The sequence below is a fragment of the Helianthus annuus genome, chromosome 8 (genome assembly GCF_002127325.2).
Source record: "Helianthus annuus cultivar XRQ/B chromosome 8, HanXRQr2.0-SUNRISE, whole genome shotgun sequence".
Lineage (NCBI taxonomy): Eukaryota > Viridiplantae > Streptophyta > Magnoliopsida > Asterales > Asteraceae > Helianthus > Helianthus annuus.
Genome location: NC_035440.2, coordinates 67,419,923 through 67,492,011, shown reverse-complemented (window position 1 = coordinate 67,492,011; position 72,089 = coordinate 67,419,923). Strand labels below are relative to the sequence as shown.

At 36.0% G+C, this 72,089-nt stretch overlaps 2 protein-coding genes and 1 long non-coding RNA gene across 15 annotated transcripts; all 3 read left to right on the top strand.

Annotated features, from left to right (window-relative positions):
- The first annotated feature begins 5,009 nt into the window (after positions 1-5,009).
- LOC110870114 lies at positions 5,010-8,912 on the top strand. Its single transcript, XM_035976020.1, has 4 exons — positions 5,010-5,205; positions 6,260-6,441; positions 7,147-8,741; positions 8,822-8,912. The coding sequence occupies exons 1-4, from the start codon at positions 5,010-5,012 to the stop codon at positions 8,910-8,912; spliced, it is 2,064 nt and encodes a 687-aa protein (XP_035831913.1).
- Positions 8,913-35,159: 26,247 nt separating this feature from the next.
- Positions 35,160-45,848, top strand: LOC110873015 (histone-lysine N-methyltransferase ATXR7). Of its 11 annotated transcripts, XM_022121921.2 has the most exons (19): positions 35,178-35,344; positions 35,881-36,338; positions 36,439-36,555; positions 36,745-37,065; positions 37,132-37,455; positions 37,543-37,779; positions 37,864-38,289; positions 38,518-38,923; positions 39,042-39,134; positions 39,463-39,845; positions 40,515-40,637; positions 40,824-40,904; positions 41,033-41,086; positions 41,159-41,310; positions 42,248-42,284; positions 42,355-42,440; positions 42,503-43,121; positions 44,442-44,549; positions 44,689-45,052. In XM_022121921.2, exons 2-15 carry the CDS (start codon positions 35,886-35,888, stop codon positions 42,267-42,269), a joined length of 3,192 nt encoding a protein of 1,063 aa, XP_021977613.1. In that variant the 5' UTR covers positions 35,178-35,344; positions 35,881-35,885; the 3' UTR covers positions 42,270-42,284; positions 42,355-42,440; positions 42,503-43,121; positions 44,442-44,549; positions 44,689-45,052. The 11 variants fall into 11 exon arrangements, with proteins under 11 accessions (XP_035832477.1, XP_021977613.1, XP_035832476.1 ...); XM_035976583.1 differs by lacking the exon at positions 44,442-44,549 and having other exon boundaries at positions 44,834-45,052; XM_035976582.1 differs by having other exon boundaries at positions 44,442-45,052.
- A 6,906-nt stretch (positions 45,849-52,754) lies between these two features.
- LOC110873014 lies at positions 52,755-55,669 on the top strand. 3 transcript variants are annotated; one of them, XR_002554859.2, is made up of 5 exons: positions 52,775-53,159; positions 54,224-54,308; positions 54,834-54,933; positions 55,272-55,339; positions 55,411-55,642. It is a non-coding gene; the product is annotated as an uncharacterized LOC110873014 (long non-coding RNA). The 3 variants fall into 3 exon arrangements; XR_004864951.1 differs by having other exon boundaries at positions 52,755-54,308; positions 54,834-55,203; positions 55,411-55,669; XR_004864950.1 differs by having other exon boundaries at positions 52,773-54,308.
- Positions 55,670-72,089: the final 16,420 nt, after the last annotated feature.

The window sequence follows — 72,089 nt, the reverse complement described above, 5'->3', positions numbered from 1 at the left end:
AGGGCCCAAATAACTAAAGGGCCCAAAATTTTTATGTTTTCTTTATATATGTAGCCCAAATTTTTTATAGGCCCCAAAGTTTGCTAACAAACTCAATCCCTTAACTTATTATAGGCCCAAAAACGTTTGTGAAAATACAATCGGTCGGTCGATCATGGCAGGAAATCAAAAGTCGCGTGGTTTTTGCTTTGCACCAGGGTTTTTTTCTGATCAAAATTCAAAGTCATCGACATCAAACGTTGCAACCTACAGGAGTGCGATTCAGGAATCATCAACATCAGACATCCGCAGAATCGCGATTCAAGAGGTATTTGTTTGTTGTCTTTTGATTTTTGTTTGTTGATTGTCGATTGATGTTCAAGAGGTATTTTTTATGTTTCATCGTGAAAAAGTAATAAAGTAGTTTAGTCATATTTGTTCTTTGACATATTATATTATTTTTAATTTTAATTAGTTTAAAGCAAATTACATAGAAAGAATTATGTTTTATGATCAAATTTGCAGTAAACATGAAGTAACTAATTGGACATTTATTCCTTTTGTTTTGTAATACATAGCAAGTTTTATTGTTTATGGTCTTTTAACAATATTTAAAACCAAGAGCTTAATGTGTTTATCATCTTTACTGAAAAACGATGATGTTTAATTGATATTTTTGCTTCTTTTACTTTCTTGTATTCACACCATTCTGAATGATTGAATGATCTTACTGTTGTTTCGAGTCTGATTTCGAGTTATTTCGAGTTTACGAGTCGCTAAGTGTTTTCATATCCTGATTTCGATAATTAGAATGATTGAATGATTTCTAGTTTATTTAGATAATTGTTTTATCTATTTCATAACAGTTATCGTAGTATTATGAATTTTTAGTTATATAATTGAATGATTGATGAGATTATGTTATATAAAGATTTGCGAATAGGGCCCAAATTTTTTATCTCGAACAGGGCCAAAAAATTTTTTGGGATTTTCGGAGACGGCCCTGGTGTCGATTTATGATACTTTTTAACTATTTATAAAGTTATAAAATTGTGTCGTTGTGATGTTAGACATGCGTGATCATACAATAAACCCATTTAACACAATTACCGAAACATAAGCTGTCCAGATACGTTTTTAACTATGTCAATCAAGTGTCAACCTGTTATGACCCAAACATGTTGACCCTAAACTCAATTCTTATTTTGTTAAATCATGTTATACAGGTGATGTTATAAATTGTAAAAATAGGAGGAAAAAGGACATTAAAGCTTCATCCTCAACTCGGATATTGCTTACAAGGAGTTGGTTGCAAAGGAGGCGAATAAAGGTTTCATATTTCAAAATCAACAATCAAAACATCGAATCTAACAATGTTCAATTCATGCATTTGCAGGTTCTTGCATCATCCCACCAGATTCAGTTCTCTTGTTCAATGTCGAGTTCCTTGGAAAAGCATGAAGACCCTATACTGAATCTGTCAAAATAACATGTATCAACCCAAAAATTCTTTATTATTAACGATCCAGCCAACAAAAGAACAATCGACAACTCTAATAATTCTCAACTCTCAACAAAGACCATCAACTCAATGATCTGTAACTCTCACAACTATAGATCATTAACATAATGATCTACTACTCTCGCAACAGATCTAACAGAAGCAAGAAGATCTTAATACAAGATCGACAATTAACTGAAACAAAGAACGAAGTGAAACCCTAGGAGAGATGGCTGAGAGAACTGAGGAAAAATATCTCGAACAAGTGAATGAAGTCTGTTCACAAATGAATGAATGAGTTAACTCATTTATATAACCAGCCCAAAGTGTGCCTGTCCATGTCTTGTTAGCCCAATAACTCAGCCCAGCACCAAGTGCAGTCCAAACTCCAATAGCATAGCTCAGCAACAAGTGCGGTCCAAACTCACAACATCCAGTTATATGAAATAAAAAGAACCACTTGTATAAGAGCATGTATAAGAGCAAAATAAAAATAAAAGTGTATGATATGAAAATAAAAATAAGAGTGTATGATATGATATGATGTATATATTTCAACACCCCCTCACTTTTATTTTTAAAAACATCCAACAAGTTTAGTTTGTTACAAATGATACTATGCTAACCCACTTGCAAACCTTTAGAAAAAATGTCAGCAATTTGATGCTCAGTTTTAATACCCATTGCAACTATACAACCTGCTTGTATTTTTTCCATAAGGAAAAATAAATCTAACTCGAAATGTTTCATTCTGTCGTGAAACACCGGATTTGCGGCTATTGTTAAAGCTGCACTATTGTCACATTATAAAGACAAAGGTAATTCAGGTTTAACTTTTAATTCACCAAGCAAATTCACAATCCAAATTACATGTTACAGTACATATCGCTCGATACTCAGCTTCAGCTGTAGAACGAGACATAGTAAACTGCTTTTTACTTTTCCAGGTAACTAAAGAGGAACCTAAAAACACACAATAACCTGTAACTGACTTTACAGACACTACGCATTTACCCCAGTCAGAATCTGCATAAGCAGTTAGTTTTAAGTCTACATTTTTACCAAAAAACACACCTTTACCAGGAGAACCTTTGAGATATCTCAAAACTCTCATGGCTAACAATAAATGTGCCCTAGTAGGCTTTTGCATATACTGACTGAGCACATGTACAGAATAAGCAATATCAGGTCGTGTATGAGACAAGCAAATTAACTGACCAACTAATCTTTGATAACTAGTTATATTAATCAAATGTTCAGATTCTTTATCACACATAGTAGTAACCACATAATTAGGTTCAATAGGACTATTAATTGGCTTACAACCAGACATGCCATATTCAGCAAGAAATTCCAAGCAATATTTTCGTTGAGAAAGGCACAAACCATCATTTACTTTTAACACTTCAATCCCAGAGAAAACATTTTAAAGTTCCTAAGTCTTTAATTAGAAACTTGGATTGAACCAGTTTTTTAACATTGATAATTTCTTGTTCATTATTCCCATTAATAACTATGTCATCTACATATACCAATAGAACAAGAAACACAGAACCAGTAGACTTCAAAAACATAGAATGATCACATCTACTTTGTACAAAATTCCGAAATCCGAACCCGAATCCGAAAATTCGGATTATCCAAATTCGGATTCGAATATTCGGATAATACGGATTTGGTTTTGAATTCAGATGATTTTGAACACCCCTATTTGGCAGGCAGTTTACCCAACATAGCCCTACATGACAAAAAATTACTTTTCGTAATCGCCCAGGAGCTCCATTGGAACGTATAGGAGGGTGCAAAATACGTCCCTGCTGACATAATCTAAAGTCCGATGTGTTTAATCAAGAAGTCAGACCCCGTATTATTTTTCCATAACCAAGTATCCTCGCAAGATTTAAGATGACGATGCTGTAATAAGTTCATCAAGATCGAGAATCTGGCTCCATTAAAGTCAAAATCTTGATTTCATAACTAACTAATTCATAACTTATTAGGTAAAAGACACATTAATGCATTAATAATTTTCATTTCATTGCTATCTGGGATTAATAAAAAGTAAATAATGTACTAAATTGTAGTGACTTAAACTAATTGAAATACAGTAGAAACTCTATAAAATAATACACTTGGGACCATCAAAATTTATTAATTAAAAGAGTTATTAATTAATCGATAAATTAATAATTATTAATTTATATATTAATTAATATTTTATTAATTTATAGTAGAATACTTAGTTTACAAACACCTTTCAAGCTTCTACTTAACTATTGTATACAATGCATGTATATCAAATGAACGACCCAATTTGAAAGAAACCTTCAATCTCTCACCTTATTAATAAAGATGATATCGATGAAGAAGATGATGAAGTTCTACAATGGAGCCCCCTTCGCGAAACGAAGTTATTAAAGCGGCAATCACATTGAACAATTTCTTGTTGAGCTATGAGAAGACAACACCAGAAGTTCTTACCATGCTAAGGAAAATTAGAGACGAGATTTAAGGGGAAATTGATTTCAACAAAAAACAAAAGACAATTGAGTCATTTTTCAAGAAACCTTCATAAATCATTCATGTAATATGCTATATATAAGGAATTATTAATTTATATTTTATATGGGGTCTAAAGAAATTATCAAAAATGTATTATCTTATAATTTTAGCGAATTATTAATTTAGCACCCTATCCCCGAGTCGGGACCGACAAAAAATATTATCTTAGAGAGTTTATTAAATAATCGAGTATTAATTTATCGAGTTTCTACTGTATGATTCGTAAATATCTTTAGTTTACTTTTACCTATTGATCTAATCAGGCTACACGGTATGGTGATATTCCTCCCTTGGAGGATGGTTCGTCACGTAAGCGACACGTAGGATGGGGCTAAGTGGATGGACCTAAAATGTGTATGTATATATTGTATGTATAGGGGTGTGTGAGAGGGAGGGGGAATAGTTTTTGTCTTCTTGTGAAATGGGAGGATCGTCCCCAACGTCGAGCAGAGGACGCCGAGGACGAGGACGGGGGGGGGATGGTGTGCTGGCGGGGCCGGTCCTCGACGGCATGGGGGACGTACCCCGTACCCCATACCGCATAGCCTCATATTCATTAGTTATTCGTATTAAATAAAGATTCAAATGAATTAAATGATAACCATTTAGAGTGATGACTTGATGCTTTGATGCAGTTATGTTGGAACAAGGTAAGTGAATGATATTAGTAACAAGGATATCTTGTCTCAAGGGTGGAGATAAAATAGGAAGTTTATTTCGCTAGGAAGGATAGGAAAGCAATCATAACCGTCCAATTGCACAATCTACGGTCTAGATCAAAATCAAATTAAAAACTGTCATTTAAACACGCTCTCCGGGGTTTCAGGGGTATTATCGTCAAATTCCAAAATAACCGCCGTTGAATATACACAGAAACTTTTCGAAAAAAAGTGCACTACGTTTTACACTTCCATTGAATGATCAAACACATACAGAAATTTGAGAAAATCATACTCCATTGAAGTTCATGGCATCGTCGAGAGATAATTTGAAGGTTTACATTCGAGTTACTCAAAAGAAATCCGTCTCTGAAAACCCTAAATCATCAAAGAAGCCAAAAACATCATCAGCTGAAGAGAAGATAGATGAACAAGAAAATATTACCCAAAAATCAACAATGAAACAACAAAGAACTAGAAAACGGAAAGATATTTCAGACAATGGTAATTTTATCTATTTTTGCTCTTTAACTGAATTCAAGTTACGTTTTATGAAGTACAGTAGACCTAATATATCATATCCGTTCCGAAAAATAGTTAATGAGTTATATCTTCCCCTATCTTAACATTTTTGTTAGTAGAGACTACATTGCTTTTTATGTTAAAACTATGATCTAAGATGCTAATGCTTCTTATGGGATTTATATATTGTGAATTAATGCGCTTTACCTTAATAAAGTTGCAGAAACAAAGAGATTATTATTATGATAATTGTAATCGAATTTTAGAACATTGCGTTTTATCTTTGAATTTGCTGAGATACATGTGTTGTTAACTATTGCCTGTTAAATAATATGATGTAAATTATTGTGTTTTATCTTAAACTTGTGAATTACTGCTTTTTTATCTTTATAGTGTTAGCTAATTCGATTTATCATAAATTTGTTAATTGACATTGTTCACTAATGCGTTTTATATTAATTTATCATAAAAAAAACAAAATGAGATTATGTAATGTTAATTTGCTGTGTTAAATAATATGATTTAAAGTATTGCGTTTTTGGGAATCACTGCTTTTTATCTTTATAGTGTTAGCTAATGCGTTTTATCATAAATTTGTTAATTGACATTGTTTCATTATTCTATTTAAAGTTAAAAAACAAGAGGAAAAACAAAAAGGAGAAGAAAGAAAGTGGTGATAGAATCATCAGAAGAGACAGTTTCTGATTCCAATGATAAAAAAATCTAGATGAGCTATCGTTCTGCATAATTCCGAACAAGAAGTAAATTCAGGTAACATAAAACGCATTTAACAAATTTCATGAAAAAATATATGTTTTTAACACAATTCAATGTATCAGATGATGATTTTGTTGATCCACAACCAAGAGTTAACCCGACAAAAAATCAAAAGAAGGAAAAGGCAGAATCAAAACCAAAGAGATCACAGAGGAAAGATAAAACAAAAGAACAACCAGAACAACAACCATATTATGATTACGACGGAAAAAAATCAACATAAGATGTGCAGTCAATAATCTAAAAGATTATATTGAAGGTTTGTCAAAAGAGCAAAGGAATGTTGTTAGAGAAATAGGGTTTGAGAGCATACTAAAATTCAATCTGCATTCAGTTCCACGCAAATTCGGATATTGGCTGGTAAAAAACTTTGATGCTGAAAATGATGAGATAAATACTGGAGATGAAAAGATTAAGATCACAGCTGAATTTATCCAAAAGGTATTTCAAATACCAAATGGAAAAACAGTGATTGAGGAAAAATTGAGACCAAAAGAGACTGATCTTATAATTAAATTCTGGCGCGGTCAATTCAGCAAAGATATTTTGAAGAGAATGTATGCGCACAACTTGATTAATTATTTAAAATCAAGAAATGAGCTTGGAAGATTGTTCAAACTAAATTTTTTGGTTATATTTTTTACGATCAAGGCGGAGGCAATGCAAAGTAGTAATGTTAATCAAAGATTCTTGCCATCAATGAAAAGTGACAAAAAAATCCAGGATTTTAATTGGTGTGAATATATTCTGACCGTTTTAAGGCGTACAAGAATACAATGGCCTGGAAATGAGAAGCTCTTCAATGGACCTATTGCATTGTTAGCGGTATGAAATCTGATCTTTCACTATTGCTACATATTTGCTGAATGCTTGTTTAGGCTGCTTGTTTATATTCTTTGTTTGTTTAAAACTATACTTTATAAAACGCAATGTATATTATAAAACTCAATGATCTTTCATTTTTGTTTTTTTATATTCTTCGTTTGTTAAAACTTCTTTTCTAGTGTAAAACGCAATGTTTTTGTAAAACGCAATATATTTAAAGTTACAAAACATTAGTTTTGTAAGTTGTTTACAATGATTTATATTTTAAAACGCAACAAAATTTGAATTGATTACATTTCTAAAACCCAATGATTCATACAGATACTATATGCTTACAAAAAACAAGGATTTGACGATGCTGAAAACACTGAAGAGTTCTCTCTTGATAAAATTGACTCTACAACATTACAAGAATTTGAAGATGAATTGGAAATTGCTGCGCAAAATGAGGGGAGATGTCTTGTAATGGATAAAAAGAAAAAAGTCAGAAAGAATAAACAAAAAAAGAAAGATGAAAAGGATGAATTTTATGTTTATCCAACTGAATCCGAGAATGAAAACGAAGAAATTTTTGAAAATGAATCTGAAGAAAATGATGAAGACGATGCTGAAGAACAACCAATCACATTACTTAAAGCAGCAACAGACTGGATTCATCAAGAGAATCAAGAAAATGTTCAAAACAGCCCAATTAAAACCAATGAAACTGAGAAAACACAAACAGAAAGTGGAGGATCATGGGGGCAATTCTTCATTAAACCATCAATAGGAAATAAAGATAAAATGTGGGTAGACAGTCAAAGCCGACTGCGTAATTTCATGCCATCACAAAATCAAAGTGAAGGTCTTTCTGACATTCATTCAACAAAAAGTGGCGATGAAAATATGAAGAACATTGAAGATAAAAAATCACATGAAGAATATCTTGTGACTGTTTTGGATGATCATTTAAAAGGATTTGAAGAAATTTTCGAAAACATCCAATCACGCATAGATGAGACTGTCGAAGAATATCCAAACAGTGAAGCTCTTCATAACAAAGTAAACGAATGGGTGTCATTGATGGAAAAATTAAACCATCAAGCAAAAAAGCACAAGAAAGTTAATATTGATTCAACTATGATGGAAACACCATCAAGATTTCTAAATTTGAGCCAAAATGAAGACACTGAAAATCAAATCATTTCAACACCATTGATTATAAAACGCAATGATGATGATGATGCAAAACGCAATGAGGATAACACAGCTGTAGTCCAGTCCTCCAATCCAGAAAAAATCAGTAACAATGACCCTGCATCTATTCTGCAAACACACATTGAAAAACCTTCAATGGAACAATCATCATTTAGCGAAGAAACTCCATCATTAATGTTGGAGATGATCAAAAAGACTGATGAAGAAGAAAAAAAATCAAATCAAAAGAAAATTCAGGATAATGAGGTACCATCCTTTGATTTGAAAATTTCTCAGTTGTCTTCAAATGTTGATGAAAATGAAGTTGAAGTTGATGCTACTCCTCACGCTGCACAAACCGAAATTCAAGCGGAATCTGAAAATAGATCAATCGAAAAAGATGTTCAAATTACTGGAATACAAACAATGTTTGATAGAATTGAAGAACATGATAATACTGAAAAGCAAATCAGTGATCTAATTCAAAACACATCATTCCTCAACCCACAAGAAGATCCGTATAAAACACCTGCAAAATCAGTTCATCAAGAACAACCAACAACTGATATAAGCAAAACAGAAGAAATAATCACAAGGATGGTACAACCTGATCGAGAGAAAAATGTACCAGAAGTATTTTGTTCATCGTACTATCTAAGACAAGTAGCAATGAAGGAAGCAAGAACGGCACAGGAAAACAACATATCGGGATATGCTTTCCATGCAGAAGGAGAAATGATGTAAAAATTCATTTATATACACTAAAACAAAAAAACAAAAATAAAAAAAATTATAATTTAATTATTAATTTTTTTTGCAGGGATACTCTCTTTGAAATTAAAGATCATGTATTTCTATATAGATATGCTGTTGAAACAATGAGGCCAGGATTGGAAATCCCGGAGAAGTAATCAGTTGTTGGTCATATATTTTGAATGAAGAAGAAAAAAGAAGATCAAAAGACAACAAAACTCCAAGATTTTTCTGTACTATTCGAATGCTGGTATGATATATAAAACTCAATTTTTCTGTATTCGTATAATGAAGTATTTTGAAGTTTGATTGAATGAAGTTTTATAAAACGCATTGCAGTTTTATTTCTTTAATAAAACGCAATGCTTACTTTGTTTGAATGAAGTTTTATAAAACCCAGCTGTATGTTTTATTACCTTCATAAAACGCAGCTGTATGTTTTATTAACTTCATAAAACGCAATAATATGTTAAGTTGTTTAATTTTACGCGGGCTTTTCCTTTGAATGATAAGGAAGAAACAAATAAAGAAAAGATGATAGAAGCATTCACAATGAACATAGAAAAAATTCTTCAAGGTGCAAAGCTAAAAAGCATAAAGGATTTTAAAATTATCCTTGTCCCGATTCTCTATATACAGCATTTCTTTGTGATCTCCTTCAATCTTGAAGAGAAACAAATATTCATCATTGACAATAGTGCCAAAAAAGAAACAAATAAAGCTAAATATGGGGATGTGCCTGAAAATACAGTAAGTATTCTTACTTATGCTTTTAAAACACAAATATAAACCACCTAATCTTTTTGTTTTGTTTTTTTTTCTGTAGAGGAATGCTTTGGCAACTTACCTTAAATCTGTTGGACATGAAAAAGCAGATGATATAAAGGGAATAACCCCTGTTAGAATGCAGATGAAATGGAGGACACAATATAATGGCATTGACTGTGGTATATTCACTATGCGTCATATGGAATGTTATCATGGAGAACCGGTCGAAAAATGGGATTGTGGGTTTAACGTGGAGTATGAAGAAACTGCAAGGGGTAAAAACAAAAAACCAGTCAACAAGCAGACCGCACAACTTGAAGATTTAAGAAGAAAGTTCATCGCGAAGATATTATTGCACGAAATCAACGAACAAAGAGATTATGTTATTAAGGACTCAAAGAAGTTTCGAGACCTCAGTGCGAAACTTAAAAAACAATCCTATGACACTAGTTTAGATAGGATTAAAGACAGGCTTTCTCTTGCTGGTTTACTTTAATTTTGAAATGCTACTTATTATAAAACGCAATGTTTTATCATTTAGCATGTTTTTAATATTACTCATTATTTTCTTGATCTTGCTAGTTACTTTGATTTAGAAATGCTACTTATTATAAAATGCAATGTTTTTTCATATAACGCAATATTTTGATGATATTTTTAAAATGCACTTATTTGTTTGTTATTTTAAAACGCAATATGTATCCTTTAAAATTATTTAAACATTATTTTGAAAAAAATTTATAAAATATATATACAATTTATAAAACAAAACATTTTAATAGTATGCTATAACTCAACATTGTCAATTTTAATTTTAATATGTTTTGAATATAAAATGCAATGTTTTTTCTAATTATTCATTTCCAAACATATAACGCAATATAATTTATAACGCAATGCAATTTTTTTTAAAATTTTTATAACACAAAAAACAAATTAAAAACATAATTACAATAAGGACAATAATAAAAATAATATATTATAATCTTCTAAAACGAAATGTTATAAAAAAATAAAATAATATACAATATATGAATACTGTATGATAGAAATTGATACAGTTGATTAGACCAAAAGCCTTAAAAAGCCTTTTGGATTCCTGATACCAAATACTGTGTATGATTGAACATTCAATTCAAAGAAAAAAATAAAAAATAATCATTTTTATTATTAAAACAGTTGATTCAAATTCCTCTACCAATATATAAGAACAGAAATCTTAAACTATTTTCACATTGCTCTCATCATAAACCAAAAATACACCAAATACCCAACACACACAAACCCTAAAATGGCTAATCCACAACTATCAGTTTGGTGGGTTAAAAGAGGCAATTTCGTTCTTCAATTCCTTGATGGAAAAAAAATAAAATACCATTCTGTTCCTTCTGTTCTTCATAACTGCAATGAAAATGTTTTGAAAAGAATGAACGAAATAGGTATACCACCTTCTTGTTACACAAATCAAACAGTCGCACTGTTCAGAATTCTACACAAGAGATATGGTGATCCGAATCAAACTGCAACTGAAGATGCCCAGGTTACATCTTGGGAGTTCATTGAGGAAACTTTCAAAGTTTCAGTGACTTGGGACGATGGTGAAGTGGAGATGTATGACCCAAAGGACATATCTACAAGTGAGGATCTAAACTTTTTGAAGCAGTTATCTGAAATACCAATCATCAACAACTCTGGTAGCAAATTTGCAGAGAAGCTCCAAAACGCAGTAGTCTCACAGGTTGAACTTTGGGTTGCATCTGAAAGTGATGAGGAAATCCCTGATGGAAGCTTAGGGTTCTCATCCGATGAAGAAACAAACTTTGATTCATGAAGCTGATCATGCTAGTAATTTTTCTTTAATTTTGTGGTCTGAAAACATCATGTTTGTGGGTTTAAAAACTATCATCATCTATATAACGCAATGTTTATTATATCCAATTGCATTTCTTGTTTAATTTTATGTATGATCTGTATGATAATAAAACGCAATAATCAACAAATACCATTTAAAGTATATTGTATTGTTCTATGTATAAAATGGAATAACCAAAAAAAGTTGATAAGTGATTTGGAAATCCCTGATGGAAGCTTAGGGTTCTCATCATTTCTTGTTTAATTTGATATATGATCTGTATTACAATAAAAAGCAATAATAAAAAAAACAATTTAAAATATATTGTTCTATGTATAAAACGCAATGTTTATGATAACCACTTGCATTTCTTGTTATGATTGTTCTATGTATAAAACGAAATAACAATATATTGTTGTTATCATAAAACGCAATTAAACAAAACAAACTGATATTTATGAAGGATATCTCAAAACGTAGTAACAAAAAGAGATGAAACCTATACATCATAAAACGCAATGACAATTTTTTTTTACTTATTGATATCTGATTTTGACAGAATTTTTATACATAATTACATTGCGTTGCTAGAACCTATAGAATCAGAAGAAACCTTATCTTTACATGTTCGACTGTTATGTCCTTTTTCACCACATACACTGTGACAACCCTCACCAAATCAGGTATCCGCACGACTTAATTAATATTTAATTACTGCTTAATTACTGTGCTTGCTTGAAATTATGGATAAACTGCTACTTGAATTCTGATACATGCACAGACTTGCATCACACCTTATTTGCTGTCACTCCGTTATTACATACTGAACTCTAGTGACAATCTTGATGCACAAAAGCACAGTAGCACAATGAACGGATAACCCAGTAAACATGCTGTTATAGCCAGCATCAGGCAGGCACTACCTCTAAGGCCTGTATGAACCAGAGATAGTTTACTACACTAGAAGAGAGTGTAGGGATAAGAGGGTTGTAGAACTGCGCCACTAGGTGATAATTATAGTGACCGGATGTGCCTAAAACGTATTTTAAATACAAAATTCAGCACTTTAAATAAAAATTCAGCATTAAGCTACCTAATAAAGTGCCAAAACATGGGAAAACATTACTAGACACTTTCCAAAGTGTCGGGAATAAGTTGTGTCACTAAAAATAGTATTAACGACACTTTAAAGCTTTGTTAAGCACTTTAACGGATCCCTATCCAACCGAACAACCGGACTATACCCGGAACATAAAAATATTGCCATCAACATTGTTTTTCTTTTTCTGAGCCAGTTAGGGTCCCCGAATACCCTAACACCCGTTATAATGCATAACATACTACAAATCGGTTTAACCTCCTAATTATCTAACTACATCCTAACCACCTAGTTGAAATCGAACCAAAGACCCCCCCCCCTAAACCGAAATCGTCCCCTAGGGGGACACCCTTGTCCTTGCATGATTATTTTAATCATGGTTGCCTAATATCTTCCCTACATATTAACCTTTGGACCATTATCATATGGAGGTTTATAAGAATGCTTATTGGACTAAACATTCACTTTACCAACACTTAGAAAAATTCACTCTACTCTCTCCTCTCTTGCTCCATTCGGCCGAACACCAAGCACCACCCATCCATCATTTTCGGTTTTGATCAAGTCATTCAAAGCATCTACAAGGGTTAAGGATCGCGTATAAGGAACCTCGGTGCACTCGGATTGCAAAGGACCTCACTACATTGCTTTTATCCACTCGATTTCCGACTAGTTTCTTCCCTAGCCTCGAGCTAGTAGTAAGTGACTCTAAACACCTTCTTGATCTATTCTAAAGTGGTTAAAATGAACTTTGTCGGTTAAAAATCATGAACATACAAGATGACATACTAAAAGTTTACAAAGATGATAAACATGTTGGATAAAAGCTATAGAGTTGTGTAAAACTTGTAAGAATTGTTTTATTGTGATTATTTAGTGTTGATCTATGATTAGTAGTAGCTCGGATCGTCATCTAACCCGGTTAAGTCATGATCATGAAACATGACTTAGAATATGAAGGGTTAAATGATGAACACTACCACATATCAAGCATGAACTTGTGTAAAGACAATCTTTCTTATGAAATAGACTTGTAAACTAGTAGATCTACGGATCTACAAGTGGTATTTTCAAAGGACCAAGCGTCAAAAGAAATCATATTTTCTAAACCGGGTTTTGCATGAACAAGAGTGATTTTTGTAAACACACAAGTGTGTAGACACTTGTGTAACACAAAGTTTTGACAAAAGAACTATTTTTGTAGTATTTGACAAGAAGTTGTGGAAATTTATTTTCTTTAAAAACGAGACTCTCAAGAAACCGAGTTGATTTATACAAAGATCCACTAAAAGTAATGGAAAGTTATTACCTATTTTAGATAAACCACAAGTTCATGTATTTTTGCGAGTTATATCTATTTTGACTAGTTTGATGGTTTGAAATATTGTTGGTTAATATTGGGAACATTGTTGTTTGAAATTATAAAAGAAAATGATACGCTTGAAAGCGTGGCCACCTCCAGTTACAGGGGAAACTCTGGCGAAATTCTTCCAAAAACCTAACACTTGGAAATATTTTCACCACAAGTGTTATAAATATGCTTCTAACTTGTTTGCAAAAATGTAAATTTCGCCACGATTTTATTTACAAAATTTCTAAGTGTCGGAGGTGGGATTTTCGCAAAATAAAACTTGATAAATATATACTTGATATATATATATATATATATTTTTCATAACAACACTTGTGAGATTTTTATGATTATTTTGAGAACTATACAAATATTATTTTTAGGGTAAAAATAATATTACCGAATGTTAATGATTCCAAAATAATGCGAACGCCTTCACAATAAATATTAAGTTACAACGGTATTATTAATACCACCCGATCTTTAAACGTAACTTGAGCATTTTCGGAAAAATACTAATGAACGCGTATTTTGACAAGAGTAATATTTTGGGAAAAATAATAAGGATTAAAATATAATATTTTTGGGAAAAATATTTATATTTTGGAAGTAAAGTATTTTTGATTAATGAAATAAAATATATTTTATTAAGTGAGACTTAATAATATATTTCGAAAATTCACGAGCGCACATGTATTGAAGCCCCCATCCTTGGGAAGGAAAATATTTACCAAATAATTACGAAATGTAATTACGAAATAGTTGCCTAACTATTTCCCCAAAAAACTTAAACCTTAAGCTAAGGCACGACCGTCCGTCTAATAGAGTTAGTACGTGTAGGTCGTCGCACAGCAGATTGATCAGGAGATTTTCTTGATAGAGACGCACCACTGTGAGTTCATGTCCCCCTTTTTCTCTTAACGGTTTTCAGTTTTTAAACTGCGGGGGTGAAATACATGTTACTATGATTACAAGTACTTTTTACATGGTATGGTTAGCGTAAGGAGGGTTACTACTTAGATCATGTGAGTGGGTAGGCGCAACTTGAGGCCATTAATTCTCATTGTAGGACCGAGGGACAGTAGCGGTAGATCTATCTGGGTGTAGCGAGCCCAGCCCCAGGCCCAGCATAACAGACCTCGGGGTGACTTTGTACCCAACGGAAAATCCGCTAGGTTTGAGTCTTCCTACTTGCACTTCACACATATCAATGGTCTTGCAAACCATTGGTGATCTCTTTTTCCTTATTTGCTACATACCAGGATTTTATACATACAAAGGTTTTATTACTCACTTACACATGAACTCGCTCAACAATTTTTTGTTGATTTTTCCAACTTACATGTATTTCAGGGAACTAAAGATCTGGCGCAGTATGCTACGTTTTCCCGCTGCATAAGAGTTTCGAGGTCATCCAAGTTTAGGGGATGTGACTTTTACCTGGACGAGTCACAGTCCTTAAACTGTGTTTATTTCATGTTGGTGTTGTGTCTTTCAAACAATGTTTTTATGTTATCAGGTTGTAGGGTTCGTTGCATGAGTCAACGCCTTAAGACAATGTTATGTTACTTATGTTTTAAAACTTAAATCAATGGATGATCTTGCATGATTTTATTTTCATATAGCTTTGTTATGATTAAGCTATGGTATTAAGAAGTCACACCAAACTAACCACGCTTCCGCAAAGCCAGGGTGTGACATACACGGCACGATTTCTGGATCTTTGATGATTTCTGAATTGCAATCTCACGATTAGACTTGATCCTTTTTTGTACACCGCATCCTTTGGTCCTTACTATGATCGGGACACGAATCATAGAATCTGATTTTTCTATGTTCCCTCCAATATCAGCAAATCTTTCTTTGCGACTAGGAGGCGGCGCAGCAACCATAACCTCATCCGCTTTATCAATATAACTTTTAATATGATCCCTGTAACGACACAGTTCATCTAAATCGCCAACCAGCCTATTAACCACATACTCACTTGCAACAACGATTTCTCTATAAACTTTATCAATTTCACTATTCCTACCAATTTCATCAAATCAAATATTGGAATGATTTGATCCCACTGAAACAACATCTCTCATTGTCACACCCCGATTTCCACGTGTTTCACCGGTGGGCCCGGTGGGGGATTTCCGTGACGTAGTTGGCAACAATATAGTCAAACCACAATATTTAAATGCACAGCGGAAGCATAAAGATAAATATATTTCAACTGTCGAATGTAATATCCAAGTATCACAATCGTCGAAATATAATCCACAGGGGATCAAAATAAAATAAAAATATTGTTCAACAGATATGGCATCCCAAGCTTGCGAGACTCTAACGATGCTTAAGGAGTGGCCAGCCTATTTCGTACAGAACCTGCATTTAATCTTTTTGAGGAAAATACGTCAGTTTACACTGGTAAATACATTCAACCGACACTTTTGTAAAATGTTTAATAAAATTGATTTGAATGCATAAGGCATGAACTTTTTATAACTTGGGATAATTTATCAATTAAATCTTGTAAAAGAATTACATGTTCACTATGCGTTCGGTCGCCCGGGTCGTGTCGGGTTTAAGGTTAATAGACACGCCACAAAGCATAAAGCCGTGGCGGGAAAACCAACGGTTATACCTTTAATAATATAGACACATTACGGGTGTACGCCTACACCCGTGTGTCGGGGTCATGGCCATTTCGTAAAATGATGCCAAGGATATCCGGGACATGGTTATTAAGCTCCCAAAGGCGTAAAGCCAACAAAACCAATTTTTAAACGGGTCACATTGATAATACCCAACTACTAATGAGTTGGGGTCAATTGCCCGACCAAGCGGTATTTTAAATACCGTAACCCAAGCCCGTATAACGGAAAATAAGTTAAAAGTATTTACCTGAGCAAGTAATATCCTTAATAAACAAATGCAAGTTTCTTTTACTGGTCTCCTATTCTGGAACGAAGGTTTAAACAACCTATTAGAATCCTAACGGGTCTTTAATTTAGCCTTAGCTTAGACCGGTCAGTTTCAAAGGATATATACGGTTTAGTCGCGTGAAAGGCGAAAATCGGGAATGGGATGTGGTTTGGACCCAAAAAGTTTGAAGACCTGTTTTATATGGGTATAATAACCACACTCTGGATTTTGAAGTGAAAACGATAAGGTTTAACCCGTTTCGGCTAGTTTATGTAAACTAGTTACATAAACCGAACCGTGCGTGCAAAAGGCGTAACGGGTAACCGCGAAAGTCCTACACAGGTTTCCTAAGTTAATATGCTCTAAAGAGGTTATGGTATCAGTAGGATACCTTCCATAATGCCCGTAATGAGTTTAAATCCAATAAATGCCCCGTAGGGTTATTTCGGTCACTTTAAAGATTATAAAAGGGGTTTCTGAGTTCTACAGGAAATCTGAGTTTTCCGAACAGTTTATAAAGTCCAAAATACTCTATTTATTATTTAAAATCAGTAGCAACTGGAATCGGGTCAAAATACCTTGTAGAACTCAAGTTATGTCCGAAAAGGGTATATTCGGTATTTACCGAACCGATGCCATAACCGCAGGTTATGAGCAGGTTAAAAATAATTAAAAATCTTTAAAAATCCCAAAATATTATTTTACATCAGTGTGTAAAAGGTTTGGTGTCGAAATTTGGGTTTAGATAGGCGTTATGCTAATTGCGCCTTTTAATTACTAAAGTTTCCGTAATTGCGCTATTTAGCATAACTCCTATTCTAGACCTCGGATTGACGTGAAATTTTAGGGACATGCTTAGAAATCAGTAACTAAGGTTATTATCCTTTCACATGTCCAAAATTCTAGTTTTAAAGTGAAAAGGGCGTTATGGTCAACTTTTAAGCAGTTAACGGAAATGTGCTAAAGACTCGGACAAACAACGAACCGGTCACAGAGGGCTATACCATCATGTAACCTGGTCCTAAGAGAGTCCTAAGGCATATCTAGAACATACCATAATGGGTCAGAACTGAAGTCAAAGCAAAAGTCAAAGTTTTGCGACTTTCGGTTCCAAACCGGGTCAAAACAGTAAATGGTTGAATCAAACAAGCTTAGACTAGTTAATATACTTATTATCATGTTATATGAGTGTTAAAACAGGTTACACGCTATCTACATTACTGATTATGCATAAAATCGCAAAATAGCATTCTGTTGACTTTTTCTAAGCAAGTTTGACTCGACATTCGGACTAGTTAGAGGGGGAATCAGAGGGTGCCCTTTTTGGGGTTTAAAGCCCACATGATTACCAACATATAACTACCTTTGATTCGACAAACCACTGGACCATTCGTGATTTATCGCTAAGTCAATCGTTAATTACGACAGATTGACTTTTAAGCTATAACTATGTAAAAACTAAACCACAAAGGGTTAGGCATACTTACAGAAGTTTGGTACACGACCAGAGATGCTAGAAGAGTGTTCTTGAGCTCCAGATGTGATCAAGAAAGCAGATTGAGGTGTGTTTACTAAGTGTGCACTACATGGCCTTTTATAGTGAAAATGGAAGCACAAGATCATTACAACTAGGTCTATAATTGTTCATGGATGATCAACAACTGTCCCTGAGTGCTAGGGGACGTTTAGGGGGCGCCCATGCTCTCATAATTGCCTTCCAAGTCGGTTAAAACAGCAAACAGTGCTCCTGTCTACGTTTTCTGCATCTGGGGGTCTGACGCGGCCCGCGTTAAGGATCAGGCTACCTTTACGCGGGTCGCCTACATCCTAATGTCAGGAGCCGTATCTATACATGGCTCGCGGCCCGCGTAAGATCACTTGCATCCTTAACGCGGCCCGCTTGAGACTTGATTTCCAAGATTTTCAAACTTTTAACCCTTCTCATACGAATTCGATCATAACTTTCTCGTTTTAAAACGAAACTTCGCGAAATTTAAATCACGCATTCTAGTGAGTATAATTTACCATTACAAAGCCTCGGGTATGCCCAAAGGTCACTCAGAGGTATAACTTAAACATGTTGACACGTTTGGCCCCTGTAGTTTGTAATTCCTCACTTTCTTCCACAATTCGTTCCGTACGATCCATGATTCATTCATGCGAAGGTACGAGCATCATTTAGGGTTACTATACAGAATAATTATCCCTTGTTGACATTTTTAACCCTCGAATTTACATACTTACAATGTTTGTCAACTTTGGTCCTTTATTTAGTATTTAATGCCACGTGTAAACTTATGACACGTGTCAATACATCATTGGACGCAAAATTTCGAGGTGTTACATCCTCACCCCCTTAAAATAAATCTCGACCTCGAGATTTATTGAAATAAATGAGGGTACTTTTCTTTCATCGTGGACTCTACCTCCCACGTGTACTCGGGACCTCTACGGGCATCCCATTTTACCTTCACAATCGGTATATACTTCCTGCGAAGTTTCTTAACCTGTCGATCCTTGATCGACACAGGTTTTTCAACGAACTTTAAGCTCTCGTCGATGTGTACATCTGTATGCGGTATAACCAGTGATTCGTCAGCAGAACACTTCTTCAGGTTACAGATGTGGAACACATTGTGGATACCGCTAAGCTCTTCTGGTAAGTTTAATTTGTAGGCAACCGATCCGACACGTTCGATTACCTCGAAAGGTCCAATATATCTCGGGCTTAGTTTACCTTTCTTACCGAATCGCATCACCCCCTTCCAGGGTGATACCTTAAGCAAAACCTTGTCGCATACTTCGAAATTGAAAGGCTTACGCTTCAAATCTGCGTAGCTTTTCTGCCTGTCTCGGGCAGCTTTCAATCGATCACGAATTTGGACAATCTTGTCCGTTGTTTCAAATATTATATCAGGTCCTGTCATCTGGACATCTCCAACTTCTGCCCAACAAACGGGCGTTCTACATTTTCTACCACATAGAGCTTCAAAAGGTGCAGCCTTAATGCTCGTATGGTAGCTGTTGTTATAGGAGAACTCGACCAATGGTAGGTGGTTATCCCAGCTACCACCTAAGTCGATCGCACATGCACGGAGCATGTCTTCCAACGTTTGGATTGTACGCTCACTCTGTCCATCTGTCTGAGGGTGGTAAGCCGTACTAAAGTTCAAACGTGTACCCAAAGATTGCTGGAAGCTTTTCCAAAAGTGTGACGTGTACCTGGTATCTCTATCGGAGATAATAGACACAGGCACGCCATGAGGGGCTACAATCTTGTCTACAAACAACTGGGCTAATATATCGGAGCTATGAGTCTCCTTTATGGGTAGGAAATGTGCTGACTTAGTCAGTCTATCAACTATTACCCATATTGTATCGTTTCCCTTCTTTGTCTTTGGTAATTTGGTGATGAAATCCATCGTCACCATTTCCCATTTCCACTCAGGAAGTTCAGGCTATTGTAGCAAGCCTGACGGTTTTTGATGTTCAGCCTTTACTTGCGCACAAGTCAAGCACTTTGCTACATCGGTGGCTATAGACTTTTTCAAGCCTATCCACCAGAAATTTGCCTTCAAGTCCTGGTACATCTTATCAGCACCAGGATGAACGGAATATCGGGAACTGTGGGCTTCCTGAAGGATAACGTCACAAAGACCTCCATAAACAGGAACCCATATCCTTCCATTCAATCTCAGAATTCCTTCTTTGCCATAGGATAACTACTCCTCAGTTACCCCTAGCTTTTCGTTGGGATAGTTAGCTTCTAACACAGCTTCTTTCTGTGCAGCCAACAATCTCTCATTCAGACTGTTCTTAATTTCAATGCTCTTGGCATTGATTCTTATCGGTTTCACTCTCTCTTTCCTGCTTAGGGCATCTGCGACTACGTTGGCCTTGCCTGGATGGTATCTTATTTCACAGTCATAGTCGTTCAGAGTTTCCATCCAACGTCACTGTCTCATATTCAAATCTTTCTGATTGAACAGATGCTGAAGGCTTTTGTGATCAGAATAGATCACAACTTTGATGCCATAAAGGTAATGCCTCCAAAGCTTTAGTGCAAATACAATGGCACCCAACTCCAAGTCATGGGTGGTGTAGTTCTTTTCATGCACTTTCAATTGTCGCGAAGCATAGGCAATCACCTTGCCCCTCTGCATAAGCACACCACCCAAATCGGTGTGTGATGCATCACAATATACGACAAATTCTTCCATTCCTTCCGGCAATGTCAACACTGGAGCATTGCTCAGCTTTTGTTTGAGGATATCAAAAGCTTCTTGCTGCTTAGGGCCCTAATTAAACTTTATACTCTTTCTAGTTAAAGAAGTTAGGGGTGCAGCAATTCTTGAGAAATTTTCGATGAAGCGTCTGTAGTATCCTGCTAAACCTAGGAAACTGCGAATCTCCGTAGGTGTCTTCGGCTCCTGTCAATTCATGACGGCTTTAACTTTAGCGGGATCCACCTGGATACCATGCTCGCTGACTACATGTCCAAGGAACTGAACTTCTCGTAGCCAAAATTCACATTTAGAGAATTTGGCATAAAGCTTTTCTTGATGAAGCAGTTTGAGAATACATCGAAGATGTTTCTCGTGGTCAGCTTGACTTTTTGAATAGATGAGGATGTCATCGATGAAGACAATGACAAATTTATCCAAATAAGGTTTGCAAACGCGATTCATGAGATCCATGAATGCGGCAGGTGCATTGGTGAGCCCAAAAGGCATCACTAGGAACTCGAAATGACCATAAGGAGTCCTGAAAGCAGTCTTGTGCACGTCTTCGTCCTTGACCTTCAATTGATGGTAGCCTGACCGTAGGTCAATCTTGGAGAAATAGCTCGCTCCTTGCAACTGATCGAACAAATCGTCGATCCTGGGCATAGGATACCTAGTCTTGATTGTAACTTTATTCAGCTCGCGGTAATCGATGCATAGACGCATCGAACCATCTTTCTTCTTAACGAACAGGATTGGTGCTCCCCAAGGAGATGAACTTGGTCTAACAAAACCCTTGGCCAGCAGATCATCTAGCTGCGTCCTCAATTCTTTCATTTCCGTGGGTGCCAATCTATAAGGTGCTCTCGCAATAGGCGCGGCTCCTGGAATGATGTCGATACCGAATTCCACTTACCTATCTGGTGGCAAACCAGAAAGTTCTTCTGGGAAAACTTCAGGATAGTCAGAGATGACTGGAATGTCTTCAATCTTGGGTTTCTCCTCCCCAATGGTCACCTGTGCCATATAAATGACACATCCTTTCTTCAAACACCTGGATGCCTTTAGCATAGATACATGTGCAGGCAATCCATGACGAGTATCTCCCTGGATGGTAAGCGGTTCTCCAGACGGAGTCTTGATTACCACTTGTTTTTGGTTGCACACGATTTGGGCTTGGTTATGCGATAACCAATCCATACCCAACACTACGTCGAAACCAGCGAGTTTAAAGGGTAACAGGGATAAAGGAAATGAGTGATTCCTAATGGATATAACACATCCATCTAAAACAGTTGAAACTGTCCCCATAGTCCCATCAGCTAGTTCTACTTCATATTTCACATTCAAGGCTTTAACAGGTAATTTTAACAACTCGCAGAACTTATCATCCACGAAGGATTTATCTGCTCCAGAATCAAATAACACTCTTGCGAATACATCGTAAATAAGAAACGTACCGGTTATGATGTTGTCGTTCTGGATAGCCTCTTTAACATCCATCTGAAAGACCCTCGCATTGGTCTTTTTCCCATCTTCAGCCTTCTTCACTATCTTCGGGCAGTTAGTCTTGATGTGCCCTTTCTGGTTGCAACTATAGCAAGTTGCATCCTTGAGTTTCTTGCACTCAAGAGTCCTATGCTCAGAGGACTTGCATATCCCACAGGCCTTTGGCTGGGATTTCTTTTCAAATCTGCACCTTCCGAAGTGGTGCTTCTGACAAACCTTGCACAAGGGCTTATCGCCCGACTGTCGGTCATTCTTCTTGTTCTCTGACCCCTTCTTGTGGTCACGATTTCCCCGATGCTTCTTGCTGGATCTACGTGAATCATCATCATCACGTTTCCTCTTTTCGCTATCAGCATTTCTCAACGATCTCTGCCTCACTGCATCCAGCGTGAGAGACAGAGATATATCTGCCACGGATCTGAAGGTAGCAGGCCTAGAAGCCTTCACGCTGGCTTTTATTTCTGGGGCCAAACCCCCAATGAAACGCTCGATCCGTTTGGGTTCCGGTGTAACAAGGTACGGAACCAATCTCGACAGAGTGTTGAAAGTCGTGAGATAAGCCTGGCAATCCAGGTTCTTCATGACCAATGATAAGAAGTCAGACTCTATCTTCTCAACCTCGTGCTGAGGGCAGTAGTTTTCCTTGATGAGAGCAATAAATTCCTCCCATGTCATGCTATACAAAACAGCCTTCCCAGAGGCTTGAACCAGAGATCTCCACCACGCTAGGGCTTCACCCTTGAACGACTGGGATACAAACTTCACCACGTCTTTCTCAGCACAACCACTGATGTCCACAACAGTGTCCATTTCGTCTAACCAGGTCATACAATCCACCGCGCCCTTTTCTCCAGTAAAATCTCGGGGTTTGCAAGAAACGAAATACTTATACGTGCAACCCCTGACGCGAGGTGCGTCATCGACCACTTTCTTCTTAGGATGGACACTATTCTCATTGGATGAGTGTTGATCGTCATCCTTCTTAGGCTTTGACGGGGTCGAGGGTGGTTTGCTGTGAGATTTGGAATGGGTTCTTGGCTTTGAGTGTGGTGTAGATAAGGTCCTGCTTCGAGACTCGCTGTACTCTTCATATTGACGATCTAAGGCCGTCTTCACAGCGTTGTCTACCAAAGCCTTCAATTTAGCGCCCGTTATATGAATCTGGGCGTTATCGTCGTCATCTTCTTTTGATTGACTATTAACTCCACTTGGTTCAGCCATTGCAACTTGGATCTGCTACAGAAGATAATGACAAAGTTTTATTTAGGAGTTTATTTTGGAATTGTCTTTTATGACAATTCATTAACCATGGTAAACATAGACCATATTTTGGTTAATTTGTTACTCACTCTTATTTAGGATTTGAATATAACTTATCCTAATTACAAACAATATAGATAGTGGCACAAAAGCCTAGTCACAAGGACGTTTTATATATTGTAAGCCGGGATTACAGAGAATCAAGGCATTAAGGTTTGAACCGTAGTCCTTTTACCTTTTCTGACAGGGAGTCCTAGACCACAACTGCCCTTTGTCTTATATGACAATATGTATGGCCCGTAGGCACCTCATCACTAATGGATGTTTAATAAATGATCATCTTTATTGACGATTTAACTCATGATTTTCAATTCATAAATTTTGGGTTTTGGAATCCTTTGAAGGATTCTTATATAAGAATGACGCGTGCGATTTTAACGAATCATATCTGCCAAGAACATTAACATGTTTACAGAGGTTAACAGGAATCTGAATCTTTTAATCGGGTCTTACCATTTTGGCCGGGTCTTAATAATGACACCAGGCTAGGTTTCACCATTAAGATTCGTTATTTAGTATGTAGATTAATTTAAAAAGGAATGGTTTTTGATTTATTTCATAAGATAATAATAACAAAATGAAATTTATTAACTTAACATTCCATTACATGTAAAAGATTACATACTGCCCTAAGCAGGACTTTTAAATAGATAAATACCTACGCAGAGGTTTACAGAAAACAAGTCCACGCAGGGACCAAATACAAGGATAGATGTCCTCACAGGGACGAAAAGATAAGTCCACGCAGGGACTGAAATGCAATTGTCCACGCAGGGACTAAAATACTCAAAACAAATGTCCTCGCAGGGACTTGATTGTAATAGTAAATACTATAGTACATAAAGAGACTAATGATCTCGTTTCTTCCTCCCTTTTGGTAGGTTTGCTAGGCCTTTGAGGAATCCACGATTACTTTTACGTTCTTGCTCAAAGCCTCGTTCCACTCGGTTTAGACAGTGGAGGATTTCTTCTTGCTCCGGTGGAGAAAAACGCGGCTGCTGAACCGGAGGTCTAGGAGGTGCTGGATACCCATGAGCTGCGTATCCTAATCCCCAAGGATCCCCATAAGGTCTGTCGGGATGGAGGGCGTTGTAATTGGCCGCTACCACGTATGGGTCGGCATCGTAATTATAGTTGTAGTGCGTGTGAGTCGGCTACTCAAACGGGTTGTACGCGGTGGAACCGGCGTACGCTGGTATCGGATTGTCATAGCCGAATGGTGGCGGAGGTGGTGCAACTGGTGCAGAATTCACCTCTGCAGGGTGACCCGAAGGTTCCCCTAACTGTGGTTCTTCAGGCACTGGCGGAAAGTGACTTGCACTCGAGTGGCGAGGGGTACTAAAGTGGAATTCCCCTCCTCGGGTAGACATCCGCGCGCCTGATCTCCTACGCCTTGGCGGATCAGGAGGTGCTTGTTGAACTGGTGGCGGTGGAGGCGGTGGCGTAACTGCCACGAAACGCGAATCCTCGGAAGGATCCTGTTGATGCTGCTGCTCATGAGGCGAGAAGTGGTGAGAGGGTGTGAAGTACCAATCACACTGGTTAAACCTCGCCTGGTAACTGTCGGGACCTTGATAGGGTGTTCCATGAAAGGATGACCCATCAGAGATCTCGATAGGGTGGTTGGGAGTACCTCTTGCAGGTTCTATGGGATCCGTATCTTCATCCATATCTACAGCATTATCCTCGGAAAAATGGTCTTCTGGTCCTAAAGGGTTATAACCTATTGGTTCTCGGACATAATCAGCCGGGTTGAACTGGCCTTGGAAGAAAGGAGTAGGATCGCCATAGGAACGATGCGAAGCAGATCGCTGGAGAGGTATAAACGAAGGTTGAGGGTTACTGGGATCGTTCTCCGAATTTGGTCCAAAAGAGTGACGGTATGAAGGTGTCGAACTGTGTGAGGTAGACCGTCTTGCTGACTCAAAGAGGTTTCTTCTACGTCTCTGAGGTTCTTCGCTCCTCGTGCTGGAAGGAGCTCGCATGTTTGAAGGTTCGACCTTGTGATCATTATGAGTAGTGATCGGCCCTTTGCCTCTTCCTCCTCTTCTAATTGCTGGTGGCATATTTCCTGCTTAACAGATCTTTAAATCACAATAAACAATAAAAGACAAACTGGAATAACAATTCGAATTTGTCCTATGTTCTTGTCTAGACTCAAGTATGTGCAATTGTGTCATTGAGATTAAACACATAAGGATAGTGTTTAATTCCCTCAACGTTGGCTCTGATACCAACCTGTCACACCCCGATTTCCATGTGTTTCACCGGTGGGCCCGGTGGGGGATTACCGTGACGTAGTTGGCAACAATATAGTCAAACCACAATATTTAAATGCACAGCGGAAGCATAAAGATAAATATATTTCAACTATCGAATGTAATATCCAAGTATCACAATCGTCGAAATATAATCCACAGGGGATCAAAATAAAATAAAAATATTGTTCAACAGATATAGCATCCCAAGCTTGCGAGACTCTAACGATGCTTAAGGAGTGGCCAGCCTATTTCGTACAGAACCTGCATTTAATCTTTTTGAGGAAAATACGTCAGTTTACACTGGTAAATACATTCAACCGACACTTTTGTAAAATGTTTAATAAAATTGATTTGAATGCACAAGGCACAAACTTTTTATAACTTGGGATAATTTATCAATTAAATGTTGTAAAAGAATTACATGTTCACTATGCGTTCGGTCGCCCGGGTCGTGCCGGGTTTAAGGTTAATAGACACGCCACAAAGCATAAAGCCGTGGCGGGAAACCAACGGTTATACCTTTAATAATATAGACACATTACGGGTGTACGCCTACACCCGTGTGTCGGGGTCGTGGCCATTTTGTAAAATGATGCCAAGGATATCCGGGACATGGTCATTAAGCTCCCAAAGGCGTAAAGCCAACAAAACCAATTTTTAAACGGGTCACATTGATAATACCCAACTACTAATGAGTTGGGGTCAATTGCCCGACCAAGCGGTGTTTTAAATACCGTAACCCAAGCCCGTATAACGGAAAATAAGTTAAAAGTATTTACCTGAGCAAGTAATATCCTTAATAAACAAATGCAAGTTTCTTTTACTGGTCTCCTATTCTGGAATGAAGGTTTAAACAACCTATTAGAATCCTAACGGGTCTTTAATTTAGCCTTAGCTTAGACCGGTCAGTTTCAAAGGATATATACGGTTTAGTCGCGTGAAAGGCGAAAACCGGGAATGGGATGTGGTTTGGACCCAACAAGTTTGAAAACCTGTTTTATATGGGTATAATAACCACACTCTGGATTTTGAAGTGAAAACGATAAGGTTTGACCCGTTTCGGCTAGTTTATGTAAATTAGTTACATAAACCGAACCGTGCGCGCAAAAGGCGTAACGGGTAACCGCGAGAGTCCTACACAGGTTTCCTAAGTTAATATGCTCTAAAGAGGTTGTGGTATCAGTAGGATACCTTCCATAATGCCCATAATGAGTTTAAATCCAATAAATGCCCCGTAGGGTTATTTCGGTCACTTTAAAGATTATAAAAGAGGTTTCTGAGTTCTACAAGAAATCTGAGTTTTCCGAACAGTTTATAAAGTCCAAAATACTCTATTTATTATTTAAAATCAGTAGCAACTGGAATCGGGTCAAAATACCTTGTAGAACTCAAGTTATGTCCGAAAAGGGTATATTCGGTATTTACCGAACCGATGCCATAACCGCAGGTTATGAGCAGGTTAAAAATAATTAAAAATCTTTAAAAATCCCAAAATATTATTTTACATCAGTGTGTAAAAGGTTTGGTGTCGAAATTTGGGTTTAGATAGGCGTTATGCTAATTGCGCCTTTTAATTACTAAAGTTTCCGTAATTGCGCTATTTAGCATAACTCCTATTCTAAACCTCGAATTGACGTGAAATTTTAGGGACATGCTTAGAAATCAGTAACTAAGGTTATTGTCCTTTCACATGTCCAAAATTCTTGTTTTAAAGTGAAAAGGGCGTTACGGTCAACTTTTAAGCATTTAACGGAAATGTGCTAAAGACTCGGACAAACAACGAACCGGTCACAGAGGGCTATACCATCATGTAACCTGGTCCTAAGAGAGTCCTAAGGCATATCTAGAACATACAATAACGGGTCAAAACTGAAGTCAAAGCAAAAGTCAAAGTTTTGCGACTTTCGGTTCCAAACCGGGTCAAAACAGTAAATGGTCGGATCAAACAAGCTTAGACTAGTTAATATACTTATTATCATGTTGTATGAGTGTTAAAACAGGTTACACGCTATCTACATTATTGATTATTCATAAAATCGCAAAATAGCATTCTGTTGACTTTTTCTAAGCAAGTTTGACTCGACATTCGGACTAGTTAGAGGGGGAATCAGAGGGTGCCCTTTTTGGGGTTTAAAGCCCACATGATTACCAACATATAACTACCTTTGATTCGACAAACCACTGGACCATTCGTGATTTATCGCTAAGTCAATCGTTAATTACGACGGATTGACTTTTAAGCTATAACTATGTAAAAACTAAACCACAAAGGGTTAGGCATACTTACAGAAGTTTGGTACACGACCAGAGATGCTAGAAGAGTGTTCTTGAGCTCCAGATGTGATCAAGAAAGCAGATTGAGGTGTGTTTACTAAGTGTGCACTACATGGCCTTTTATAGTGAAAATGGAAGCACAAGATCATTACAACTAGGTCTATAATTGTTCATGGATGATCAACAACTGTCCCTGAGTGCTAGGGGACGTTTAGGGGGCGCCCATGCTCTCATAATTGCCTTCCAAGTCGGTTAAAACAGCAAACAGTGCTCCTGTCTACGTTTTCTGCATCTGGGGGTCTGACGCGGCCCGCGTTAAGGATCAGGCTACCTTTACGCGGGTCGCCTACATCCTAATGTCAGGAGCCGTATCTATACATGGCTCGCGGCCCGCGTAAGATCACTTGCATCCTTAACGCGGCCCGCTTGAGACTTGATTTCCAAGATTTTCAAATCTTTTGCCATTATTGTCCTGGCCTTTCGGTTTCGAAGGGGTAACTTTGCGTTTTGGGCCTCGTTTATTTACGATTAAGGGCCTCGGAACTTTTACCCAACATATTAACCCTTGGTTAATTTATTATTACCCGAAAAGTCATAACTTTCAATGTCTGACGCTTTTAACCCTTCTCATACGAATTCGATCATAACTTTCTCGTTTTAAAACGGAACTTCGCGAAATTTAAATCACGCATTCTAGTGAGTATAATTTACCATTACAAAGCCTCGGGTATGCCCAAAGGTCACTAAGAGGTATAACTTAAACATGTTGACACGTTTGGCCCTTGTAGTTTGTAATTCCTCACTTTCTTCCACAATTCGTTCCGTACGATCCATGATTCATTCGTGCGAAGGTACGAGCATCATTTAGGGTTACTATACAGAATAATTATCCCTTGTTGACATTTTTAACCCTCGAATTTACATACTTTCAATGTTTGTCAACTTTGGTCCTTTATTTAGTATTTAATGCCACGTGTAAACTTATGACACGTGTCAATACATCATTGGACGCAAAATTTCGAGGTGTTACACTCATCCATCTTCTATGAACATATCTTCTAGGAAACTCACTTATATCCTCATACCGTAATACGTAAAATATATGGCGGCACAATATACCAAATTGTTCAAACCGTTTGCAAGAACAACTTATACTTAAACCATCTTCTTCTTTGCTGTATTGCACCTGTAAATAAGATTAAAAAGCTATATAAAATTAGTGAAATGTAATATAAAACGCAATGAATAATAAGTATAATACAGATATAACCATATGATCATATAATGTTAAAACGCAATAAAACATGAAAAATAAAACGCAATAGATATTTAAACAATATAAATTTAAAAAAATACCTTGAAAAAAGAAGTGCATGGCTGTCTGAAATCCTTTATTTCAAAATATTGAACATCACCCACAATATCAACAGACTTTGACATACACTTTGTAATAGCAGCATCAATTTCAATCTGAATATCCTTAAAAATTGTTTGGGTATATATTTCTGAAGCTTGTTTCTCCAATACAAAGTTACTCTAGGGTTTACACTCAATATACCTTGTATCATGATCATTCCTCCTATGCTCATGCCTTTGAATATCCATTGCAGTCTCAAAATGAGTGAAAAAGTCAACAAGTGTACATCTTGGATTGCAAATCTGACCAAAGAAGTAATTCTCGCTTTCACATCTTGACGTAGTACGCATAAGCCCAGCCAAATCCTCTCCATGGTAATAAGCAGGAATCCAATCAAATCGAAGGTCGTACATGTCTTTTAACCACTCATGATTTTCCAATCCAAAAGTAGACATTATTAAATGCCACTCAGTTTCAAAATCTTCTGGAATAATAGTATCATTCCAAACAACATGAGTCATTCTTGTATTAAAATCCTGGTTTGCTGACAAAACAGGACCAACCTGAATAAAAAGTTATAAAATCATTAAACATAAAACGCAATAATTCAAAAACCAATATATTGAAAATGATAAACATAATGCATTGATTGTAAAACGCAACTGTTTTGTAATTTTATTGATAAAAATGTTAGAGGATCTTATTGTATAATACATAAAACACAATAATAAAACAATTATAAAATTGCAGTTTGTTATATCATAAAACGCAGTTAATACCTTTGTCTTCAATTTCTCCCATATATGCCACATACATAACCTATGCCTACTTCTTGGAAGTACATCCTTAATAGCTCTCTTCATTGCAGCATCCTGATCAGTAACAACAACTTTAGGCTCACTTCCAAAAGCATTAACAAAGCATCTTAAAAGCCATCTATACGAATCTGCAGTCTCCGAACCAAGTAATGCACCACCAAATGTGACATTCCTAAAATGATTATCAATACCAGTAAATGGTACAAAAACCAAATCATACCTGAATAAAAAACAAATTAAAAAAGCATTAGAAAAATTAGAACAGGATATATAACGCAATAGAATATATAATGCAATAAATCAAAAAAACTTACTTGTTTGATTTATAAGTAGCATCAAAACCAAATATGTCACCAAACACTGTATAATTTTTTTTTGATTGCTCATCAGCCCAGAAAAGCGCTTTTAATCTTCTATCTTCACCAATAACATAATCACATGTGAAACCAGGACAGCATTCTTTCTTCCTAATAAGACGCCTAACTACCATTTCTGCATCATACTCTCCGATGTAAAGATTCAAATCCCTTCTATAATTCTTACAATCAACTTTACTAGCTCCAACTTCACCAAAACCACCATACATTGTTTTCATAATATTGAATGCTTTAACAGGTCCAATACTGATTGCAGACAATCCAGATATAAAACTTTCTTTCACATAATCGATACTTCTGGCAGCCGGCAAGAAATGAATATCTTCATCTTCAACAAAGATATGATTATGTTCTTCTTCAAAGTAGTAGATTTTAAACATATTATTGTTCTCTAATATTAGTTTCACATGAGCATTGCATCCAACTCTTTTTGAACCTCTATTACGTCTAACAATCTTTTTACTATTCTCAACAGAACCAGAATCTATTTCTTTGCTAACATGAAATCCTTCTTTTGAACAGACAATATATCTTATTTTTACTAAACCACCAACATTTTTCCAAGAGGTATTTTTTCCTGCAGAAAAACCTGCAGCAAGTGCATATCTCTGATAAAATGCAAATGCCTCATCAAATGACTTAAAAAGCATTCCAACAGCAGGTGTAATAGATCCACTGACTTTAGGTTTGAAAAACTTTCTTCCACTGTTTATGCATACACGTTCCTCCCACTTGGAAATGTTATCTGAAACAATTAAAAAGACTATAAAACGCAATACCTCTTACAGAATAATGTTTTTATTGATAAAACTAAAAATATGTTAATAAAAATTTAAAAAATACAAAACTTTAAAGTTTATAAAAGCATAAAAAGCATAAAAAGCAATACATTCAGTAAAACGCATCATGTGATCTGAAACACTTTACAAAAAATCATAAAACGCAATACAACCTATATAATAATGTGTTTACTGTTAAATCTCAAAATATGTTAATAATAATTTAGAAATACAGACCTTTAAGGTTTGTATATGAACTATTATGAATAAAAGCATAAAACGCAATACATTCAGTAAAACGCATCCAATGATGAACAAACAAAAATTGTACAACAATAACAGTTATAGCTTTATATAGCTTTATATTACATAAATCTTAAAATACAAGTTTGTATGCATATAATTTAATTAATATCATAAAACGCAACTCTTCACTAAAACGCAATAAAATGATGAAGAAACAAAACAAACAAATTATGTTAAATTATACAACAACAACAGTTAAACTTATGAAATATCAAATATTAATTACAGAAACACGAATTATAAAACGTAAAACAATTAAATTTGGACAAAAATAACAAAAAATAACTCAAAATTGAAGCTAAACATACCAGCAGAGTATGACGAAGACATTGAAGTTATCGAATTGACAAACGAAAGAAGATTAATGTTTGAAAAGAGGTGAATTTGCGATCGATGGCGATTTAGGGTTATGGAATCTTCAATTCTGTTATGAGAGTGATGAACTAAGAAAAGAAGTAACAGAATCTATAAATTAGAACGAAGATATGATAATGTAAAAAGACGAAAAAGCCCACGCGTCCAAAAATTTAAAAAAAGATGATGAACGGCTGAGATTGCTTCCTATCCTTCCTAGCGAAAATTAACTTCCTATTTGATCTTTACCCCTTGTCTCAAATCTAAATAATGAATATGTCTATCGAGGGACTAAGTGGTGTTTTGTGACTTTAGACTCAAAAAAAGAAAAAAAACATCATAACCCTAACGAACCCTTTAGATCGAAATACTAATCCCCCCCCCTTAAACAAAATCATGGCTTCCATTTAGTGCTTTTACTCACAAAAAAAACCATCACGCCGTGAAGAAAATAACGAAATCAGGGTTACCGTTGAACTATCACGCGTGACACTTGGAGTGGCGGTGGGAATTTGGTTTTTCAACGCGTTGAAAAGTCCCCATCACGGAACAACAACGTTCCAGCCCGCCTCCCCTAAGGGTTGAGTCATGGGGTCCATTCCAATCAACCAATAACATATTTGTTTTTTGTTTAAGTTAATTATTATTGTTACTCAATTACACCATAGTTAATGAATAGTTATTGTTTTCTGCTAACGTGATGTACATGACGATACCTTTTTAGTAATTTAACATACTAGATGATGACTTATATAATAACTAACAATAAACTGAAATTTATTCATAGAACAACTAAGGTCAAGGAGTGTGGTATACCGCCCCCCAGGATACTTTAGCGCCCTATGGCGCCCCTCAGCCACCCCATGTCTACCAAAGAGGGGGCACTATGATTGCCTCGCCAGCCTAGTAACAACCATTTTAACGCGTGGAACGAGGTGGTGGTTAAATCTGACCGTTGGTGAACGGTCATATTATAAAAAAACTTTTAAAAATCTAGTATATATATACAAACTCAAACACACACCAATCACAAACTCAAACATATACATTCTCTCCAATCATATTTAAAAATGTCATCTCCCTCTTCATCCGATTCGTCCAACTCTTCATCTGATGGTGTTGTCGACGATATGCTTATCGCAGTGACGGATGAGGCGATTAATTATTTGAGAGAAGAAGCCCAACCGCCTACAACGCGTACCAGACAAGCGCCTCTTGAACGAGATCGGTTAGGTGCTCATGAACGTTTAATGCATGATTAATTTTGTGAAAATCCGTTGTACGAGGATGCACAGTTTAGGCGTCGGTTTCGTATGAGCCGTCATATTTTCTTAAGAGTTTATAATGATCTTGCAGCCGAATTCCCTTTTTTCACACAAAGAGAAAGTGCTAGTCGCAAAATTGGTTTCTCTGTAATACATAAGTGTACTGTTGCAATTCGGCAACTTGCGTACGACACAACGAGTGATGCATGGGATGAATATTTAAGGATGTCGGCCAGAAGTTGTCGTGATTGTCTTGAAAATTTATGTGAAAGTATTTTTATTATTATTGTTTTTATTATTGTTATTATTATTATTATTATATTATTATTTATTGTTTATTAACACTATTATATTAGATGTTAACTTTCTTTACGGGAGGCGATTTTTGAGGATGCCAACCGCTGCCGACATTCCACTTTTATACAAGGCCCATCAATGGATACACGGGTTTCCTGGGATGTTGGGTAGTCTTGAACTCTTGATTGCATGCACTGGGAGTTGACGACAAGTCTAAGCGCTTGGAAAGGGCAACACCATCGTGGTGACCACGAGGGTCCTACCCTAATAGTACAAGCAATCGCGTCTCAAGGGTTATGGATTTGGCATGGCCAGTGCAAACAATGACATCGCAGTTTTACAATCTTCGGGTCTTTTTCGACGATGTCATAGATGGTGTTGCACCAGATACTTCATTATATGCAAACAACGTGGTATATAAGTATGGGTAACGATGTGGAGTATAAGTATGGGTACTATCTTGTTGACGGTATTTATCCGGAGTGGGCGACGTTTGTGAAAAGCCTTTCGTGTCCAGATGGCGAGAAACGATTGTATTTAAAGAAGAAACACGAGTCGGCAAGAAAAGATGTTGAGCGGACTTTCAGTGTATTAAAAAAGAGATGGTCTATCATTGCCCAGCTGTTGATGATAGTTGAAAAGAGTAAAATGAGAAACATCATGTATACGTGCATCATCTTGCATAACATGATATTGGAGGACTCGGGCAGAGCGTTTTATGGAGAAAGTTATGATGAAGGTAACCAGCCGACGAACCCACTACTCACATACACTCAAAAAGAAGTTATCCGAGCGAGGATACGTGACAGGGACCACACCATAACCTTCGAGCTGATCTGACCAAGCACCTATGATTTATCGTGAACAAGGAGGAGACAACGAGTGATTTTTTTAGTGACATTGTATTTTTTTATTCAAATTATGACATTTTATTTTTTTATTTAAATTTTGGCATTGTATTTTCTTTTATTTAAATTATGAGTTTTAAATCAATATATCAAAATTAAATAATGTTTAAATTTAAATAAAAAAATAATTAGGTAATGATGATGGAGACTTTAAACCATTGCATACAAGTTAAAGCGAGGAGCTTTTAAAGCTCCCATATGACATGACGCCTAACTAAATCTGACACGTGACATAATAAAACCCTGAAAACTTTAACCCACACCCCTAACCAAACAATAAACTGAAATTTATTGATAGAACACTAATAAATTATCACATGTGACTAGTTTTCTAACTCTGTAACAAGCTAATTTAGGGCACTTTATTGGGCTCACCTAAAGAAAAACCCACCCAATAAATTTTACAACTCGTCCCATACTTCCCTTTTTACGTTCACCGACAAACCTCCATGACCTTATCGCCATCAATATCGTCGTTCGATCCGTCAACCTTCTGAAATATCTTGCCGATTTTGTCAACAAAATCACTCGGAAGAGGCTTGATCTATTGAAGAAGGTAGCTGTTTTTAGTCAATTCGTTATTCGCATCTTTTATTATTATTCCACGAAGGTTTTTCTTAATCGAATGGATGCGTTTTGTAATCAAACAGTTGTATTTTTTTCTGTTGTTAGTGTTGATCATAACAGCTGGATATCTTAGGAATGTTAATTTTGTTGTATATCTATCTAGGAGCAAAATTAGGGTTAGGTTAGGTTTTCTGGAGATGTTTTTTTTTTTTTTTAATCAAGTGTGTTTTAGTTTTTATGTTAATCTGTTGAATGCATTAAAGTTTATGCAGTTTTTTAGTTAGTTACAGAGAAATATAAGTAAAAGTTGCATATTTTTGCTTGTTACATTGTTTTAAATTTGTTATTTGATTGCCTGCTTGTTGAAGGGTGACAGAAGTTATTGAAGTAAAAAGTGATTTGGATGCTGTAAATTTGTTATTTGTTGCTTTTGAAGTTATTCTGTCTCTTTAATAATTAATATCCTGTATAATGACTTTGTCATCTTTCATATGAGAACGCTACCGTTATGATCTGTGATACTAGGTAATATGGAGCCTGCAATGGATACGAACAGCCAGGCGAATGGCGGTAACGATGATGCAAATAAAAAACATGTTGGGTATACGCAGCCTGCGTATGTGAGTGGATGGATGTATGTTAGTGAACAAGGACAGTATTGTGGACCTTATATACAGGAGCAACTGTTTGAGGGTCTATCTACTAATTACTTGCCGGAAGATCTTCCTGTGTATCCCATCTTGTGTGGAAACTTGGGCAATCCTGTGCCCTTGAAGTACTTTCAGCAGTTTCCCGATCATGTTGCCACAGGCTTTGTTTATTTAAGTGCTTCTGTATCTAGTGTTAAGGAGAATTCTGATAAAAATCCTAATGAGAGCATGGATTCCAAGAAAGGAGAAGTTCGTACGGATGCAGACTCTATCTCCACTCAGGAGATACCGAAATCTGAAGCAGCCAACTTAACTATATCATTTCCATCAATGGTATCACCAGCATAAAACATTCTAATTCTTAATGTATCAAACTTATTTTCATTATATTTAGTCAGTTAACCCTTTTTTATGTGTTGATTTGAGCCTGCAGTCAAGCGAAGAATCATGCTGGTTTTTTGAAGATGACAAGGGAAAAAAACATGGCCCACATTCTCTTATGGAGCTTCATTCTTGGCTTCATTATGGATATCTTAAAGGTTCAGTGATGGTAAGTCAAGATATGGAAGGTCATAGAGTTTGTTGTAAATATCCCCAAGGTGGAGTGTTTTTTACATATTATTTTTGTTTGGATATTATACATGTTCATAAGACGGAGGTCAAGCATCTTTATTGGTTATTTTGAGGTTATCTTCTGTGCATAAATGGCACATGATTTTTAGTATTTGATGTTTTGCAGGTTTATCATTCCGAGAGTAAAGTTATGCCCTGTAATCTGCAATCTTTGATATGCTCTTGGTTTACAGCTGGACATGAAAGTGTTTCTAAAGCCAATCCTAAGTACAATGAAACAGAACTAACTGATTTTATGCACAATATTTCTGAGGAGGTCTGCTCTCAGTTACATTCTGGAATTATGAAAGCAACAAGAAAGGTGCTGTTGGATGAAATAATAAGCCATGTAATAATGGAGCGTGTGACTGCAAAAAAAGCTGAGAAGCATCTCAAGCCTGAAGAGTCGAAGCAGATAATCAAAACCTGCTCATCGGATGGCATAACGGTAATTAGTCATATGCTTGCATTCACTGTTTCATGATATGGTTGTCTTAAAGTTTTGTATGAACAGTTTGATACAAACCAGGAGTTGGAGGACTGTTCTGGGAGTGAAGGAGTGGCATCTCAAAGTGTTCACAAACAAACGCCCCCGTCAAAACATGTGGAATCTTCTGGAACCAAGAAATTTGTTGGTAGCTTAGAGAAAACATACACTGATTTTTCCAGAAAGCTTTTTGACTCATGCATGCAAGTTATCTGGAATGCTGTCATCTATGATTCAGTAGCAGATCAAATATCTGTATGGAGGAAGGAAAAAATGTGGTCCAGCCGTAACGTTGTCGTTGAGTCAACTGAGAAGTTACCCGAGTTGACTGAGGGGATACCTGTAGAAGATGTAAGCTGTATTTTGGTGATGTTTGTGTACTGTTCCTTTTTGTACTTTTTACTTAATTCTGTATACAAATGGCTTTGAAAATTGCAGCCTGAACAACTTTCTAAGGACGATTATCCTCCTGGTTTTGAAGTTACTGTAAAACCTGAAGAAGTCGCTTCAAAAGGTGATTGTTTTAGGGATGATGACTTGGAACACATAATTGAAGGCGTAGAAAGTGACATCCATTTGTCTGCAAGGATGTCTTTGGATCAGTATATCGAAAATCTTGTTGATATGGAAGTGAGGAGAGTTGTTAAGGCTAAAAGAAAAGTTCAAATTAAGGAGGTAGAGTCAATTTATTGAAGATCTTTTCCGCCCTTTTTTGTTGTCTTAATGTGTTTGTATCAACCATATATCTATTCTTTGCAGGTTACTGTTGACCCCCGAGCTCAGCGAAGTCATACAGATCGATCTGGTGTTTCTAATAATTCTCAAACAAAATCATATCAACAAAGTATTTCTGTATCTAGGATGCCTTCGTCTAATTGGTTTGCAAATGCTTTCATGAAAGTATATGCACATGAGGATGTTGTTCAAAATAAACATAGCCGGCAATTGATTGTGTCTAAGGAAAATTCTAGAACCATAGTTCCTCAAGCACGTCTATTTCGTCCTTCAAGAGCAATTTCGTCTATTCCTAAGATTGGGATCTATGTTATTTTGGCAGCTTGTCGACAGAAATTGCATGAATTTGTGCTGAAGGAGTGGTTATCCATAACTTTGAAGGATGCAATTAGTAAACATAGTAAATCGGACCATTCTTCTAAGAAGCACAAAAACCTAGATACGGACATGGTAGGTTTTTTGACTTTAAAGGTGGCGAAAAGGGATCGGGTCTAATGGTAAAACGAGTCGAAAGTTTTCTAAAGTGTATTTTTAAAACGAGTCAAAAGGGATCTGACCTATTTTGATCCAAACATGTGCCGGCTCGTTCTCTAATCTGCTTGACCCACCCACTTTGCCAGCCACCATGTTTTTTTTTTCGCACTACACCTGGAATGAACTTTTATTCTTTCTTTCCAGGGAGGAGGAAATAAAAGAAGGAAGACGACTGTAGAGTTCCAGGCTGCATTTGACAAATACAGGGAACAATTAAGGAATGGTCAAAGTGAAAGTCAAAGCACAGGATCTTTAGAACCATCTTTTGGCGATGTAAATTATACTTATTTCCGCACCAGGAAATCAAAGAAAAGAAAGTTTGCATCTTTATCTGGTCAACTGAAAGCTGGACAATTGGTTGAGACTTCAAGGAGACGGGATCATTTAACTGAACATGAGGTAGCTAATAAGCTGGTTGAATATAGTACTGCAGCTGTATTAAAGTATCGTGCAACTAAACAAATCATGGATTCCAACTTTCATGGAGTTCAACCGTCATCCAGTGGTGTGACATACCAGAACTCTGTGAAGGTTTCCACCTTACGTCAAGGTACTTAAGTTAATTTAATTCTGATCACCTGTACTTATAAAGACCAATATATCCAGGCACTAAGATTGGTCTTTCTGTTAGTTTGACCTGGTTAATGACACATGTGTCAATGATGTAGAATCTAGCAAAGATATCGATCCAGATTTTACTGTGAATGCTTATGATGTTGGAAGCCAGAAAGTCCTTGCTGCTAATTCAAATGTTTCAAAATGTAAGTGTATGTTTCCTTGCATATGTTAATTTCTTCTTTTTGTAAAGGGTGTTACACTTAAGTACTTGACACATTTTACTGATATGTGGGTCGATCGGGTATGTTTTATCTCTACTGGGTCAAATGAAAAAGAATGCTTTAAAAGAAATGGGCTGAGAGCCGTCCAGTGTTTATTTTAATGCATAAAATCTTTTAAATCCTTCACTTTTAAGAATCAGAGCACTATTGTATAATATAATGTTGTGATCATATTTGACTATCAAATAGAGTACAGCTTTTGAACAAAATTATCTTTTTTGACACCCTCATTACCCCTTTATGTTTACAGCGCTCAAAGTGAGAAAACTAAAAAGGAAGAAGTATGTGGATGATGCACCCGAACCGGTAGCAATTGGTGGTGCCAAGAAGATTAAAAATAGCAAGTCAAAGAAATCAAAAACTGGCCCTATATCTATTGGATGTGCACGTTGTTCAATCAGTGGGTGGCAATGGCGTAAGTGGTCGTTACATGCAAGTCCTGCTGAACGGGCTCGTTTTAGAGGAACTCACATAATTAATGCTGCAAAGTATACCACTAGTGCTCCAGAGGCCAGTGCGTTTTCTCATCTTTCAAATGTCAAGGGATTATCTGCTAGAACAAATAGGGTCAAGCTACGAAGCCTTCTTGCTGCTGCAGATGGTGCTGACCTTTTAAAAGCTACTCAGCTAAAGGTGATGAAAACCTTATCTTATAGAGGTGGCAAAATAGGCAGGGTTGGGTAATGGGACAGAAGTGACCCGGGTCTAAATAGGGTTGACCCTAAAATAATAATCTCTTAAAGTAGCGTGACAGGTATTATTTTTTTTTTAAATGAGAAAACCAAAAAACTACCTAAAAAAGCCTTAAGAAACACCAATTTTTTTTTAAATTATTTTCTTTAAATTCACTGTTTTTAATTTATAAAAAAGTTAAAAAAATAAAAGAAAATAATAATAAGTACTACACATGTGTATTAATACGAAAAAACCTAAACCCCCTAACCCACCCCCACACCGCCATCCCCCAAAAACCTAAACCTCCCACCCCCCAAAAAAACCATACATGTGCAGTACTAATCTTTCTTTAAAAAAAGTTTTTCTTTTATACATAATAAATAGCGATTTTTTATAAAAAAAATTGTAAAAAATTTTGGTGTGTTTGTTAGGATTTTTTTGGTAGTTTTTTAGTTTTCTCATGATCCTCTCCCTTAGGTTGTTTTCATTCAAACTACACTTTAGGTGACTTCTGACCCATTCCCTTTTTAAGTTGAATTTCTTATTTAACCTGTTTGTTCTGCTAGAGATGATACATAACCGGAAATTGAGCTATTTGTAATTTAATGGGTGTATTTTTTTTTTCAGGCAAGGAAAAAACGTTTACGTTTTCAGCGAAGTAAGATACACGATTGGGGTTTGGTTGCACTCGAGCCAATTGAAGCTGAAGATTTTGTTATTGAATATGTTGGTGAACTTATACGCTCTCGTGTAAGCGTTGTCGTCATATTTTTCATTAGAATCAATAACTCCTCTTTTGTGTGAATCTTTCTTTTTTTTTTTTTTTTTCACTGTGCATGTTTTTTGTCATAGTTTTTGTAACTTCTCTCAGGTTCTTTTGCACGTTCTGTTTTTTTTTTAAATTTAGTTCTAACTTTGCAATTCCTTTTTTTTCAGATTTCTGATATCCGTGAACGACATTATGAGAAGATGGGAATTGGTAGCAGTTATTTATTTAGACTTGATGATGGTTATGTGGTAAGCTAGACGATTTAATGAATCATATTTTTATCACTAAACTAAGCTATACTATAATTAATAGTATCCACACTTTTTGAATATATTCTGTTTCTGAGCTAGTGCTGCTGCAATTTGTGTATGCATAGGTTGATGCTACAAAGCGCGGTGGAATCGCGAGATTCATCAACCATTCATGTGAGGTAAGTGATTTACTCATGAGGTGTAGCTATTTACAAGTATTGCATTTCTAAAGTTGTAACCATTTCATGCAGCCTAATTGTTATACAAAGGTTATAAGTGTTGATGGTCAGAAAAAGATATTCATCTATGCAAAGAGACATATAGTTTCAGGAGAAGAAATTACTTACAATTACAAGTTCCCATTGGAAGAGAACAAGATCCCCTGCAACTGTGGCTCTAGGAGGTAATTACAAAACGTTTCCTTTGTTGGCTGGTTGCGCTTTCTTTCTATTCAACTTTTCTGTTGCTTGTCTGTCACCATTTTTATGTCTTTCTCAAGTCTACTAAATATTTAAGATCATAATTGTTGATTAACGGGTTATTGAATATGCTAATGAAAAATACATGCTCTTAATGGTTGGGATAACATTTAGCAAGCTTGTATAATATCCATACTATAACTAGATAATAAACTTATGGTCATGAACCAAATTTTAGCCTTAGATCATGGAAACTTGGTTTAAATAAGCATGAGGCACGCCAGGGCGCTTAGGTCCCAAAAGCCGAGGTGCGCACCGTAGTTATTAAAGGCGCTAAGCGCACTTAAGGCGCATAGGCCTCGCCTGGGGCCTTGGCGCAAAGCGCAAAAAAAGCGAGGGCCTGAGAAAAATTAGGCGCATAATGAAAAAAGTTAAACTACATTATGTTTTAGAAAAAGAATGCAAATAAAATAAACAAAATCTATTATATAAAACTATATATCATCTATTAAGAACCAAAAGTTCTAAAAATATTAGTGTATTAGTGTAGAAAAGTAGTTTTCCTTGGATAAAATTAGAAATTTGGCTAGGAATCTTGTCGGAATTTAGAGAATTTGGCCGGAAACTCTCCGGAATCTAGGAATCTCGCCGGAATCTGCGCCTGAACCATCACCTAGAGAATTAAAGCGCAATTTCCTCGGCTTATAGCGCAACTACCTCGCCTCGCCTGAAAAATGGGCCTAGGCGCAAGAGGCGATGGCTTTTAGCAACTATGGTGCGCACATCACTTACGTGCGCGTTGGTCAATATTCAACAAAATTAGCTAAGATGAATTGACGGAACAATGGGTGTTTATATATTTGTTTACATTTTATTTAAATCTTAAATTGTGGTCTTAAAATTTGCCTTTGTTGATTGTAGATGCCGTGGATCCATGAATTGAGAAGGCCCTATCACGGTATGCTAGTTCATTCACACTGAAGTTATAGAAGGGTCCATATGATGATGGTTTAATTTTGCTATTGCAGGTTGATATATGGTTCTACTTTGTCTGGGACACTGATAATCGAGCGGTTCATCGCTTCTGAATGCGAGAAGTTCAATGATAATGATGGTAGGCTATTGTTGTGGATGCTTGCATGACTGACCATTATAACCCCCATGATGTCGTCTCAGGGTTTGTTGAACTGTTGAAGAAGAAGAAGCTGTTCATGTGCATATTCTTGTAGCTTGTCTTGGTTGCAGATGAGTTTCTCCCCTTCAATTTTGTAAATCAGTTAGTTAATAATCCTGTGTTTATATTTACTCTTGTACAAAACATGCCTAGGATTTTCGACTCCAAAACCAGTATAATTAAATTTATTATTTTTAGACAAGTCTCTTTTTTGTTTGGATTGCCTTTGGGATTAAATAGCTATTACCGTGTGTGAAAATGTGTATAATGAAAACCCGACAATAAACCACTATTTGCAAACTTAAACATATTAGGCGTTGTATGCTCATTTCGTTGATTTGTTCTGTTAGTGAGCAAATTGCTTAATCCATTTTTTAAAACCGTGATTGATGTATCTTTTCATACAAGTTATAAAAAAGGCCAAATGGGTGTGTGGACAAAAACATGTATGTGTATACACGCACATGCTAGGTTCAGCAAATTCTTTTTGCATGTGACAACAATGCAATGTGATAGTAATCTATAGTTTTGTGTTCTTTAATTGATTTAGGCGCAGGCAGGGGTAAAATTGATTTCAACGAACCTCCGTCACGGGCAAATGTGGTGTTTTACAACCGTCTGGTATGATTCCGCACTTCGCTTGCAGTTTTTTTTATATTTTATTCATTGCACTTGTTCTGTGCTTTTCAAGGTCTTAATTTGCAACGTAACTAAACCAATCAGCAAACCCGGTGCACGAGGCTCCCACATGCGCGGGGTCTGGGAGGGTGTCGGGCCAAGTTATTATTTTAACCAGAGAATTGCAAGAAACACATAATAAACATTTATTTATGACCTCAACTGCCACACATATTCTCATGCGCTTCTCTAATTTAAATTTTAACTTGAGCAACTCCACTACTTGATCAATAAAATCAAGTTTATGTTTTCTTCATTTGATGCGGCAAAGAATCCGACACGTCTTCTGTTAACCTCAGTCACGCCAGCTCGTTGAATCGAAACCTAACCGTTACTTTGGTTTTTGTTAACTTTAATCTTCGGTTGTAGGGGAAAGGGAAATTCATAAAAATAAAATATAATTATACTCGCATAACCTCATCCAAGTGAATTTTATTTGCTAATGGTAATCAAACCAACTAATAAACGATGGGAGTGGGAGATTTAGGATTTCAGCACATTTAAAAAATTAATAAATGTCAGTTTTTCTCATAAAAACGAATTTGAAATAATTAAAAAAAAAAAACTATATATTGGCTCGCATATAATTTCAAAAAAACTATATATTGACAACAGCTCTATATATTGGTCCAAAAAGTTTTAGTTGGTGATGATACTTGAATGGTTTTTTCATTGTTTTAAAATGGGTTATTGGATTTTAATAATCCCAAGTTTCACCTTTTGGTCGATAATAATCCCAACTTTAAGAATTCCCTTGAACGATCTCAACTTGTAAAAGTTTGGTCCCCATTGATCCTTTTCAAACATATAAGAATTTGGCCTCCTCAGTGCACCTGCAGACTCCTTAATTGATTTAAGTGCGTGTATGTTAGAAAAGAATCAACGGGGGCCAAATTCTTAAAAGCTGGGATCGTTGAAGGGAATATTTAAAGTTGGGATTATTATCGGCTAACTTATGAAACTTAGGATTATTAAAATCTGATAACGCTTTTAAAATTAATCCAAATGAAATTGTCGTTGATGAATATTTAAAAAAATGAGATCTATAAAATTGCAACAATGAGTGTGATGTTGCGTGTGGTATATGGTATTTTGGATCCGACCTTAGCTCAAATGGAAGAGTAAAAAAGGGTTTGTCTAATACCAGACACCGTGTAATCCTTTTTGGCTGTCGGTTCGAGTCCGACAGGTCGGTGCCCAGCCTTTGTTTCATTCTGACTCTTTGCATGCTTGTTTGTGGGGTTGTATGGCCTTAACATTTAGGGTCGGAAGCTTTTAGGCTATTCAACATCTTTCATCTAGGCGTGTTACTCAACCTGCCTGCCGGTCGGTTTTTGTGGGTTCCAAGATTGTGTTTGCTATTATGAAAGGGTAAGAATGGATTAGGAGTTGTAACTTGGAACTTTATAAAAAATATTTGTGCAACATGAACATTTCTAGATGGTGGGACGTATGTTTTCGTTTAATATTTATGTCGAGTCCTACATTAATAGTTTTATTCTGTTCGTAGGAACGATATCAAGCCATAAGGCATGCCTCGCCTATGAATGTGTTATTAATTTGTTTTGCCCGTAGGAAAAATACTAAGCCGTAATGAATGCTTTGTTTCAAATATCACCAATGTATTGCAATGACCGGATGCGAGAACTTTACAGTTAAATGTGCATGAGTAGAAGCAATTCATGATCGGTGACCTCGTGGAAAGTTTTCACCCGGACAACAACTCCATGAGCTTCTTATGGGCGGAACATACAATATTGATCGGTGTGAAAGGCGAGATGTTATTATGTAATTGTTTGTAAATGTGTCAAGTCGTTTGATCTTGCTTTAGTGATATGACGAATTAATTTGCAAAAAGGAAAAATTACAAGTTTTGTCCTTTATCTTTATACCACTTTTCAGGCGGTGTCATTTTTAATGAATGTTGACAGGCGGTGTTCTTTACTAGGTATTTTGTTGCAAGTTTAGTCTTTTACACCCAACCCAGTTAAAAACCCCGTTAATTGTTGGGTGTAAAGGACTAAACTTGCAACAAAATACCTCGGTAAAGGACTAAACTTGCAACAAAATACTTAGTAAGGGACACCGCCTGTCAACAATTAACAGGGTTTTTTTAACTGGGTTGGGTGTAAAGGACTAAACTTGCAACAAAATACCTAGTAAAGGACACCGCCTGTCAATATTCGTTAAAAAGGATACCGCCGGAAAAGTGGTATAAAGATAAAGGACAAAACTTGTAATTTTTCCTTGCAAAAAAGAGTTGCATGTTGGAAAAAATAAAGGAAACAAAGTGAAGATGATCAAGTGCTATAGCGATGAAAGATGAAGTGTTTTATCACTTGTAGGCTTGCAACACTTGCAAGTGGATCACAAGGAATGAGGACAAAAAGGACACAGCCTCGAGCGGGAAATTAATGGCACAAATCTGTGATCACCATGACTTGAAGTTAAACGGGTTAGTGTTTGGGATAAACAAGTTCGGGCCTTGAACAGGTCAACATGTTAATGACACGAGTAAAAACGTGTTTAAGCGGGTTTAACTCGCTTAACTCGTCAATGACTCATAACATGTTTAACTGTTAATAGGTCGATACGACTCCTTTATGACTTGTTTATCAAAACAACATTGTTTTTAGCTTATTTAAATATGAATTATTGTTTTTGGAAAAATTTATTTCTCCGTGTTAATTGTCTTATTTTTCTTAACCGTGTTTAGTGACTTGTAATTGTGTCTTATTTTTCTCAACCGTGTTTAGTGACTTTTGTTAAATGTATCATGTTATTCATGCTATTGAATGCTTATAGATGTGTTAGATGTGTCGTTAGCGAATTGGTTACATTTAATCTTGTTAAATGTGTTGTGTCACAGTTTTTAAGGAAACAACACATTTCGTTAAACGTGTCATGTTCGGGTTCACTAGCCATGTTAACGTGTCGTGTTTAACATGACCCACGTTTTGCCGGCTCTTCTCTGGCGAGTCAAAATCATTATGTATCATAGAAACTTTTAATCGTAGTTTGTTGCCTTAGGCGGGGAAGGAGCTTCCAAGTATAGAATTTATTTACATGACGTGTAATGGTTCTAACGCCCATTTGCCACATAAGTCCAAATAGGCGTGAAACACTTCCCCGATGGGGGCATGACCGGGGTGTGGGTGAAATTTATGTGGGGCGACTCATGTCGTAGGGCGTGGCCAGGGCATGGATGAATTTTCGCGTAGAATGAGAAAGGAAAAGAGCCGTTGGCCTCATTCAAATATAGAAAAAAGAAGTAATTTATTTAAAATCTATATGTAAAGTACTAGGTTAACTACCCGTGTCATACACGGGCTTAGCAAGGAAAATGTATTGTAAATGATAAATGAATAACAAACATCTTTAATCGTTTTAAATAGTAAAGCGAAACATAAATACAACCAAGTATTTAGCATAATACGTGAATTATCCATAAATCTCTATAAACTTACTTGTACACGGCGTTAGATGTTTTATTCGTAACATTGACATCCTTATCTATTATTCAAAACTTTAAACCAGCCTTGCTTTTTACTCTTGACATAGTGACATACAATTGGCCGTGAATGAAGACTGAGTATTTCAAATACAAACAAACTCTAAGTAAAGGTTGTCCGCTTTTATTTATTTTCATTGCAAAACATGCCAGTAATGAAGTATAGTTGTTACTGTTAAGGAAAGACGGTAATAAAAAAACTATAATCTTAAAATTTCAATATATTAATAATATTTTTCATTATCTTAAATTATCTTTTCTATAATATTAAAAATAAAAGTATGTAATTTAGCAAAGTAATGTCACAATATTAGATGTTATTTTCATTCAATAACATTCTATGTTTGTTTAATGAACAATCACGTATAGTTTAATTTGGAAAATTTGCATGCGAATTCCATATAATGTCTTGAAAGTTAATAACCAAACAATATAATGTCACAAAAAAATAAATTATAATTACAACTTCATAAGAAATAAACAAACAATATAATGTCTTGAAAGTTAATAAACTAACAAACGAAACATAATAAACTGCTTAAAACAAACCACAACCATAAATTCTTCAAAACACACCAAAGATTAAAATTAGTCTAAGACAATAAAAATTAAAACTCATGACTTATTTGGAGATGTCCGTTCACTTTTCAAGTTTAGGAATTAAAAGTTGTTGATTGCCTTTCCCATTCCCAGCAACGACTTGCTCCTTTTTGCGAGGCTTTGCTACAGATATAGCACTTGAATCATCTACATCATACACTTCTTCAATGTTTCGTTTAAGATCCACTACATGTGTGTTTTCAATCTTATTCTCATAGTTTGAAATAGGTGTTGCATTCTCTTCGATAAAAGACACAGAATCCTAAAAAGATAAGTAAAAAAAGTAAGTTATAAAAATATGTATAAGATTTAACTTAATAAAAGATAACTGTGAGTGATATTCAGGGTTGACAATATTCATTAAATCAAATCAGATTTTACAACCTATATTTTAAAAATCTCTAAGACCCTAACATGTTTTAACCAATAGATGCACCGGAAAATATGAACCTTAAAATTTCTTTTGTTATCAACTTTCTAACATGCTTGAAAACCGTTTAAAAAAACTCTTTATAATAATTACGTCTTTCCTTTCTTAATTTAGACTAATACAACACATATTTACAAATCTACAAGACCTCACTCCCGTACAACCCATGCCCTGACTCGATCTTCACCATTTTGCATTCTATAAGGATAATCTGTAATCCACGTAACCAACTGTCATCGTATACATCCACATCATTAGTAATCAGTGGCATCATACATAACTTAAAGCATATATATAAATTTAAACAACGTATCACGTTCTTCTAACGTGTGTTAATCCATTCATTTATTCTTCCAAATTCAATCATTGCATCCCGACGTTAAACATTCGAAGAGCCAACAATATCTTACATGCACTTTTATTCCATTCTCAAAGCAACCCGGTTAACATCGTTAATACTCATATGTATTAAAATCACATATACATGCATAAAAGTCTCATTCATTTGTGTGTGTGGGTGTATAGTTTCAATACATGCATGCATATCTTTCTATCCTAACTCTTACATACATCTTCATGCCCACGTATTCATAGATACAAATCCTAGCCACAAACATTCATTCATACAAAATCCGTACATACAACCCTATGTACGAGCTTGTTTCCATTTCATGCTTACCTATGGGTTCCATCTACTAACATGCAACTAGATTCAAACATACATGTTTACATACTCATTTCCTTCTCATACATACTTGCATACATGCTCCTTTATTACCTACACCTCATAAACACTTTTTGGTAAGTTTGGGGTACGTTTCAAGAGCTTAAAAACGAGTTCCATACTCACCCATGCCTCACACAACTATTTTATAAGGTTGTGGTGTTTTATGGAAGTTTAATGGGGCTTGGGAATGGGTCTACGGGGGCCCGAAACATTAAAAACGCGGAAAACGGATACCTGGGTCTGATCAGTGTTGACGACTTCCTGAGGTGACGTCGCCCGACTCAATCGGCGTCGACACAGAGTTCATGGACAGAATATTAGGGCATCCACGACTTCATGTTTGGGCGTCAACGACTTCGTCTGCAGCACCGATACCCAGATTTCGTTCTTTTACGCGTTTTGACCCCCGTTCGCGCATCCCGAAAGTCCTAAAACGTAAAATAACATTATTCCAAGCCCCCAAGTCATCCTAACACTAACCCCCATACCCCGCTATCCAAAATCACATCCCAACACAAAACGTTCTAACTTTTGACCTGTTTGAGTCTACCAAGCGCTTTCAACTATGACTACGCTACATATAATTCAATACAATCTCACATACCTTGGTCCTACTATATTTTACTATCCTATCATGATTCCCCATCTTCTTATATTCAAAACTACCTTACATAATAAGAATTAAGTCGCGAATCACTTACCCTAAGCGTCCGTGTTCGTGCTTGCTTCCTTGCCTCCTCTTGACCCGTTAGCCTTCCGCACTTAAGTCTATTTTGAAATGATTCTTATCCTTACATGTCATCACGTTCACATCCTTGTTAGTACACATGGTCATACATATTATCAATCACATTCCGACTAGTATTTTACATTTGACTTTCATTAGTCAAATTTTTTAACAACACAAGGCCTAGACTAAAAATACAAAAGAAAGTTTTTTTTTTCTTCTAAAACGCAATGGACTAAAAACACATAAAAATGTGTTTTACCTAAAACGCAATGGACTAAAAACACTTCAAAATTTCTTTTTCTAAAACGTAGTGGACCAAAAAACACATAAAAATGTGTTTTTTCCTAAAACGCAATAGACAAAAAACACAAAAGAAAATGTTTTTTTTTTTCTAAAACGCAATGGAATAAAAACACATAAAAATGTGTTTTAACAAAAATGCAATGTATTAAAAACACTTCAAAATGTAATCTTCTAAAACGCAATAGACCAAAAAACACATAAAAATGTGTTTTTCCTAAAATGCAATAGACAAAAAACACAAAAGAAAGTGTTTTTTCGAAAACGCAATGGACAAAAAGCTTTTAGAAAATGTATTTTTCATTCTTTTGTAAAACGCAATGTACAAGAAACTGTGTTTTTTCATTATTTTGTAAAACGCAATGAACAAAAAACACAAAAAAAAATGTGTTTTTTCATTCTTTTGAAAAAGGCAATAGAAAAAAACGTTGCTTTTTCATTTTTTTGTAAAATGCAAAGAACAAAAAAAACACACAAAAAATATGTTTTTTCATTATTTTGTAAAAAACAATTTTAAATGAAAGTTTAAACTGAAAACTGTTTTGTAATTTTCTTTGAGACATTTTGTCAAATACCTGGTGTACAACTTTTTACCACTGATTTCTTAATAAAATAGGAACACATAATGTTGCCCAAACGCAAGAATACATCAAGAGAATGTTAGAATCATAAACATTTGAGAAGAGAAGTATATGTTTCAATCGATTTCTCAAGTTCCATTGCATTATGTTAAATTGAAAAAATGAGAAATTGCATAACAATAAACTGGGGGTTTTCAAAGAAATTGAATAACACGTTGATTGAATGTTTAAACCATTCATTAATAAAGAAAATTGAACTATGATGTAGTAATTCTAGAGAGAGAAAGTGAAGGAAATGTTGAAGATGGTGGGTTTTGAAGATGCAGAGAAAGATAAATAGAATAGAAGAAAGAAGATTGACTAAAATGCCCCTTCTTATGTTTTTTTGTTATTTGTCACGTGTCTTCTTATTATTGCTTCCTACACTTCCTACCCAAAGTAAACTTTCAATTTGATATTTTCCCATTTAGGTATTTTAACTAACTGTATTTACATTCAAATTCTTATCCATATCCTTAGGATTAATTATTAATATATGATAGTAGGTAAAGTGAATGAACAATGATTAGTAACTAGGGCGTTTCAGGTCTTAACACAAGACACGTGACAACAGTGATTAGTAACTAGGGCATTTCAGGTCTTTAACACAAGACACGTGGGAGTCTCCTCAGCCTCCACAACTTCCCATCTCATTTCTTCTTTCGGTATGAGGGGATACGGTGTGGGTGCGGCAATCCATCGGCAAAGAAGTTTGCCGTGCGGCAAACACCGCCGCCGACCAACATATGTCGCGGCAAAACATTGAAAGCGGTGATGGATTACCGATTCAAGAAAGTTGAATGCTGCCATAAATATTACCCCTCCAACGGTAATATTACCGTTTAATGTAAAAAAAAAATTGTTTTTTAAATTTTTTTTCACCCTATATAAATACCACTCACACATTTTAAAAAAATACACCTTTCTCTCTATACTCTCTCAATCTATTCTACACTTTGAAAAATATGGAAGGCTCAAAGAAGGGTGAAGGCAAGAAGAAAATGGTAGGGTCCGGTTCAAAGTCGAGGCCTCAAGATAAACGTGGTTCGGGTGGTAGTAGTGTCCCGTTTAATCCGCAACTTGGGTTTGCGAGTCACACCCAACCTCCATTTTATTTTAACCAACCCATGCATCAACCTTTCGGTTATGATACCCAACCCACCCAAAATTGGATGCAATACGGTCCGAGGATGACTCAAGCCGGTTATTATGATTACTCCCAAGAAGCGCAAAATGCTTTTGACCCGTTTGCTTTTCAAAACCCAATGTCACAATCACCAACCCAAGACGAACAAGATGACGCCGATGAGGAGTTCGTGCCGGAAACACAAGAACATGAGTTAGATGATATTGATGAAGATGTTGCGGATGATGAAGATGTTGCGGATGAACCGGAAAAAAAAGCAAAAGCCAAACGGGAAAATTGGTCGCCTAGACAAGAAGAGGCGTTGGCAAAGGCTTTTGTTCATTGCACTTTGAATAAAAGGAAAGGCAATCAACAAAAGAAGGATAGCTTTTGGAAGAAAGTTCTAAACCACTTTAACGAAACGGTCGGCGGAAGTAATCGAACCCACCACCAAGTTCGATCAAAATGGGTGACGATGCAAACAAAAATTAACACATTCAACGGTCTATATCATCAAGCGGTAATTTTTTTATACGGTTTATTTTTTTTATACGAAATATACGGTTTATTTTTTATATGGTTTATTTTTTTTATACGGTTTATTTTTTTTATCAAGCGGTAATTTTTTTATACGAAATATAGGATCGTTTACGTCCTAGCGGGAGTGACGACGCATATGTAATGAAACAAGCGTTAAAGGATTACAAAAGGAAATAAAATATTGAGTTCGCTCATGTTGCGGCTTGGGAGGTTGTTAGAACAAATCAAAAGTGGTCGTCGGTACCTTTGTTGAATGAAGAAAGCTCCGGTTCGGGTCTAAAAAGAAAGTCTTCGGATTCGGGAAATTATGCCCGAGGATCACCGAATGTCGAAATCTCAAGCGGATTCACTATTCCCGACATAAACGAGGATCCTTCACCACCACCACCAAGACGACAAACGAGAAAGGAGAAAAAGGACAAAGGGCCGTCTTCAAAAAACGAAGATCCAAGAGATATAACAAGCAAATTCGAAGAGTACAAGGCCATGAAAAAAGAGATAATGGAAATTAAACGTGTACGAGAAGAAAAATATTTGACCTTGGCGGATGAGCAACGAGAGGCGTTGCGACAAACAATGTACGAGAAGGACTTTGAGTGGTATAATCGGCCTACCGACGACCTTCACCCGAAGATAGATGTTGGAAGTCGCACTCGCTAGAAAACGTGAGATCGCAAAAAAATATGGATGGCCTTGTGATTTTTAGTTTTTTTTTTAAGTTAGATTTTATTAAAAAATGTAATGTTTTATTTTTATTTAAGATGTAATGGTTTATTTTTAATTAAAATGTAATGCTTTATTTTTATTTTTAAAAAGTTTATGTTTTTTCCATTTTATCTTAAATATAAAAAAACATAAAATAAAAAAAAAGTTTGCCACTCAGCAAGTGTTTAAACCACTGCCAATAATTTTCAGCAAAGTTTAAACACTTTTGCCTAATTGACATGGCACGCTCTGATTGGTCGGTTTTTTGGTTTGCCACTTTAAAGTGTTTAACCACTCCTTATACCCTGAAGACACAGATTAGTTATAGAGAGAGACAAAATTAGCCGGGTAGAGAGAGCGGAGCGACGGTGATGGAGGAACGGACGGTGGTCTCCGTCCGGCCACGGACCGGTGGTTTTGACGCAACAAACAACGGTAGAATTTGACACACTCGCTTTTTAGAATCCAGATGAGGGTTGTTTTTAGAGAAAGGGGCGTTCACCTGCTGTTACGGGTGATGTTCCGGCCATGACGGCGGCGGATCTGTGTACCAAGTCACCACCGTCGTTCACCATCTCCACCACCCTCATCTTCAAAATTCGTCCAAACTTCAGCAACCAACTTCGTGCACAAAAAAAAATCCGATTTATCTCTCATTCAAATCAGTGATGGCGATAAATAAGCAATCAGTGGTAAATTCTTTCATTATGATCATTCTCTCTGTATTTCGATCTGCTTTATTATGATTTTCGTTCACCTCTTTTGCTATTTCTAGGGTTTCATCATCTAATTTGTGAAATTTGAGCATACAACCGTTAGTTGTTTGTTAAACTACTTTATGATGTTAATAGGTGTAGAATGGATTGATTTTTGTTGAAATAGGTTGTGTATAATTTCTCCGTTTACTGAATCATGAATAGGTTTTGTTCACCTGCAATTGTTGTGAGAGTTTAAATAAGTAGTTATGGAGCCCTAGCTCTTTGAATTAGAGGTTGTTTAGGTTTTTTTTTTTTGAAATATGTTGATTTTTTTTATTTAGATTGAGTTTTCCAGACTTATAGAATTATGATCATTGTTTGAAGTGAAATATATCTCTTTAGCACCAGCTAGGTCCTTATACAAACTCATAAGTTAGAAAAAAAGAGCTTTTCCTTTTTGGTCTGTTGTGCTTTGAACATTTAGTTCTTTTCATTGATACTTTTAACAATTAAATCACATCTCAGACCAATTAATAAACCTTTTTTCTAACAGCAAACCAGTTGATAAACTGTCGCAACATACTCTGCTACAAATTGATATGATACACTACAAAAGACTATTCTTTGAATCATCACTTTTAAAATTTTTTCTGCATTCTGATAATCCCCTTTGATTTGATGAGACTACCCCACATTTACTTCAACACCCATGTTGAAGAAAATCTTTAACGGCCATGCCACTCTGCTCGACAAGGAATTGCGTTCGTCACGCACTTTCTGGAACGACTTTTTTCAGGTTTTTGATTTGTGGGTTTTTTTTTGTTTGGGTTGTTTAAGTGTGGCGGATTTACTTTAATGGGTTGTTGATTGCTTGCAATTGTAACACTAACTTCACTTTCTTAAACTCAACGTCAAAGGTCTTTAACATGCCAAATATATGCAGGTTAGGTTTCTCAATTTTCATTCGTCTCCGCACTTCAGTTCAATCTTCTTACAATTTTGCTTTTGATCGTTGTTGCACTTGCATAAATTTCTAACCTGAATTGATTGATACTTAGGGTATGTACAGAAGCTCCTTAGAAGCTAAGGCGAGGTCGTTGATGTTACCTTAATCTCGCACAATCTTAACAGAGTTGGTATAAGGTATGATTTTCCAAGGCTGTTAATTTTATTTCCGTTGATGATCATAAAGTACAGCTTTTCTGATCATTTATGTTTATTTTCTAATTTTGAAAACAATTTGTTTTTTGTTGTTTTTGAATGAGTTAGTTGTAGTACTGGTGATGATTTCGTTAAAGATGTCTAAAAGAGATTGATTTTGTTGAGTTTTAAGGATATTTTTTGAATGAATGATAATTGTTTGATAATCTTGAGTTGTAATCTCGTCATGTCTAGGGGCTTACAAGAACAATTGGTATCTCATGGTTTCTTGCAGTGGTGATCTTAATCGAATAAGAGGAGTTGTGTGTTTGTTGTGGACTTACAATCTTGAATCTTAATCCATTTAACTTTTGTTAGATTATTATTTTAACAAGTTATTAGGGTATGTAGATCTTTGTCATGCTAGATACTTAAATGTGAGATTATTTGTTCCAGAATTAGATTAAATTACCATTATGAGCATAAACTACATTATCTAATTCAAGATTTTGAATTTATGATCTGCAGTTACCTTGAAGACGTCTTTGTTGCTTATCATGTTATCGGATCCTCGAGGAACGAGGTTCAGATATTAGAACTTCCCACCTAGGGCTGAAAGACGTGTTTGGTAAATTTCGCTCTTTAGCACCGATTTACTGGTCTCATATTTCTTATTATCATAACCAAGTTTGTATCTTTGTTCATAAATCATGTTACATTATCTTTATTTTGGTTCCTAGCTAACTCAACTTAGAAGCAGGTGTATGGATTTCACATTTGTTCAAATCTCAGCCTAAAAAAAATGAAAGCCTCTGTTACAAATGTGTATGGATTTCACATTTGTTCAAATCTCAGCCTACAAAAAAAAAAAAAAAAGATGAAAGCCTCTATTACAAATGTGTGTACCTTTTCCTGTCTTTAAAAATCTTTATTTACAATACTCATTTCCATTGATTTCCAATGCAGCTCTTCTTCAATGGTATGAGGGAATTAGAGTTGCCACATGCATGTAACATTGTGGATAAAGGAACATGGTATATATTCTATGTTCTTTATACTTCATTTGATAATACTTTGTGGATTTCTAATTGTTTATAGAACATAGGAAGCTGCCTGGTGACATGTTTGAGGGGGCTTAATCTATATGATATTACAGTCATTCAATGACAAATCTAGATATGACGCGAGAATCTGCACTACTCTATCTTGATGTTTGATTGAGTGTTTTAATGGCAAACCATTCAATATCTCAAATTACATACTATTTTCTCTGATGAACCATTGTGCACGTGTGTAATCGGGGCTATATTCAACAATATTTTTTTGTTGTTTTGCTTTTTTCTATTTTTTGATCAGTTATTCTCTACGCCTCGACCTAGATCATGTTATGTTATCAAACTGAGAACGATTCCGTTAAGCGCGCCGCAACGCGGGCGGGGGTATAAAATTAGTTTAACTAAAAAACACATTGATCTTAGCCACTTAAATTTTTTCACAAAAAAACTCCTCACAACCGATTCCTTATATCTATGTATATTCAGTTGAACAATACTCTTTGAAGCAATTTTGCTATTTTTCTCTCTCTATTTCACCGAAAAAAAATATAAGGAATGAAGGGTGAGTTGGTAAATATATGGATTGATTATAGATTTCCTTAAAAATCTTATGGATGAAGAATAAAGAAAGTAATCTAAGTAAAAGTGAACATTTTTTTATATATTTTTCTTATAATTTTAGGATAAGGATAAGAATAAGAACTTAAATGTGAACGGTCTAACATTTCATTCTTTATCCTTATACAAATAGTTTAACTAAAAATTAATATTCTTTAGATTTATTTCCCATTTTTATAAACCCTCCCAAATTTCATTGCTTATCCACAAAAACATAAAGGTTTTGCTTTAAAGGAATTTAAAGGAATGTAATAGAGGTGATGTTTTTGGGTAGTTTTCTGGAATTTTAATTTTTATGAGTAGAACGAGTTTAAGGAATGAGATGTGAATATAGAAAAGCTATTAAGTTATGAGCGAAAAGTTTTGATAAGTTGAAAACATTATGTTACAAAACAAAATGAATTTATAGTAAACATATCTAAAAGATTATATGTATGAATTAGGAACAATGTAAAAATGTTTAAAGTTTAGTGAAATAAAATGGAGACTAGTTTTAAACCGAATATTTTTTCTCAATTAATCTTTGAATACACTATATGTATATATGGGAAGCATTTAGGCAAAACGCTTAAAAGTGTGAAAACGGTTAGAACGCCCCTCATCCGTTGGATCAAAACAATCTATGGACTAGATTGGCGCGGTGGCTGTAACACCTCGAAAAATTTCGTCCAATAATGTCTTGACACGTGTCATAAGGTTCCGGTATGTGAAAACATACTTTAGAGGGACTAAAATTGACAAACAGTGACAACTATGGAACGTAAGGGTCCAAAGTGTCAACAATGGATAAATAGACTCTATGATAACCCTACATAATGTTCATAACCTTAAACGGATGATTCATGGATCATACGACGCGGAAATTGCACAAAAGTGAGGAATTACAAACTATAGGGGCCAAAAGTGTCAACATGTTGAATTTATACCTCTGAGTGAACTTTTGGCAGACCCGAAGCTTTATAATGCTAAAATATACTCACTAGAATATGTGGTAAAAATTTCGTGAAGTTTCGTCAACGTATGAGAAAGTTATGGCCAAAACCGTACTTGAGGGACTAAAAGCGTCAACGTCGAATTTCATGGCTTTTCGGTTGAGCGCAAAGTTATCCGAGGACATTTCCATGTTGGTAAATGTCCCAAGGTTCTTAAAAAACCAAGTTTGGGGGTTTACGAGTCAAAATAAGTAGCCGAGACATCGCGTACAAGGACAGGGACCAAATCTGCCAATGTTTGAAAGTTTTTGGGCCTGCAGACCCCAGGCGACCCGCCTGGGAATCCTTAGGCGGGCCGCGTGAGACTATCAGAAGCAAAATTTCGCGAAAATTGCAATTCTGGTCCGAATTTGAAGTGCATAACAGCTCATGGCACCTCCAAAAGCTCCAATAAACATCCTTGCATGCCTATGGCAACAGTAACCTATCCTCAACCTCTGATTTCCTCTTTAAAACAAGATCAAAAGCTCATTTCTTTGAGCTCATACATTGTGATCAAGAACATCCAACTTGTAAAACTCTCAAGACAACTTCCTGGAGCATTTCTGAACATCAAGGCCGATTCCTAGTAGTAACTAAGCATCTATAGGACCTTTGTAAGCTTCCAATTCAATCTTTAATTCGTTCTTTCATAGATTATTAGTAAAAGTCAAACTGGTTGTTCTTACGCTTTGACTTTCTGATTAAACGAATTTCCCTCAGTCATTTCTCGAATTAAAACCACAAATATGTTGGTAATTATGTGGGGAACAAACCCTCAAAAGGGTATTATCTAATTCCCACTAAATGCATGTTAATTGTCGAGTCAAACGTGATTCTAAAAAGTCAACAGAAGTGATTTTTGCGAAAATAAGCTTGAATGTTAATATAATAGACATGCAATCTGTTTGATCATCATAAATAACTTGTAATACATATAAGAATGAGTTTTATCATCATCAACTCGACAATCTATAGTATAAATACGAATCGGAACCGAAAGTCTTATAAAACGACTATTTCGTAGACTATCGATTCGGATTCGTACATGCATGTTTGAGATCTGTATTGGAGAGTATTTTTGACCATTTTTATTTTGGTAAAACTTTCTGGAATTTTTGTTGATTGGGTCTATGCTTAGCCGATTCGAATGCATGTTTCCGATTTATGCATAAAGTTGACTATTTTGCCCTTTTTGATATAAAACGTGATTTTTGGAAAAGTGAAAGAGTAGAAATCTTTATTTCTAATATATAAACTTGCACCGAAAATTTCGGATCAGTTGGTGGTCCAGATTGTGAGTTATGGCCATTATCGTAAAACTACATTATAAAGTTACATAAACGGCCCTTTTCGCATATGACCTATTTCTGGCCACGTTTTGGTATAAAACTTTTTACCAACTGATGTATTATAATATTTTGGGATTTTAGATGATTTTTCATTAATTTTTGGCTGATCGTATTTTAAATCGCTTAGTTATTTCGGCTTACGTCGGTTTGACCGTTTAAGCCATAAAATGAGTTTTACGCATTCTTTTGACCCGAAACCTTTTTCTACTGATTCTATAAGTTAAATAAATTATTTTAAGTATTCTGGAAACATAAAAATCTCAGATTTATTTCGAAAACCCGAAAACGCCTCTAAATCGCATATTTAGCGTTTTAAGCGCATAGTAAGCGTTATACTCGTTTTAATTATATAAGACCTATACCTACTGATGTGTATAGCATATTTTCATATAAAAACAGTAAGTATAAGTACATGAACTCAGACTTCCAGTTTTGGCGTTTTTAGCCCTTGTAAATTTACTAGAATACCCCTACGGTGCATAGTTTGGTTTTAAATGATAAATTTGATATATGGGTCATACCCTACTGTTATAACATGTTAAATTAAGTATATTTTCTGTATGAACCAGACCCGAAACTCAGATTTCAAATTTTACTCTTTTATGATCTTTTAAATGACCAAAATGCCCTTCTAAGGAATAAATTGAGTTTAAAATTATTCCGGGCAATATAGAACATAATTTACTGATATTATGTCATATTTAAGGCATAATTATCTCAGGGAACTTGCATTTGACTTATTTGGCTACCCGTAACGCCCTTTTTGTGTTCGGTTCAGGTTACGTAACTAGTTTGCGTAAGTTGACCGAAACGGGTCAAACGTTATCATTTTTATCTCAAAATCTAGGATGTATTTAGTATACCCATATTATACAAGTATTCAAGCTTGTCGGGTCTAAATCACATTCCATCCGGTCTTTCGCTTAATCGTGCGTTTAACCGTATCATCCTTAAAACTAACCGGTCAAAGCTTAGGCTTAATTAAAGACCCGTTAGTATTCTAAATTGGTTATTTATACCATCGTTCCAGACTAGAGCTTTCCGGTAAATTGTACCTACGCTTACTTAGGAATACGGCTGAGTTATTATTCTTGCTATTTAAGACAGGAGCTAGCTCAGGTAAATACTTTTAACTTATTTTTCCCTTATACGGGCTTGGGATACGGTATTATAAAAATACCGCTTGGTCGGGTGTAGAAACTATTTAATCGGAGATGATTAAATTGCATAATCCCGTTTTAATCTGTGTTGATTGATAACAAATAACATTGGGGGTTAATGACCGTGTCCTGGATATCCTTGGCTCATTTTAAAAAGTGAATGGCCACGACGTAAGCACAAGGTGTAGGCAGAACACCTCCTGTTGCATATGTATAACGTATACTCACTCGTGAGATTATCTTCTTGTGAGATTATATTTGTGGTGTGTCGATTAATCTTGTCCGGCTTGTATTGTATAATCACCGGCCCTAAATGTTGGACAACCATGTAAATCGGATACAAGATTTTTATTAATAACATTGTCCCAAGTATAAAGATTAATTTTGCCTCTGTGCATTTTAATCAATGTGTCAAGATATTTTGTGCCGTTTGCACTCAAATCACTTTTCAAACTCTTTTTCCAAAATGAGTCAGTTAATTGTATTTACCAGTGTAAACTGACGTATTTTCCAAAAGGTTAAGTGACAGGTACTATGCGTAATTGGCTGGGAGCTCAGGGCGTCACTAGGGAATCTTGCAAGTCCTAGATGCCTAAAGTCTATTGAACAGTTTTCTTTTATTGATCCGCCTGTGGATCCTTTACCTTCCGTTGTAATACTTTGACATTACTTATATTCGGAATGTAATATATTTATCTTTTGCTTCCGCTGTGCATTTATATATTGTATTGTTTGTCTATGACGATGCCAACTACGTCACTATACTCCCCACCGGGCCCACCGGTGACACGTGGAAAATTGGGGTGTGACAGGTTGGTATCAGAGCCAACATTGAGTGAATTAAACACTATCCTAATGTGTTTAATCTCAGTGACACAATTGCACATACTCGAGTATAGACTTAACATAGGAATACTCCCGATTCTAATCTGGAATTTACTGCTTCCGATTATTTTTGTTGGATACGTCGACAAGCGAAGAAGCCGTAATAGGAGTTCTCCACACCGGAGCCCGAGACGCTGAGTCTCGTACCGCGGCTAAAATGGAACGAACATCCAAGGAGAAAGCATTCAGAAATAGGATGAAGAAGAAACTCCTTTTACTGAAAATCGTTTTCCTTATTGGTCCTTATAAGGATATAATTATCTTTTAATGCCTACGGGCCAAACTTATTTAAAACATCCATTAGTGATGTAGTGCCTACGAGCCAAACTTATTAAACATCCATTAGTGATGTAGTGCCTGCGGGCCAAACTTATTAAACATCCAATAGTGATGTAGCGCCTACGGGCCATACTAATTGTCATATAAGACAAAAGGCAGTGGTGGTCTATGACTCCCTGTCAAGAAAAGGTAATGAACTTTGATTCACACCTAAATGCCTTGATCCCAGACGATCATGGCTTATAAATTAAACTTGTCCTCGTGACTAAGCCTTTTGTGCTATTACTAAATGCCTCGATCCCAGACGATCATGGCTTATAAATTAAACTTGTCCTCGTGACTAAGCCTTTTGTGCTATTACTAAATGCCTCGATCCCAGACGATCATGGCTTATAAATTAACTTGTCTACGCGACTAGGCCATTTGTGCTATTATTAACTTATAAATTAGGATTTATGATCAAATCCTGAATAAAATAAATATCCTTCCTTCCCTGCCAGTAGGCATTTTTTTTAAAAAGAATCTTAAAGGTGGAATCTAGCCTACGCGGCCAAGATGGTGAAACCTACCCAAGGGATTCAGATCCTTGTTAACGCCGAAGAACGTGTTAGCACTCCTGACAAATGTGATTCGATAAATCACAACAATCAAACTTATATTGGATTCTTCCAATTTTCTTATCTAGCCTAGTGATTTAGAAATCATGGCTTGTGTCATCCTATAAGATGATCACATTATAAACATCCGATAGTGATGAAGTGCCTCCGGGCTAAACTTGTTGTCCGATAAGACAACGACGGTGGTGGTCTTTGACCTCCTGTCTAAAAGTGTTGGACCAGGTCCAAGCATAATAGTCAGTAGGATCCATGCGATCTCGACAAATAGCATCTGAGAAGATGATCATATTATAACCATCCCTCAAGAGGGGAACGCCCAAGGGCTATGCCTATTGTCCTAAAGGACAAAAGACAGTTGAAGTCTACAACTCCCTGTCAATAGAAGGTAATGAACGTGATTCGAACCTTAAATGCCTCAATTCTCTGAAATTATGGCTTACAAAAATTTAGAACTGACCTTGTGACTAGGCCTTATGCGCCACTTTAATATCCTTAATGTTTTATAACTAGGATAAATTATAATGGAAAATACTAATTAAATATAACTAACAAGTTAACCGGTATGGTTTATATTACCATGGTTGATAAATCGTCAAAGATGATGATTCCATAACAATCTCTGAATAAATCATTGTTAATAATTATGTAGCAATCAAGCTACATGGCTGGATTAGATGAAGTTAACAGTCGTTTGAAGGAGAGCAATGATACTACCGGAATTAATGTAACTGGAGCAGAACTGCAGGCAATAATAGATTATGCTGTTACTCGAGCTCTTGATCGACAGAATGATGAATCAAATGATACCCACTCCAAGACTCTATCTATGGCTCGTAGTAAGCCCCCTCCTGAAACACATGAGTCAAGGAAGGTCGATGACCATAACTTGTCAAATCAAAGGAGTGTTCCGTCTAGACAAGTTGTGTTTCATCAAGAGGCACCAGTTAAGACCTGTTCATATAAATATTTTATCTCCTGCAAGCCCAGAGACTTTACAGGAGAAAATGGGGCCATCGATTGCATGACATGGCTCGATGAGATGGACGCTGTTGTTGACATCAGCGGTTGTGCGGAGCAAGATGTTGTGAAATTTGTTTCACAATCATTTAAAGGAGAAGCGTTGGCATGGTGGAGATCATTGCTCCAAGCCACGGGGAAAGTTCTACTCTACAACTTATCTTGGGGTCAATTTGTTGCTTTAGTCAAGGAAAACTTTTGCCCTCAGCATGAAGTAGAAAAGATAGAATCAGACTTCTTGACTTTGGTCATGGAAAATTTGAATTGTCCGGCATATGTGACAAGTTTCAACACTATGTCCCGCCTAGTTCCTTATTTAGTCACCCCTGAACCTAAACGCATAGCGCGTTTCATTGGAGGCCTAGCACCAGAGATAAAAGGAAATGTTAAAGCATCTAGGCCAACCACATATAGGTCCGCGGTGGACTTATCCTTATCTCTCACCTTAGATGCAATCAGAATTAAGTCTGTTAAGGCTTCTGGCGAGAGAAGAAGAGAAAGAGAGGAGGAAAACTCTCATCAAACTAACAAGAAGAAGAAGGAAGCTCGGAGCATGGGAAAGATTCCGAGTTTAGGAAGAACTCGAGTCAGTCTGATAACAGACCCAAATGCAATAACTGCAAAAAGCAGCATTTTGGAAAATGTACAATAGACCCACGCGCTAAATTGTGTGGAATTTGCAAGACCAAAGGCCACAAAACCTTAGATTGCAAGGGGTTAAAGAACGCCACATGCTACAACTGTAACGAGGAAGGGCACATCAAAACCAACTGCCCAAAGCTTATAAAGAAGCCTGAGAGGCCAGGAAAAACAAATGCATGAGTCTTCCGGATGAATGCCAGGAAGGATAACTATATAGCAGGTACTTTTCCTTATCAAGCAGTTTATGCAGAAATTTAATTGATACTGACACATGTGATTCAATAATGAACGATCACTGTTGAGAACTGTTGTACCCGTCTTGGTAGGACTTCGGTCATTTTATACGAAGTAGAAATTGGCCGATGACACTTTAGAAAATGCTCCAACAAACCTTAGATGGATATTTTATATCTAAATAGGAATCACTCTTTTCTGATATTCCTATGGCAAGCTTTCAAGCTCCCTAAATTCTTTAATATAATAAAGTCAGATGTGACGTTTTGATCCTCTGTCAGAAAGGTAATGGACTAGGTCCAAACCTTTAATGCCATTGATGGTCTTTTGCGACCTAGGCTAAGTAATATTAATATATTTTAAATAACGTTCATTAAGAATGTTAGTGCTATAATAGCCTGTATAGGTGATTGACACCATGGTTAGTATATATTAAGGCCATCAGAGTGAAAAATAGCAGTTGTTGTATTTCAACTAAGAAATTGTTTTATTGGTATTAGGAACCAATATCGAGTATGGCAAACTCGGGTAAGATAACAGTCAATCGCGCCATTGATGACGCGACACATGCTAATGATGCGGAAATTGTAAACCTTAGAATTTCCAAAGATGTTCTTCAAAATATGATAGACGCAGCCGTTGGAAAAGCTGTGAAGAAGGCTGTGAAAACGTTAAAGGAGCCCCATGCTGCTCAGTCCAAGTTTTATCTAGGACCACATTTCCTTGCTCTTGAGGAGGATCTCGTTCATGCCTTGGATGCAAAGGATGAACTAAAAAGGAAAAGGGAGGTAGGTAACTCCCAGAGTTCTAAGAAAAAGAACAAACAAAAGTCCGACCAGAAACCAGTATGTGAGACCTGCAAGAAGCGCCATTATGGGAAATGCAGGTTCGAATCAAGATCCAAATCACAGCCCAGGGCTTGTGGGATCTGCAAGTCTAAGGGGCATAAAGCATTGGACTGTAAGGACATGAAGAATGCAGTTTGTTTTGGCTGTAATGAGAAAGGCCACATCAAGACTGCGTGCCCTAAATATGTCAAAGGAAATGCGGCGGAGGAAGTAAAGCCAAAAATTGAAAACGCCTAAAATGCCTAAGCTGGCCCATAAATAATGACATCAGGAACAATTCCTTGTTGTTTTATCAGTAATTTAAATGCTAAGAGTTTTATTTTGGTTCGGATACCAGTAAATCCTTCGTAAACTATAAGTATATCAGATTTTTAAAACTCTTCATAAGGACTCCATATATTAAATATGAGGTATAAATTACCAATGGAATCTTTAATGACCTCTCTCGCATCCTCGGAGAAAATCCTTTCATAAGAATCTGGAGTACTTTCCCCCAGAAAGAGTACGACAATATATATTATTTATTTTATTTTATTATTTTTCTCATTGTTTTCTATCGTCTGCGAATGCCAAACTATGTTTGATAAGAGTGCCATATGAGGATTTGCGTATCCTAGTGCGTCCCATAGATTGCTTCCATGCCTGATCAGTATGGAGGTTTAATGCATGGGATCCCCGAAGATATCCCAATAGTCATATTGTACTAAAGTCGACTAGTAGTATTCAAGGAAGATATCCAATATAAAAATGTCCTTATAAGTATCTCTACTTAGGCAATCTTTACAAAGGCAAAGGGGATGTGTCATTTATATGACACCGACAGCGATAGATGAGCCAAAGCCTGAGAGTACGGAAATCTCTGACACCTTTATGTGTCATAATTAGCTTCCTTATAAGAATTACCATGTTCACCTCTTGAGAGGCAAGTAGAGTTAAGATCTATATCCCATTTCGGGTTATTCTATTATGAAACCTTCAAGGTAGCTAGTACCATAATTGGAAGAATCGAAACCCCGATTAAGTAAGTTTTAAAATAAAGGATTCATATAGCCTAACTCGATATCCTGAACAAATCGGTATTGTTAACTAAGAAAGAAGGTCCATTCTGCTTATGCATTAAATACCACAACCCGAATTAGGCAACAATTAAGAATTTCCATCAGCTGCCCAGGATCGTCGATTGTTCGACTAACTGTGAGAATTAACTATCCCTTAAGATTAGTTTTAAGTAATGGGTAGAATAACCATTTCTCATTCGAGATAAGCTTTCTATAATAATTGATGTATAAGTATCAAGGCTGCTCCTTTGGAGACCTTGCTTAGATGGGATGTTGATTATCTATTGTTAAATAGAAGATTGATACGTCCAATCATCCGGTCTGATAGTTGCCTTGGAAACAACGAATAAGATCGGGCAAATCTATGATCATTTGTAAGATTGCCAGTTTTGGTAGAAAAATCAAAGAATTATGAAAATAGCAACCCTCCTAAGTCCTTGTTAAGAAATAAGGTTCATCAAAGACATCACTCTGGAAGGGTGTGCCAAATTAATAAGTATCAGGCTAGTTAAACTCTGAGTATATATAAAAATCATTCGAAGGAATCGAATGTATCATAGATCATATAACTTATGAGCTAAAAGCCTATTTAAGGAGCTTGGTGGAGCTCGCAATGTATTACACCCTAAGGATTAAGGGATGTGTTTCGCCAATAAGTCAAGGAGCACCATCACATGACGGTTGGAAGACTTGTGACATAATGATAAACCCGTATCGAATGCGGAGCCAAGGCGCAAAGATTTTCACGTCAAAGTAGGTGGAAAAGTGTTACTTAAGGTATCGCCCTGGAAGGAGGTGATGCGATTTGGTAAGAAAGGCAAGCTAAGCCCGAGATACAAAGGACCTTTCGAGATTTGTCGAACGTGTCGGGTCAGTCGCTCATAAGTTGAACTTGCCTGAAGAACTTAGCGCTATTCATAATGTGTTCCACATCTGTAATTTGAAGAAGTGTTTCGCTGACGGATCACTGGTTATACCGCATACAGATATACACATAGACGAGAGTTTGAAGTTCGTGGAAAAACCTTTGTCGATTGAGGACCGACAGGCGAAGAAGCTTCGAAGGAAGCACGTGCCTATTGTTAAGGTCAAATGGGATGCCCGTAGAGGTCCCGAATATACGTGGGAAGTGGAACCCACATTGAAAGAGAAATACCCTCAATTGTTTCAGTAAATCTCGAGGATGAGATTTCTTTTAAGGGGGTGAGGATGTAACACCTCGAAAAATTTCGTCCAATAATGTCTTGACACGTGTCATAAGGTTCCGGTATGTGAAAACATACTTTAGAGGGACTAAAATTGACAAACAGTGACAACTATGGAACGTAAGCGTCCAAAGTGTCAACAATGGATAAATAGACTCTATGATAACCCTACATAATGTTCATAACCTTAAACGGATGATTCATGGATCATACGACGCGGAAATTGCACAAAAGTGAGGAATTACAAACTATAGGGGCCAAAAGTGTCAACATGTTGAATTTATACCTCTGAGTGAACTTTTGGCAGACCCGAAGCTTTATAATGCTAAAATATACTCACTAGAATATGTGGTAAAAATTTCGTGAAGTTTCGTCAACGTATGAGAAAGTTATGGCCAAAACCGTACTTGAGGGACTAAAAGCGTCAACGTCGAATTTCATGGCTTTTCGGTTGAGCGCAAAGTTATCCGAGGACATTTCCATGTTGGTAAATGTCCCAAGGTTCTTAAAAACCAAGTTTGGGGGTTTACGAGTCAAAATAAGTAGCCGAGACATCGCGTACAAGGACAGGGACCAAATCTGCCAATGTTTGAAAGTTTTTGGGCCTGCAGACCCCAGGCGACCCGCCTGGGAATCCTTAGGCGGGCCGCGTGAGACTATCAGAAGCAAAATTTCGCGAAAATTGCAATTCTGGTCCGAATTTGAAGTGCATAACAGCTCATGGCACCTCCAAAAGCTCCAATAAACATCCTTGCATGCCTATGGCAACAGTAACCTATCCTCAACCTCTGATTTCCTCTTTAAAACAAGATCAAAAGCTCATTTCATTGAGCTCATACATTGTGATCAAGAACATCCAACTTGTAAAACTCTCAAGACAACTTCCTGGAGCATTTCTGAACATCAAGGCCGATTCCTAGTAGTAACTAAGCATCTATAGGACCTTTGTAAGCTTCCAATTCAATCTTTAATTCGTTCTTTCATAGATTATTAGTAAAAGTCAAACTGGTTGTTCTTACGCTTTGACTTTCTGATTAAACGAATTTCCCTCAGTCATTTCTCGAATTAAAACCACAAATATGTTGGTAATTATGTGGGGAACAAACCCTCAAAAGGGTATTATCTAATTCCCACTAAATGCATGTTAATTGTCGAGTCAAACGTGATTCTAAAAAGTCAACAGAAGTGATTTTTGCGAAAATAAGCTTGAATGTTAATATAATAGACATGCAATCTGTTTGATCATCATAAATAACTTGTAATACATATAAGAATGAGTTTTATCATCATCAACTCGACAATCTATAGTATAAATACGAATCGGAACCGAAAGTCTTATAAAACGACTATTTCGTAGACTATCGATTCGGATTCGTACATGCATGTTTGAGATCTGTATTGGAGAGTATTTTTGACCATTTTTATTTTGGTAAAACTTTCTGGAATTTTTGTTGATTGGGTCTATGCTTAGCCGATTCGAATGCATGTTTCCGATTTATGCATAAAGTTGACTATTTTGCCCTTTTTGATATAAAACGTGATTTTTGGAAAAGTGAAAGAGTAGAAATCTTTATTTCTAATATATAAACTTGCACCGAAAATTTTGGATCAGTTGGTGGTCCAGATTGTGAGTTATGGCCATTATCGTAAAACTACATTATAAAGTTACATAAACGGCCCTTTTCGCATATGACCTATTTCTGGCCACGTTTTGGTATAAAACTTTTTACCAACTGATGTATTATAATATTTTGGGATTTTAGATGATTTTTCATTAATTTTTGGCTGATCGTATTTTAAATCGCTCAGTTATTTCGGCTTATGTCGGTTTGACCGTTTAAGCCATAAAATGAGTTTTACGCATTCTTTTGACCCGAAACCTTTTTCTACTGATTCTATAAGTTAAATAAATTATTTTAAGTATTCTGGAAACATAAAAATCTCAGATTTATTTCGAAAACCCGAAAACGCCTCTAAATCGCATATTTAGCGTTTTAAGCGCATAGTAAGCGTTATACTCGTTTTAATTATATAAGACCTATACCTACTGATGTGTATAGCATATTTTCATATAAAAACAGTAAGTATAAGTACATGAACTCAGACTTCCAGTTTTGGCGTTTTTAGCCCTTGTAAATTTACTAGAATACCCCTACGGTGCATAGTTTGGTTTTAAATGATAAATTTGATATATGGGTCATACCCTACTGTTATAACATGTTAAATTAAGTATATTTTCTGTATGAACCAGACCCGAAACTCAGATTTCAAATTTTACTCTTTTATGATCTTTTAAATGACCAAAATGCCCTTCTAAGGAATAAATTGAGTTTAAAATTATTCCGGGCAATATAGAACATAATTTACTGATATTATGTCATATTTAAGGCATAATTATCTCAGGGAACTTGCATTTGACTTATTTGGCTACCCGTAACGCCCTTTTTGCGTTCGGTTCGGGTTACGTAACTAGTTTGCGTAAGTTGACCGAAACGGGTCAAACGTTATCATTTTTATCTCAAAATCTAGGATGTATTTAGTATACCCATATTATACAAGTATTCAAGCTTGTCGGGTCTAAATCACATTCCATCCGGTCTTTCGCTTAATCGTGCGTTTAACCGTATCATCCTTAAAACTAACCGGTCAAAGCTTAGGCTTAATTAAAGACCCGTTAGTATTCTAAATTGGTTATTTATACCATCGTTCCAGACTAGAGCTTTCCGGTAAATTGTACCTACGCTTACTTAGGAATACGGCTGAGTTATTATTCTTGCTATTTAAGACAGGAGCTAGCTCAGGTAAATACTTTTAACTTATTTTTCCCTTATACGGGCTTGGGATACGGTATTATAAAAATACCGCTTGGTCGGGTGTAGAAACTATTTAATCGGAGATGATTAAATTGCATAATCCCGTTTTAATCTGTGTTGATTGATAACAAATAACATTGGGGGTTAATGACCGTGTCCTGGATATCCTTGGCTCATTTTAAAAAGTGAATGGCCACGACGTAAGCACAAGGTGTAGGCAGAACACCTCCTGTTGCATATGTATAACGTATACTCACTCGTGAGATTATCTTCTTGTGAGATTATATTTGTGGTGTGTCGATTAATCTTGTCCGGCTTGTATTGTATAATCACCGGCCCTAAATGTTGGACAACCATGTAAATCGGATACAAGATTTTTATTAATAAAATTGTCCCAAGTATAAAGATTAATTTTGCCTCTGTGCATTTTAATCAATGTGTCAAGATATTTTGTGCCGTTTGCACTCAAATCACTTTTCAAACTCTTTTTCCAAAATGAGTCAGTTAATTGTATTTACCAGTGTAAACTGACGTATTTTCCAAAAGGTTAAGTGACAGGTACTATGCGTAATTGGCTGGGAGCTCAGGGCGTCACTAGGGAATCTTGCAAGTCCTAGATGCCTAAAGTCTATTGAACAGTTTTCTTTTATTGATCCGCCTGTGGATCCTTTACCTTCCGTTGTAATACTTTGACATTACTTATATTCGGAATGTAATATATTTATCTTTTGCTTCCGCTGTGCATTTATATATTGTGTTGTTTGTCTATGACGATGCCAACTACGTCACTATACTCCCCACCGGGCCCACCGGTGACACGTGGAAAATTGGGGTGTGACAGTCGCGTTTTCGTAAATAACATCAATTTTATTACGTGGACGCGCTTCATTAAGGGTAAAAAGGTCTTTATACTTCTCGAAGCAAAACGTCAAACTCATGACTAAAACGCAATTAAATTCCCGCCTTAAACTACAAAGCACACATCATCCTCATCTAAACGCCACGGATATAAAACGCCATACTTTGTATTTAATCGATAAAGCTGAACAAACAGTAACTGAAACGACAGAAGCTTTATTACTAGCATTTATTATAATAAATTCCCGCCTAAAATACGCGCCAAAAAACATCTTATATAAACAACGTCTCAGACCTTCCGTTGAACACACCAAAATCCAACGCCATAGTTTACTAAATATCATTCAATTTATAAACGCCAAAATATGCAAAAACCACATATTACAAACGTCGTTTCTTTGAGATTCAGTTTTGTTCTCAGTAAAGTTTCATTCAATGTGAAATATTACTCAATAACATTCAAAGCTAATCAGGTGTAAAACGCCATTGATCGTAAACAATAAGCATATATTAGATCCCAAACGACAATTAACATTAATAATGAAAAATCCAATTATCAGTTCTTATTTATTGTTAAACAACCAATGAAAACGCCAAATATTGGATACATTAAGAACGTCATTGAAACATACAACGCATTGTGAAATATTAATTTGAAAAAAAAATGACAATGAAACAAGCATAAAGAACAAAACGCCATATCTGTTGTATATGTGTTGCATGATTTCCGGGAATAAATATGAAAACGTCATCAAATGTTACTTTGTCGAACGGAATCCACGTTAGACGCCATAGATCTCGAAATCTTGGAATGGAGGTAACTGCTAATAGGAAATTTTTGGAGTTTTATTTGAAACAAATTTATAACGCGATTTATGGAGGGGAACGTGCACAATGGCAATCGTACCCCTGCATATCATTTAGCGCCCCCTGCCACGTGTTCGGCCAAGATCCGTTCTCATAGTTTTCACAGTTTTAGGCGTTTTCTCCTGATCCTATATATATATATATATATATATATATATAGGGGAAGGTTCAAATGAAAACCACTTTTAACGCGAAAACTCGAAAACTAATTAAAAAAAGCCAAAAAAACATACAAATTTTTTTTTAATTTTTTTTTTGCAATCCAAATTTCGCAGGTTTTTTAATATAAAAAAAAATTTCAAAAAAAAAAAGTTTTTTTGTGTAGTACACATGTGTAATACTGCACATATGTATGTGTACTACACATGTGTATTATTACACATGTGCACTACACAAATTTTTTTTTTTTTTTTTGAAAAAAAGTTTTTTTTTTTATATAAAAACTAGCGATTTTTATTAAAAAAATTGAAAAAAATTTTTTTTTTTGTGTGTTTTTTAGGCTTTTTTTAGTTAGTTTTCGAGTTTTCGCGTTAAAAGTGGTTTTCATTTGAACCATCCCCTATATATATATATATATAGAGTAAGGTTAACATACAAAAAACCTTATCATACATCACGTAGGAGACAATGGTAACCGTTGGATCAGGGGTATAATCACGCATGGGACCACATAATCACGCATGGGACCACATAATCACGTATGGGACTATAATCACGCACGTTCTATGATAATAACACACGTTATATTTTTTTGTCATGTATGTTAATGTAGGTTAAGCCTTGAAGTACATTATACTTTCTCTCTCTCTCTCTCTCTCTCTATATATATATATATATATATATATATATATATATATATATATATAGGGGATCGCTAAAATGAAAACCACCTCTAGTTGTAAAAACCATGGGAACCACTTTCTAGCCTTTAGATTAACAAGATGGATGGATGAGATTAAAAGTAACAAAAATTAATATTAAATGATTTTTGTCTTATTATGTCTTTAATATTATAATTCAAAAGGTTAATTTGGTAAAATAACTCTATTTTGTCTTTTTGTCTTTATTGTTTTTTATTAGTTTTTTTGTATTATTATCATGGTTGTAAAAATCCCGACTAGTCTCCGATTAGTCGCCGGTTAATCACTAATCGGAGGTTCACCGATCATTGGCCGATTAATTGCTAGGCGGTCAATGGCGGTCCTATTCTGGCCAAATTTTGGTGAGACGTCGGCCAAATTTCGACCAAACCTTATAAATTCCTTCCAGTTACTTAAAAAATGGGTTAATGAGGGGTTAAAACGT

Bases quoted from the DNA above. Each gene is read 5' to 3' on its own strand.
- LOC110870114 (XM_035976020.1), top strand. From the start codon at position 5,010: ATGGCATCGTCGAGAGATAATTTGAAGGTTTACATTCGAGTTACTCAA. The intron at 5,206-6,259 runs GTAATTTTATCT...ATTATATTGAAG, and splicing joins GAAAGATATTTCAGACAATG to GTTTGTCAAAAGAGCAAAGG. The intron at 8,742-8,821 runs GTAAAAATTCAT...TTTTTTTTGCAG, and splicing joins CATGCAGAAGGAGAAATGAT to GGATACTCTCTTTGAAATTA.
- LOC110873015 (XM_022121922.2), top strand. From the start codon at position 35,886: ATGGAGCCTGCAATGGATACGAACAGCCAGGCGAATGGCGGTAACGAT. The intron at 37,456-37,542 runs GTAAGCTGTATT...TGAAAATTGCAG, and splicing joins AGGGGATACCTGTAGAAGAT to CCTGAACAACTTTCTAAGGA. The intron at 38,290-38,517 runs GTAGGTTTTTTG...CTTTCTTTCCAG, and splicing joins AAAACCTAGATACGGACATG to GGAGGAGGAAATAAAAGAAG.